At 31.8% G+C, this 72,089-nt stretch overlaps 1 protein-coding gene and 1 pseudogene across 1 annotated transcript; both read left to right on the forward strand.

Annotated features, from left to right (window-relative positions):
* Positions 1-17,211: 17,211 nt before the first annotated feature.
* On the forward strand, positions 17,212-19,269 carry LOC112287507 (putative receptor protein kinase ZmPK1). Its single transcript, XM_073536637.2, has 3 exons — positions 17,212-17,496; positions 17,815-18,286; positions 18,415-19,269. Exon 3 carries the CDS (start codon positions 18,616-18,618, stop codon positions 19,267-19,269), a length of 654 nt encoding a protein of 217 aa, XP_073392738.1. The 5' UTR covers positions 17,212-17,496; positions 17,815-18,286; positions 18,415-18,615.
* Positions 19,270-19,424: 155 nt separating this feature from the next.
* LOC112287508 (G-type lectin S-receptor-like serine/threonine-protein kinase At5g24080) lies at positions 19,425-23,863 on the forward strand (annotated as a pseudogene).
* Positions 23,864-72,089: the final 48,226 nt, after the last annotated feature.

Below are 72,089 nucleotides of genomic sequence, written 5' to 3' on the forward strand. Positions count from 1 at the left end.
CCATAATGCAAATGACAAAAGCCGTGGCCACTCTTTAACTTTTCCATTATAAGTTTTAACTAATGCTTTCACAATCGGTGGGTGACCGCATTCGCTTTTTGCATTCGCTTCCAGATTATAAGCAGGAGTCAGTGATAGTTTAATTCTACATCTTTCAAAGAACTTACGAGCTTCTTGTGCATTTAATTCTCTACAATCTGCAGTGATTTTTTCTATGCATCCGTAGCGGCAAATGACATCTTCAAGCAAAAACCTACAAATCCCCTCTGTAGATTTTGTCTTCAATGCTCTTCCTTCTACTTGATTTGATAAATCTTCACGAGCTAAAATCAAATATCTCATCTGCCATAATCCAACTGGCATAATGACCAAATCAACAACCCATTTAAAATGAATAGCCAGAGGATACATAGGATGAAGACCATCTCGATGTTGGATATTAGAATACGATTGACAGATTTCACATGACTCTACAAATGAGAGCACATCTCGATACATATTTTTCTACCAATATCGTTCCTTGAGTTTAGCAAAAGTAGCCAAGATTCCTCTATGCCCTGCCCATAAACTATCATGAAACTCCTTTAATAATTTTAGTTTTTCTTCCTTTTAGCCTATCACTCGTTGTGGCATCTCAATTCCTTTCTTCGGTCTCTTCCATAAGAATCCATCTCGAAGTAAAAATCCATATGCTTTTTTTCTTATTTGTTTGAATTTTTCTGTAGACCAATTTCCCTGCTTAGTCAAGGTATTCAAGTAATGACCAATATCCAATAATTCTCCTTCATAAGATTCTTCAAGAAATAGCTTGTCCTCCCTGTTGAGATTTGATATTGAATAGAATTTCAATCTGACGTCATCAATGTCTTCAACCATTTTGTCCTCCCTCTCGTATCTTGCTCGAGATAGCATGTCTGCTACTAAATTGTCCTTTCCAGTAATATGCTTAAATTCTGGATTTAGTGACTTAATATAAGCAATCCATCTCAACATTGCAATATCTGGCGTTGAACAATTAATAATCATTCCAAGCAATGGCAAGCAATCTGTTTCAATTACTACTACTGTCCCAATCAAATAGTTCTTTTTAGCTTTCATAGCCAAAACAACTCCCCTAAGTTCCCTTTTGACTTGCGAATATGCACGCTAACGAATACTTAAAACTTTAGCTCCAAATCGAACTGCAAATCTATTCCCACTGGAATCATCTTCACCCACAGTCCATCCAATGGCAATTGGACTAGCGTCCATAGTAAGAATCACTGGTCTATTGCACTTATAATCAACCTTCCTCAATATTGGAGGTGACATCAATAATTTCTTCAATCTTTGCATTACCTGAATATGCCTTTCTTCTCATTTAAATCGGTAACCCTTGCGTAACAGTTCATATAATGGATCCGCTATGTGAGAATAATGAGGGGTCCAGATTCCATAAAATACACATGCACCTAAAAACTTGCGAACCTCTGTTAAAGAATCACAATCCTCTTTCATCCTTCCAATTGCATCAACTTTAGTCGGATCTGGTTTTCTTCCATAAGATCCACATAAATGTCCAACAATCACAACCTCTCGTACTCCAAATACGGACTTCATACCCAATAATGTAAGATGAACTTCTCCAAGCCGAGTTAAAATCTTTTCACAATCTTGTATATGATCAACAACATATTTGCGACACCCCCTCGTATCTAAAGTTTCATCCTTGTCTCCTTTTCTACACCCTTTTATAGGAACATCATCCAGAAAAGGCATAGTCTTTTCCGGAATAAAATCTCTCAATACCTTATTCATCCCATTCATCATATGCGCAACTGAGTTGGTCGCGCCTTGAGGAAGAGTGCATATTCTAACCAATCCAAGTGGTGTCCTCATTGTTGTCATATCTCTACTTCCTTCGGCAAGTTGAAATTGATCATAATGTGAATACAAGTCACCCATTGAATAGATCGCCCTTCCAGCAAACGCCTCAACAAATTCATCCACAATAGGTCCAATTCTTGTATTCCTGACAGTTACTGCATTCACCGGTTGCATATCTTGAATAAACCGTAGTGATCCATTCTTATTAGGTACCATAAACCATCGACTAGAATACGGCGCAAATGAGGGTTCCAATATTTTCATCTTTATATTTTCTTTTAATAGTTCAACCAATTTAGGTAAATATGCACTCGGTACTGGAATCGGTCTTAGATTCCAAGGTACATGCGGTACAGTGAAGATAACCATAGGTGTTATAATATTCGGATCCACACACCCAATTTCATGAGATTCGAAAGCAAACGATCTACCTTGTTTAGCCAACATCTTTTTGAAACAAGTAATTTCCTCCGGCAATGAAGAACCATCAGAATCAATCTTCAATTCTTCAAAAGTCTCTTTAGTAAACTGATGTCCAATACTCATTGGATCTCTTAAACTTGCTTCTGTTGATGCTTCTCCCATTTGTTCTTTAGAATCTCTTGGTAATGGTCCGGCAAAAGGCTTTATCTTCTTATCTGCCGTTTTATATCTCGTCTCTACAGTGACTTCTGGTGCTTGAAAAGATTCAAATATAGTATAAACCTCTCTTGAATGAATCTCAACAATCTTATCATTATCCCCTAACCCAATAGATGTAATCAATTCCAATGAATCTTCCAGTCCATTTTCTTCATAAACACCTAAAATCCTCTCATGATCTTGCAATGTACCTAACTTGCGTAATTCTCTTTCAATATTATATAATATTTTTCTTTCTTTTCTTTTAAAATCTTCAACTTTCTTATACATAATATTTCCATTCTCCAATATACTAATAAAACTCGCATCAAAGGTACCTTCATTATGCGAGAGTACCTCCTCTTTTGTACCTCCATAATCTCGCTTTACAGTGGTACCTTCCCAAAATCCTTAAATCCTTCAACAATCTTTGGCAATGGTTTCTCCCTCAACCTATCTCGATTCCGTTCATGGTTAGGACGTACTGTTAGAAATTGTACAGTTTTCCTCCCATCCTTGCTACGTACCCTTGCATAAGCAGAACCATCGTCAAGTACTTTTGTTTCCATCCGTGTTGCCATAATATAAGATTGTCCTAAAATCAACGTATAAGACGTTGTATCTTGAACAAAGAAATGTTGCTCCATCGCAACATCCCCAATCCAAATTTTGACATCTGGACAAGCTCGATATAATTCACCCCGTGTGTTATTAGCTGCTCGAATTGCCCATCCATGTTCCATATCAATTGGCCATTTTTGCTTCTTATAAAGATCTTTAAACATGAGATTTATTTCAGAACCATGGTCGACTAAAGCAACTATTGGTTCTTCTGTATCTCCTACTTTTACCAATACCTCAGTAGTTGCCCTTGCCCAATCCTTTCGAGTATAATGGCACAAGGTTTCCATTTCCTTATCACTATAATCTTCGAAATGTACTCGTTGATCATATCCATTCTTTTCATTTGTTGGTTGCTTGTAACCAATATCAACCTCTTCTTCATCTTTATATATTCTTGCATCAATAGCATGACTCATTCCAATTTTGTCTATTAATTGTCTCTTTTGCTTAATGCTGTCAATGATAACATCATGAAACTCCTTCTTTGTAATTCCCAAGACTTCTTTCAATGTGAATTCCACCTTAGCGTTTAATGTACATTCTTCCAACACCTCTTTCAAATTTGTTGCGGCTTCAATGTCACAAAGTAGCTAATAAGCAGTTGATTTGCCCTTATCTTTTGTCTCCTTTGTTTTTTCTCCCAATGATGTTGAGGTATCCTTTATAAGCAATTCTTGTGAAGCTGCCTCCCGAGCCTTGTCTCCTCGAGTTTGCCTCTTAGCAGAATTTCCTTCTCTAGTATCATCAAAATTTCCTCGTCTCTTTTCTTCCATCAAAGCTTCATGTTGGCTCTTAGCAATATATGCATGAACTAAAAGAGACTCAACAGGATCCTCCTAACCTGTTCTACCTCGTATTATAGCTGCAGTCCTCAATAACGCTTCTCAAGGTAATTTCCCTTCTTGCATTGTAGAAATGGCAGAAGCCCAAAACTCACTAGTTTCCGTTCTTCCACCAAGGTCATCATCTACTCTAGCACCATAACTTGCACTTTCTTGTGCTGCTGTTTCATGCTCTTTTAGGTAATCTTGAACCAATGCTCTCATTCTTCCCTTGCCAAAATTGGTTTGAAGAAGATCCTCCCTATCTTTTAATGCTATCTTTCCATCTTTCCAGCAAATAATTCCTTACCGTATCATATTATTAAATTCATTGCAATCTTTTCTAGTGTGTGAAGTGTTATCACACCAAATGCATCTTTGTACATATCCTTGTTTTGAAACATTCTTCATATTATTTGTAGAAGTATTCTCTTCAAGTCTTGCTAATTTGATTTGAAGATCTCGCATTCCTCGTATAATTTCTTCCATCTCCATATCTGCTTTCTTTGATAAGGATGTCGAAGGTTGAACTGTAGGCATTGTTGGTAGTGTTGTACGTACTCGAGCTTTAGGTGCTTGTACTGTTTTTGGAATATTGTTCCCATCCTTCCTCCTTTCTCTTTTTGTAAGTAGCTCCACTGCATCTTCAACATTCTTCCACTTTGTTGTCAATCCTTCGTCTTCTTCTTTGTCTTCAAGAAGGAGTTCTAATTTCCCTTGCAATTCTCCATCAGCAGCTTGAAGAAATAGATTAACTTTGTTCGACTCCAATGTCAATTTTTCTACCTTCGATAATTGAGAGGACTGCCTGTCAAATTTCCTTAGTAGCTCTATTTCTTGTAAATTCTGATTGGGCCAATCAATCCATTCCAGAAATAACTTCTTAGTAACGCGATCAGCATCTTCAAAGAAATATTCGTCTTTCAATGTATGTGAAAAAACCTCCCATGAATTTCCATAACGATTCGTAATTGATGTAATATGGTTTCTTATCTCCGGTATCATAGCAAGTCCAAATAATTCAACCATTTTCTTCTCAGAAACCCGATTTAATTCCATTTCATGAACTTAACATCTTAAATACCTTGAATTATTCCTCCCATCAAATTGATCAATCTTATTGACCACTGCTTGCAATGCTTTGGTTGCCAAAGCTTCCTTTCGATCATTGCTTTGCTGTTGCTGCATTGATAATGAGAAGGCTTGAAACATACTAGCAATAGACGGATCCATGTGCATACCTTGTCCTTTAGAAGAATCCCCACTAGAAACTCCTCCCAAAAATCCTTCAAAATTTTTATTTTTATTTTCTATAAAATAAAAATAAAATCAAACGAAATCCAATACCTTCTACCTCAAGCTTTCACGTCGAGTTCACCACTTATGTCGTATTACGTGCTTTCCTGCTCGAGAACGCACCGGACGTTTGGCTGTAGAAGGTAGTATGGAGATTCGCTAATATTGAAACAGTCTATCGGTTTTTGACTGTTGGAATATAAACAACCACAAGAATACAGCGTAAATCTATACGGATTCCCTTCGACTACTCGCCAAAGTTCTTTTTGTCCCAGCCGGTAGGTCTCTAGACGTTACAGAGAACCCCGAACAACCCAAACTGCTAATCCTTGATACCGCTTTATACTCACGATCTTGTATCTACTGACTGTCTTGTTAGATTAACCCGATAAATTTCATTCACTCCGCATACTCAATCCTATAGACACCCTTTTAATTCTTCATCACAGACGTAACTCGATTTCATAAAATAGTCAAGAGTAATCAAACCCACTGCATTAAAAATCCCGATTCACCATCACAACACTAACTTCAGCAACGATTGCCTCAGTTTTCCTAAAATCCTATGAAGAAAAAAAACCCTAATCTCTATCTTTTTTCTCCTTCCGAAGCATGAAGCTAGCTCTCTGATCCTTCAAAAACTCCCCCCCCCCAAAACTTATTCTCTCCCCTCTCTCATTTCTTAACCTTAATTCTGAATTTCTTCAATCCTCCATCTTGGATCCGGAATTGGCACCCACCGTCAGAGCTTGGATCCAAAATTGGCTCTCGCCGTCAAATCTTTTTCCTCCATTTTTATCTTTAAGAGATCTTTTTACCGAAAATAACGTTCCCTGAAACGGCACAGAGAACAGGACAATCTGAAACAGAATCGAAACCCAGTAATCGAGACCACATTGAGTCGCCCGACCAATTCAGGTCTCATATTGGCTAAGAGTCTAGTAGTAAGATCCGGATGTTTCCGTAATTGGATCAAATTGGTCCTTCACGTCAGATTGGCTGAGGCCCGTAGTAAGACCTAGATTTTCCCGTAATTACACTGCATTGGGTTGTCCGACCAATTCAGGTCTCATATTGGGTAAGAGGACCCGAATTGGATTCTTGAAATTGGATCCAATTGGCTCTTTGAACCAGGCTCACCCGTCGTGTGAATTTTTCCTTTTCCTTCCTGCTCACTCTCGTTATTGGAATCGAACGGAGTATTTCAGTATGCCCCGGCTGACTGTAACGGGGTGACTGAACCTGGCCACTCAGTATTTGCACTGGAGTTGGTTGTTGCTCCCAATATTCGAGGTAACTGAACATTAATAAAAGTCCCTTTTCTTTATATTTTCATGGTATACTCGTGTTACAACACGACAACGGTCTCTATTATAGCTGGATAAATTCGTTTTTCGACATGCTATCTTCTTTGATCGCAGTACTCTTTATTTTATGGTTGCGTCACTTCTTTGGATAATGTTGAGCATTGTGCTTAGGTTTTCTACAATATAAGCACAATCCTTCTTGATAATGATAAGTCTTTTCTTGCTCAATAAGAGGTTTGAAACGTATTGTATCAATTTACATATCCTCTACTTTTGAATGTATGTATTGAAGAAATGTTGGTGTTGCTATTGAATTATAGTAACGTTGAGGTCCACTTGTACGGTTCTCTGATCGTAATTCAAAAAGGCAATTGTCGTACTTCATAGCTAAGTCAATTGCTTGACTCAATGTTTGAAGATCAAGTAAGTTGAGCATTAATTTTTTTATCTCATATTGTAATCCGTAGAGAAATTGGCTAATAAGTGCAGCATTATCCCACTTGATATCAGTTGCAAGTTGTCAAAATTGTAAAGCATACAACGTTACTGATTGATTGCCTTGTCATAAAATATGGATCTTATTGGTTGCAACTCAAATTGCATCATGTTCTCCATACATGGATCGAAACTCCACCAGTAAAGTCTCTAGATTATCCAATATTGAATCTTGTCGTTCAAATAAAGATGAAAATTATAATAGTGCTGAACTTGAAAGAAGCGTACTAATGAATCTAACTTGCGATCATGAAGTTGGATAGCTTTGGGGTTGAAGTTCAATCAGAAGTTGCCCTTGATTGATAATTCCTCGAAACTTGGATCTGGTGCCATCAAACTTCTTGGGTAGGGCAATTCTTAGTTTTCTAACATTGAAAGGACATTCCACTTTAGAAGAAGGGACATGATTTGGTGTAGATGTTGAAGTAGCTCCAATCATTTCTATATCTTTACTTCTTGCCAATCTTATTGCTTTTTGTGGTAGTAAATTGAGTTGAAGAATCGCAAGCATTAACTCTCTCAATTGTTCTTGCATTTGTGCCATTGTACTCTTCAATTCAGTAAGTTTTGCCATGATAACACTTAGAAAAGAAAAGATGTCTAATATCGCTTAAGACAAATAGAAGAGAGGACTTGAGAACAAAGAAAATACTAAAGATAATATTAGTTTAGAAGAGGATAATCCGCAATTTCTAATATGCTTGTCTCTTATCAAGCAAAAAAGAATAATCCACTCTTAATCAAGATTAGACAAAGCTCTGATATTGTAGGTGTGCTCTTGTCAAACTGTCAAAGATAAGAACATGATAAAGACTAATAAACAATTGAGACTTCTCTTATAGAAAGATGACAAAATAGAAATAACTTGATATATAAATTAAAAAAGAAACTGGAATGGCTATTGCCAAAAGCCAAGAAAACTAGAGACCCTTGAAACTAGACTGGAAGCAAGAAAGGAGTTGAGAAGAGTGAAGAAGGCTTCACTCTTGTCTCTATATATACTATCTAACTACGGGCTACGTGGTGATATTCTATAGGACCTCCAATATGTGTTGACTTTATAGGATACATGCCTTGACTTATAAGGTAAGTTTTTCTATGTGTAGGCTACATAGTTAGCTTGGTCTTCAAGCTAATAACATGTGTGGTACATGGCCAACTTATTGACCACGTTTCTAATCCAAAAAGTCAATTAAAGATACCTATAAAGTCAAAGTAATGTCTATGAAGCTTCTAAGAAGCTTTCATATCAAATACTATAGAATTAACTTACTTTTACCTATTTTTACTTACTTCTATCTATTTATATATGTAATTATTGGCTTATATGCATATGTCCGTGACAATATCCACCTTTAAAATCTTGAAAAAGGTTCTCCAAAAACTTGATATAAATTGAGTCTCCTATCCAATATAATATCTTTTGGTAATTTGTGATAGCGATAGATGTTGATAAAAAATAGCTTAACTATTTCTTCATATGTGATAGATTTTGTATATAGTATAAAATTTACCATCTTGATAAAAAAATCTACTATAATGAATATAAAATCATACAAACCTGAGACTAAAAGATCTGTAATAAAATCTATAGAAACAAAAAACTACAGTTGTTTTGAAATAGATAAAGGGTGAAGAAGTCTATAAGGTTGATGGCAAGGAATTTTGGATATTGAAAAAATATCATATGATTATAAAAAGTCTTTGACTGCCTTTCACATTTGAAGCCACCAAAATTCTCTCAATATTAGTTTCAATATCTTGTTGTATCCAAAATGTCCGGCTGCTAAAAAGTCATGAAAAATTTGAAGAATATGTAATCGTGTTCTATCTTCTAGAACATATAATTGTCCCTCAAAATAGAATAGATTGTTCTTGAATTCGAACTTGGAAATATCATGAGACTAAGAAGAATTATTCTTAATATCATAAATAAGAGGATCAAAAGACATACTTGATTGAATTTGCTTAATAAACATTGAATCAACAATTAATATTGATTTTTTTGCTCGAAGGTGAAAATATTCTAGCTTCAAGAAAATTATTCTTTGTTGATCAAAAGATCCATTTTCTTCTTTTGGCACAAGATAAGAATGCCTAGAAAGGACATTTGACAAACCTCGTTGTTTTTCAGGTCCATAAGTAATTTTGAAATCAAATCTTGATAATGATATGCTCCAATGAGCTTGGCAATGATTTAAAACACGTGTTGACATTAAATACTTGAGGTTCTTGTGATCTCTATACATGATGACTAGACTTGAGGCACCTTCTAAATAATAGCATCATTCTTAAAATGAATCCACAATTGTAAGGAGCTCTTTGTCATGGATTTTATAATTAATCTTGGCTCCTAAAAAATTTCTAGAATAAAAAACTATTAAATGGGAGGAAATAAAAAACTCTATTTAATAGCTTTTTATTATTATGCCTAATTTTTTGCAACATACGACAAACATAGACTTCATGTTCTTTTATGTTCTTAGAATAGATTAAGATGTCATCCAAATAACACATGACAAAATTATCAAAAAATTCATAAAAATTATCATTCATTAAATGTTAAAAAGTAGCTAATGCATTTGTGAATTCAAAAGGCATGACATTATATTCAAAATGCCCATACTTAGTTCAAAATATAGTTTTCTATTCATTCTTTTTTTTAATGCATATCATATTATATACTCTTCATATATCTATTTTTGTATAGAACTTTGCTTGATTCAATTGATCAAGAAATTTTGAAATTAAAAGTAGAGGATACATATTCTTAATAGTGATCTTTTTTAGTCTTCAATAGTCTACACACATCGATAAAGATTTTTTTTTTTTCACAAATAAGATAAGAGCCTCAATTGGAGATTTAGAATCACGTATAAAATTCTTAATTAGGTTTTCATCAATAGATTCCTTGAGTGCAACTAATTTATTTGTCATAGGCTATAGATTGGTCAAAATGGTGGTTGAGCCCCTTCGTGAAGATATATGGAACAATCATAAGGACAATGCTCTAGAAGAATATTTACATTCTTCTTTTCAAAAATATCATGAAAATCTTGATACTGATTGAGAATACGACTTGACATCTTCTCACTATTAGAAATGGATGTGGCATATAAAGCAAAAAATAACCCTTGTTTTATGACATGCATAAAAGCTTTTGCACCTATTAATAAGGATTTGGATGTATTTTTATTTGATTGATGAGATTTTGGATTAAACTATCAGAAAATTATGGTTACAAAAAATCCAATCTATCTATGGATTACATTTTTTTAATCAAAATAATCTTGAAATAACCATATTACATAGAAATCTTATTACATTAAATATTACTATGCTATTATGATCTTTAATTGCTACATCTAAAGGAACAGTCTTGTAAGTAACATCTCTAAAAGATAAAAAATGACCATCTATGACTTCTAAATAAATAAGTTTAGTTTTTTAGACAAACAATATCTCTTGTTTTTTAATAAAATCTTTGTCTATAAAATAGACTCAAGCTCTTGAATCTAACAAAGCTAATTTTTTTTGATTTTTTGGTTCTAAAAAAACTACTATTGTAAAACAAGGTAAGGGATCTAAGGAGAGAATAGGACCTTTACTAGGAATTATATAAGATTCTAATTGCATGGTCTCTATTGTAGCTGAAGAAACTTATTTTCTAATACCTCGTCTTCTTTAGCAATCATGCTTCTCATTTTGTGATTGCATTGCTTCTTTGGACAATGTTGAGCGGTATGTTTAGTTTTTCTATAATATAAGCATAAGCCATTTTGACATCATCAATTCTTTTTTTGTTGTGTGAAAGATTTAAAATGTACCGTATCAATTTGCAAGTGTAAATTTTTACTTCTATTAATCAAGTATAAATACTTTTAAGAATGAATTCAAATCATAAAGAAGTTGCAAAATTTTTTCCATTAAAAGTGCAAAATAAGAGAGGGCAGTTCATTATAGAAGTATGCTTATGAATCTGGTTTGAATAAATCCATTAAAATATTAGAAATGATACAAATTTAGATAGAGCTTGACTTGTTGCAAAAATCTTTGAAATTTCAATTTTAATCCATCAAACTTCTCAAGCATATTAATCCTTGTCCTTGTCATACTTCTAGAAGCAAAACTTCCTAAATTTGGTTGTGAGGTCAGTCTACTTGCTTCCTTCAACTACACAACTTTTTGCCGCAAATTCTAAACTTTTTCTATAGGCATAGGCATAGACATAGGTATAGTACCTCCATGATTCATATTAAAAATACATGAGATTTACATTCTTAGAATATTGATAAACTCATGAAGTTCAACAATAATTATAAATCTATTCTCACTTCTATTAAAAATAGCATCTATAATCTTTCTTTACTTAGACAACTCAAATAAATTCAAAAAGTTAAATTAGAGGAAGATAATCTGTAACTTCTAATAAAAAATTTCCACAAAGGGATAATTCACTTTCTTTAAGAAAAAAAATCTTTTTTAGAAAATCAGATTTTTTTGTTTAAAGGTGGATAGTCTACAACCTTCAAAACATAACTATAGAAGTGGAGTAATTTACATACTTCTAGAACAAGATAAAAATATTAGGTTAGCACTCTTATCAAACTATCAAGGATATAAATCTCAAAGAAAGAAAATCCTCAATACATTCTTCTGTTACTAAAGAGAATTAAAAAGTTACTCAAAGGTGATATAATATTAAATTAGAATGGCTATTGCCAAAAACTAAGGACTAAGAAGGCATTGATAAGAATGAAGAAGGCTTCACTCTTGCTTCTATATATACTCTTAAATAGGAGCTACGTGGCGATGTCCTATAAGACCTCCAAAAACGTGTTGACTTTACAAGATACATATCTTAATTTGCAAGGCAAGTTTTCTATATTTGTACTATATAGTTAGCTTGTTCTGCAATCTATCAATATGTAGTTGACTTATTGACCAAGTTTCTAACCTACTAATCAACTATTAATACAAATAAAGTCAAAGCAGTATCCATGAAGCTTCAACGAAGTATTTCTAAAAGATATTATGAAATTAACCTAATTTTATTTACTTTTATCTACTTCTATCTAATCATATAGGTATTTATTAGTATATCTATGTATATCTCTGATACAAAGATGGTTTTTTTGAAACTATAGTTAAATTTATTTTTAACATATGTGAAGATTTTTTAAAAAAATAAATGGTAAAAAAATGAGTTATTGACTTTGAAAAATTGATATTAAGATTAAAAAAAGAACATAATTAATATCCAAACACATTAGATTTTTTTTCATTATTAGTTTTAATTCTTTTAAAATCATGTATACTTGTTATCAATTAAAAAATTAAAAATTTTACAAAATTTAAATCAATATTAATAGTTAATTAATATTTTTTGAGATTTTAAATCTGATATAGAGATAGTTAAGATTAAATTAGAATTTATTTTGGATTTTTTTAAAGATTTCTAGAAATTTATTGAAATTACTTTAGAAAATTTGAAAGGTTTCTTTATGATTTATTTTAAATGTCTTTACGGTTTTAAAAATATTTCTTTAAGTCTGTTTAGAATTTCTTTAGGATTCATTTAAGATTATTTAAGATTATCCAAGGTATTTTTGGAGTTGAGTAAAATATGATAGGATATATTTAAGATTTTTCTGAGATTGATAGGATGTACTTAAGATAATAGAAAGCTTATTTAAATTATTCAAGAATGCCAAAAGGATATTTTTGAACATCTTCATGTATTATTTTGGATTGTAAATCCAATTCCAAGGTAAAATCAAACCATTTCAAACCAAAATATTTAATGCATTTTCAAGCTAATTTTCACATTACACAACAATGTGAATATCTTGTATTTTGAAATTTATTAAATATATATCCTTAATAGTTTTTCAAAATCACTAACTTGTTAAATTTATTTTAGTTAAGAAATCCATAGATTATTTATTTATTTATTTTTATTTTTTAAGAAATATTATTTCATTTTGAAAGATTATAAACTAAATAAATTTAAATTAATATTTTTTATTCTTTGGTTTTTTTTTTGGAAAAAATTGAGTAATCTCTTTTCGTAAAAAAAGTTATTTAATATTAGATATTGTCAATTATCGTCTTCTAATTTGACTTGGAAATTTATTTGAATTTATTTTTATTTAGTTAGAAGAACAATAAGTTTTTAATTCTATACTTAATATAATTGAAAATAGATTTGCAACTATTACAAAAAAATTTAAACATTTCAATAATTTTTGGAATTTTTTTATATGTTAGCAATCAACTATAAAAGCCTTGTTGATATATGTCTTGTATTATATTACTATAAGTTTTTTTAGCAAGTTTTTCTTTTTGGTTTCTAATAGATTCTTTGGAGATTCTAAAAAAAGGATAAGGATTGTCTCTCTCTCCCTCTCTCTCTCCTCCCCTCCTTCCCTTCTTTTGTATAGGGTATGGAATTACCTAAAAACTAAATTTGTCTAGTTTTAATTTAAATCTAGTTTTGTGAAGGTTCTAAGGTTAGCAATAAATATTTTTAGGATTTTGTCTAGATTTCATATAGACATCATTGTACAACACAATGTTTATACTTTCTTATAAAATTAAATTCTTGTGTATGTTTCCTAATGGATATTACTTCAACTTTGAAATAAATAACTTTCATTGTATGTCATTTCTATTAGATTGAATATATTCTTTTTGTGCACATTTCTAATCCATTACAATAAGCACTATTGTTATGCCTGTAAAAAAAAGCAATAATGAGGTTTATTATTTATACAAGAATTTTCACAATTGAGAGACTTTTTTTCAAGTATAAAAGTAATTCTTTAAAACATCAAATTCTTTATCAGTTTATAATTTCATATGTGTATATATTCTTTATTAACATCATACATTTTTAGATGATATTGTAAATGTTGACTTATCTATTTTTTTTTAATTAATTTTACTTTAATTAATTGATTAATAACATATGCATTAATCAACATGGACATAGCTGACTATACCTTTGAAAAAACTCACTTATAAGAAGAATTTTAACTTTCATTTTTAGATTACTTTCTATATACTTTTTCTTTATGATGTACCAAATTCTACTAAAATATTATTGGATCAGTCCTCTAAAAATTCTTAGCACCCTCTTCTTAATTACAGATGGTAGTTTTGAATTGATTCATTCCCTACCATTGTTATTTATTTATTTTCCTCTTCGATTTTTATTTTTATTTTCTAGCCTTTTTTTATAAAATTATTTATATATATAAATACAAATATATAGATTCTTAGTTTTTTAAATACATGTATTTTTAATTATATACACATTTGTAGTTAAAAAATATATAAATGTTAGAAATACTTATATATATATATATATATATATATAAGACATGCATCTAAAAAAAATAGATTATATACAAAAAAAAATCCTTCCAAGAAACATGATAGAATTACCCGATATAAAGAAGGCCAAAAGAAAAGGGTATTGGGGATAAAAGTCGGAATATAAATTGCATTGCAGAGGAGAATGCCAGACATTGGTGCAAAGGGAGGCCTATTACTTTTGAAAAACAACCTAAAGAAGAATGAAGCATAATTTTAAAAATTACGGAGGGAGAGGGATGGAGGATCATATTTAGAAGCTAAATTATAAAAGGCTCGGATTGTTAAATATTCAAAAATAGAACAATTTAATTGCATATCAATTGTAATTATGATAATTAATAAAAATCCATTGTGTGTGTATATATATATATATATATATATATAATAGAATTTTATACTACAATCTAATTTTTTAAAGAAAAAAACTATCGCCACCATTTATTAAAGTAGATAAAAAATTAAATTAAAAAATATTTTTTTATAAATAGATGTTTTTAATGTTTCTAACAATACAAAGAATATATGATTCTAAATTGATAAAAGTAAGTTTTAATATATTTTTAATGTTTCTAAAAATATAAAGAATATATGATTTTAAATTGATAAAAATATAAGTGAATAGATTTATCTCAAAGATGATTTATTTTTAAATTTAAGGATTTGAACCTCATTAAGGCTCACAAAGTGTTGTTTATAGTATCTTAGAGAAGAAATGAGGCCTTCATTTCATCTTCCTACCTACATCCAACATACTACAATCCATATAGGATATATGTACCTCCTTTTTTACAACTACAATACTAGCTGCTCATCACTATAATTTCTATTAGTAATACATGTTATTTTTCTTATTTAATTTCACCATGGTATTCAAAAATACAAAATTAACCTCAAAACCTCAAAGTATCTTAAAATCTTATTTTAATTCTTTAGTTTGGCCTCTCCAAAGTGGTAAATTAATTTATACCTAAGTCTTCAAAATGAATTCCAAAAATTCATAAAATCTCCTAAATAAATTCTAAAAAATCTTATAATGTTTCTAAGATAATGAGAAAAATTTAAGGTCACTTGATGCTACCATGGTGTTTTTTTAAAAAATATAATCTATTAAATTAACAATATATATATGTATATATATATATATATATATATATATATACATAAATTACTAAAAATTCATGAAATTCTTAGTCATACTTTTCCTATCTACTAATTAACATTTCTAACCTTTTGATAGATAATACAAATGAATAGAAGATTATATAAGACATTAGTCTTAATAACTAAATAATAATTATTAAAATTTAAAAAATATATATTAAGAAAAATAAGGTAATTGCCTCAAAGACTTACTAAAATTCTAATTTAATAAATTTTTGCATAACAAGACTCTTTTAACTTATAAAAGCTTCTAAATCCTAATAAATTCTTATAAAATCATATTAACCCTCTAATTTTAATATATTTTTATATCAAAAAATTAAAAATATATTTTTAATAATTCTACCAATTAAGATGTATTAGTAGAACATACAAACATATATGGAAGCAATCCAAGAATTTTGCAAATGCATTACAACTTATTACTCTTTTTTTATTAATAACATCTTTTAAAATCAAGAATTAATTACTAAAAATATAATAATATAAATAAAGTAGAAATAAAATCAACAATCAACTTATAGAATTTCTATGAAATATAGAGAGGATAATATTTTTATTTATTCATTTTTATTTATAAATTTTTAATAAATTTTCTTTGATATAGATCAAATAGTTAGATTTTTATAGATATGTCATGTGGCTTTATAAACGTGTCCTAGATTTTTTTATTTTTAAGAAGTTGTATTTTACTAACCTACAATTTGATGTTTAGGTCACAAGCCTTACGATCCTAATAACCTTCTATGAGACCTTATTTATAATTAGTATACATAGAGATAAGACTAACTCCATCTTTGGTCTTATTAACAATTTTCTTGTGTTTTAATCTTGGTTTAAGAATCTTTAGTTTTTTCATATATATTAATAGTCATTTTATAATTTTTTTTTTTTTTTTTTTTTTTTTTTTTTATGTGTTTAGTGAATTTAAATTTAAATTAACCAAGGCAAGCTTAAAATATAAAATCTTTTTTTTAAGAAAACCTAACTATTGTGCAATGATACTAATCATCTTGCAAAACAAATCCATATACAACTCTTTGTTATTGCTACAACACTGAGGTCACTAATATTCTACCCTTCATTATTGAAGTCTGTCTCATTCTTATGCAACCACAAAATTAATGTTTCTTCCAAATTGACTATTTGAAAATCAGTTCACTTTTGTATTAGTGGTCCTTTTTTGGCAATACAAACTAAACTTGTCATCTTTCTCTTAATTTTTGTTTTTTAAATTTTTTGTCAAAACTTTTTGCAACAGATTCTCAACATATCAACTTCCTAATCATTCATTAGAATGTGATTAACCGAAGTGATCATTTTGCTATCTAGATTTTGTGATCCTTTTGAAATCTAGATTATTAAAAAAAAATAAAAATAAAAGACTGTTTCTGAACTTCTCAAAACCACAGGCGTACGAAAATATATACTACGACAGGAGATCCGAAATCTAAGGAGAGCGGGGGGTGGACGAATTGAGAATGGAATGTAACTGTTCAACCAACTTTTGACGTGACTGCTTCAGACCATATTCAGACTAATTAGAGCTGGAATCCGGTACCGACAATTGACAACGGTAGAACTGATGCTGGGTACCCAAGTTAACGTGACTCCGTGATGTGCTTCATCCCTCCACATCTTCAAAGGTTGAAGCTCAGAGACAGATAGGAGGAGTCTCTGTGTGTGTGTGTCCGAAGGTTTGAGGTTCCCAGATGGTGATTCTTCCTCGCACTCTCAAATCCTAGCCTTGCCCACACTCTTAGATTCCACGGTCTTCAGACTTTTTTCATGGACTGTGCGCCAGTTTTACGAAGAGTTATTATTTTGATGGGGTTGGATAAACGATATAGCATGAGCACCTTCTCGCATGTGGTTGTGCTTGGAGGGAATTGTCGATTCGCGTCACAAACAGCCATGAAGTGCAGGTGCTGCTTCGAACTTGCTTAATGGGGGCGAGGGGGGGGGGGGGGGGGGGGGGAGTGGTGGGGAGAGGGGATGCTGTACGAGGGGAACTTCGTCAGCTTGTGAGTGCATCTTTCAGAATAGGTCTTGCAAGGGATCCCTCTGCTTCCTAATAAAAAAATACCTATGGAGGGGGTTATTATTTCAAGTATAACTCAGTCGCGGAACGCTACGTCGGCAACTAGCTCAGAGCTCGTTCCCAGTTGAGAAGGTCGAAAGGATCTTGTTGAGCGGTTTTGTGTCTTTCCATCTGAACTTAACTGCATGCTCGAGTTCGTCAGGGTGGTGCAGGGTAACCTAGAGCGCAGGTGCGCAAAATGCATTGGAAAGGAATCAAGGCATAAGCATGCATCACGAGGACGAGATATTGTCGAATTTCAAAATGGCTCGCGTATCTCTTCTTGGTGATGAGCTTCATCCTCTCCTGTGATTGCCAGTCAGCATCAGGAAGCACTCTTGCCTCAAATTCCTCCATGACGTCGAACATGACATTGGTATCCCCCGGAGGAATATTCGAATTGGGTTTCTTCTCTGGAAAGCGCCCTAATCTAACCTCCTCAGTGTACGCTCGCGATCCGGTATGCTCAACCAAAAGCTGTTGAGGCGAAAACCGTCGTTTGGGTTGCTGACAGATCCATGGCTTTGACCGACGTCGAGAATGCCACACTGCGGTTGTCGGCACAGGGGAGCATTGAGGTCTACGACGGTGCCGTCCCAACTTCGAAGCGCATGTGGATGTCCAACACTGCAGACGTAAGCTTTCATACACTACGTTCCGTTAACAGTAGCTACACGTTCACAAAGCTGAATTGACTCTTCATCATCCTAAGTACGCTTCCCAACCATGTCTGATGCAATTCTGGTGAACACTTATCATGCAGCTGAATGTGACCAGTGCCATCATTCTGGACACGGGCTACTAAACTCAGGCATGGGGAGTGGTTTGGCAGAGCTTCGACTATCCCACAGACACGCTCTTGCCTAACCAAACTTTCCGAGCAAACACAGAGTACAACACCATCGCCGCGTGGCAAAACGACGGCGACTGGACTCCTGGAAAGTATATCCTCGGATGGACTTCTATGAATACAATTTACGCAACCTGGCTGAACCCGTATCCTTGGGACGTCGACAAATCGAAAAACATATACTGGCAAAATAATACGCAGTTTTCTGAAATCAAGCTGACACCGGAAGGAGAAATCCGAAGACTTGACGGACAGGGGCAGTGGGTTCTCCAGGTGCCTGGTCAACTTCTTCGATTGACGCTTGATAAGGATGGCAACATTCGCTTGTACAGCTGGACAGTCCATAACGCAAACTGGACGATTGTATGGAAACTAATGGATTCAGAATGCTCCATTTCAGGGTATTGCGGTCCCTACGCAGTTTGTGATCGGGGGGAGTGTTCTTGCCTCGATGAATTTGAGCTTGTCGACCGCACAGACCGAAGGCTCGGGTGTCGGGGGAAAACGCCGGCGGCATATTGCACCAACAAAGCAGCGCTTCCCGACACTTTCACCCGAGCTTTGAACAATGACTGGCCACAAAACGACTTGGTCAAGTTTGAAAACGCAAATCTGTCTTACTGCAAACAGCGTTGTTTTGAATCTTGCGAGTGTGCAGCCGCTATATCCACAATCCCGAGCAGCGAAGGGCTTGTGGATGCGTGCTGGCACAAGAGAAGAACCCTTCTGAATGGCGAAATTCTCGGCACTCGCGAGGCGTACATATGAATTGCAGCTCCGAGTCTACAGCCTACAGCAGCACCTCCGAGCTTGGTCGTCAAAGACAATCATCGTACTATTACATTTGTGGCTATCGGACTTGGTGCGATTGTAGGGATTTTCTCCTTGATAGCTTGCGCGTATGGGGGTTTCTTCCTTGCGAGGAAGATGCAGAACTGGAAGCGGAGCAGCCTACATGACAAGTGGTTAGCAGCCAAAGGCACGATTGTTCGACTCACATATACGGAGATTGAGCTTATTACTGCTAACTTCCAAACCAAGATCGGAGAAGGTGGATATGGAACTGTTTTCAAGGGACACATCGGACCCAATCCGCGCCAGATCAGTTCCGATAGTATTATCACAGTCGCTGTGAAACAGCTCAAGAAAGAGCCAACTAGCCAGGTTGAGAAAGACTTTCTCAACGAGGTCGACAGCGTAGGACAGATCCACCATGTGCATCTCGTCTCGCTTCTCGGCTACTGCTCCGAAGGGAACCACAGATTGCTCGTCTACGAGTACGTCGAAAGAGGTTCCCTTCACGCAGCATTATTCAAACGTGTGAAATTACGGCTTCCTGTCCTGGAATGGCGCACCCGCTTCGCCATAGCCATCCAAACCGCCAGAGGCTTGGCTCACCTCCACGGTGACTGCAAACGACGGATCATCCACTGCGACATCAAACCCGACAACATCCTGCTAGATTCATTGTACTGTGCAAAGGTGGCGGATTTTGGACCCTCCCGCACCCGGAACCGTAACCAAACCACGCAAGCGCAGAGCAAGACCATGAACCTACGAGGCACATTCGGCTACATGGCCCCGGAGTACCATATGCCTAATACCGTGAGCATCACCGACAAGGTGGACGTCTACAGGTAGGATTGGTGTTGCTGGAGATTGTGAGCGGCTGTCGAAACTGCGACATAACCAGGCTCAACGCGGCGGATTTGTATTTCCCAGTCTGGGCATTCCCCAAACTGGAAACGGATGAGTTCATGGAAGTGGTGGATCCGTCACTGACAGGAATTGTAGATCGGGATGAAGTTAAAACAGCACTACGAGTCGCATTTCTGTGCATCAACGACAACCCACAATTGCGACCTTCCATGAGCGAGGTCGTGAAGCTGCTGCAAGGGGTTAGAGATATCTCGCTCCCGGTGCCAGCACCGCAATTTCTCAGGTACATGAACTTCGCGACACAAGATAATCAAAGTTCCTCCTCACATTCTTCAACGCAGCGAACAGCAGAGAAAGTCAGTGAAAGATTGCTCACGGAGGAACAGGAATTTCGTGAAATTGGGAGACGGTGGGAGATACCTTCGAGTGGAAGTCGGCATTCGATGGTTTAGGGCCTCGGGGCTTGTGGGAAAAGTCTAACACTGAAGGCTGCTCAAAAGTAAGTTTGTACATTGGCACAGATATGAAATTAGTGAATGGTATCATATAAATTCAAGGCTATGATAAATCTCATGAGGAAGAAGACTTTGGTCCATCCTTTGGTTGCCCTCCTCTCATTGTTATGCAATAGTGTATAGTAAATCCACATTTACATCATGCAAAAACTCAACATGTTCTACCATCACATGTCAGTTTTGTCAAATTCTGATATTGAGATCTCATGGTTAAGTTTTTGACATTTTTGTTTTCTAATATTATGTTCACATGTTGAATATGTATTTTTATTTTGTGATATGGGATTTGAATTGATACCGTCTTTTCATTGCATACCTAAGTTTTATGAGTTTCAATTTCTTGGATGTGCCAAAAATGTTATTCAAGCTATGTCTTCATAATTTGGTTCAATGGAACAATAGCAACTACTTTTTGTAAATAAAAATGTTTCTGATTTTTCTTAAATTCATAATAAAAATTAACTATGAAAATGCTACTTTGTTTGATATTGCTCAAATGATTGGATTGTAATAAGAGTATTAATTCACCATCAAGAAATTATGTTAGTCCTACTATTTTTATTAAATAGAAGATTACATTGATTTTAGAAGATTGCTATAAAAGGCCAAAATTGTAAAGTAGAATGCATCCAAAATAATCATCATGCATAGAGTCTGATATTTTTTTTAAGAATTGATTTTCAAACTTTTGTATTCTAATTTTAATACACTATATTCATTTGTATGATACTTGGTATCTATAAACATAAGAATCATTTCCTATGCATTGATATTACATATTTCATGTGTATAACATAATCTTAATTTCACTTCTATCCCTTTTATATTTTCTTTTTCACTGTTATACGACTAACTCCTAATTTATAGATTGAGATCTATTTACATTATTGAACAAAAATTTTAAGTTGTAAAAGAGTTTTAAAAGAGATTTGTTTTAGCTTTAGTGCAATAAGATATGCATCTTAATTTATTATTGTGCTTAGCTCCTCCAAGTTGTCTTTGCAAGATTTTGTAAATAATCTTTAGTAATTTTTTCTCTTATTTGACTTAAAGCTCCTATATTTTTATTTACAAAAATTTGTGCAATATTTGTATTTGTGTGTTAGATGTATGTAATTTTTAAGATAGTTTAATTCAAAATTCGAGTATGTATAAGCCATACGAATTTGCTAGGACTTCATTGTTTGTTGTATACTATTGAAAAAAAAAAAAAAAAAATGCATCTAAATTTGCTATGTTTATTTTTTACATAAGTTATGTAGAATTGTAAGTTTCAATAGTTGGTACAATGATGATTCTGCTTATCAAGTTAAAGTAACTTTGTACATCTATATTACAAATCATAAAAGAAAATAAAATAAAAATTATAAGAAAAAAAATTAAATAATATATACAACATAGTTTTTAAAAGGTTACTTTTTTGGTTGCATCATATGTAAAACTATAGATATTATGTGCATAAGAAAGTAGTTTTATTTTTTAGAGAGTAGAAATACATACATATATGAAACTCACCTACAGCAAATTTAAAACTATTTCTTTTATAATTTCTTTAAAAAAACTCTTTTTGGCTTGTCATAAAGCTTAATTATGATTTTTCAAATAATTTACAAACTGTGAGGTTTTTTTCCTTCTTCTTTCTTTATCAAAAACTTGACTTGTAAACTTCTATGATGCTTGAAATTTTCAATTTTATAAGAAAAAATCTAGAAAATCAAAAGTTATCTAATTTATGGAGTAATATCAACCAAACATATTTTCATACTTATCATTTTTATTTTTATTTTGGCATTCATAGTGCAATGCAAGTAGGAAAAAAATAATAGAGAGAGATAATAGGAGAATTAAAAGTGCTACTTATAATTGACCATCAATTACATAAATTTCAATTAAGATACAAATAGCACCAATTAAAGAAAAAAAAAATTATATTTATTATTGTATAATATCCTAATAGCAGTTCGTACTATTTTGTATAGCATACACTTTGTAATGAACTAATAGTCTTTCATTATAAAATTTAAAAATAAATAAAATAACATGTAGTAATTTCTTAAGTTCAAAAAGAAATGATGTTGTACTTTAATTAAAATAGATGTTGCACTTTAACTAAAATAGACAATGGAGTTTTCTGTTTCAAAAACTTTGATTATTCAACAGCAAATATATTACATTGCAATGCCAAAAAAAAGAGAGTTTAATTTACAAAACTATAATCGTCACAAATTTCATTGTATTTTTTTTAAAAAATAAAATAAAACAATTCTATATTTTAAACATTTCTTGTTTTTGTGCTTTTTTACTTTTTGACTTAGTATTGTTTTTACTTTCATGTGTAATATTCTTTATGGAAAAATGTAGTTCTATATTCCAAAGATATAATTATTTCTTACAATTAATAAGATGAAACAAAGTTAATTAATCTAATTTTGTATTTGTGAAGAAGTTTTTAAAATCCGATTAAGTATTAACATATGCAATAACAAAGATAAAAAATATTTATAAAAGTTAAAATCACTACAATAAAGTAGATTATCTATTTTTTTTTGTTCCAATATATAAAATTCTATCTAAAAGTAATTATAAAGATGTTATTTTGTTATTTAGGAATCAATAGTTGTTTTTTTTTTTTTTTTTTTTTTGTAAGATGTCAAGCCATTGAAAACACATGGTCTAAGCTTTAAGAAGAATGATTCTTCAATGATTACATGATTGAAGGTAAAAAAAAAATCAGTTCAATTTAATCTTAATTTTAATTGAAATATCTTTAAATTAATTAAATAATGAAGTATAGCATTATGATAGTTCTTTTGTTAAATTAATTTCATGCTTAATTAAAAAAATAAAAAATAAGAGTAAAAATCACAAAATAATTATAAATTCAAGACATTTTCTAATGTGCCATAACATCTGCTTGAAATTTTTAGAAGTTTCTCATATAATTTTATTATTTAACCTAATTTCTGATGTTTAATTTTTTTAAAATAATATTTAAAGATAATTTCTTATATTTTTAATAGATACATATTAAAAATTCTTATTATCAATTTATTTTGAAGGATAAAATATCATATTGTAATATTTATGTTTTTTGTAATACCATCTTTTAATGGATAAGTGTATTTGTACATGTAATAAATTAATTAATTATAAATATATTAAAAATAAATAATCTTTATTAATTTATATAAAACATTTAAAAAATCCTCATATAAAATTCAATTTTATTGTAAAAATGGAATTCATTAATACATTATTTTATATCAAAGTTTTGAGTGATATTTAAATATATGAATGGAATTATTTAGTTTTTCTTTTTTCATTTTGCATAATAAATCAAATATTGACACTAGTCAAAGATCGCAAAGAATAAATAAATATTAAATCCTCCTTAAATATTCATATTAGTGAGAAAAAAAATTATAAATGTTATTTTTTAGAAATTAATGTATTTTTAAAAAATTAGAAATGAAAAAAATTCAGCTAAAATAAAAATTAATGTTCTTTTCAGAAATAAATCAAATATATCTATTACAAAAAAAAAGGTTTATATATATATATATATATATATGTGTGTGTGTGTGTGTGTGTGTGTGTGGGTGTATATATATATATATATATATGTGTGTGTGTGTGTGTGTGTGTGGGTGTATATATATATATATATATATATATATACACATTATAAATCATTAGTTACATTTTTTGAAGCAAATATTCACAATAGTGTTTCAAAAGACCATGTTATATATAACTTTTTATATATTCAAATAATTTTTTTCTTAAATTAAATTTCATTGTACTTAAAGAGGAACTTTAAACAAGTTATACATAATTACAGGTTTACAATAAAGAAATTTAACATAAACTAAGAGTGGAAAAATAAATAAATAAACAAATAAATAATAATTTAAACAATTTCAAAATTTTGGTGCTATTTACAAAGTAATTATATATATTTTTTTTATTTTTTCTAACTCAAAATATACTATTAAAAAAATTAGAAATATAAAATATATACTTATTGAAATAAATATATTTATATTTTAAGACAAGTAGGTATAAGCTATGTTACAATATTCTAACAAGGTATAAATTTGTGGATTATTTGTTTTAAAAAATGGATAAAATTAGAAGAAATGTATAGCATTTTCGTAAGATGGCATTCAAAATCATTCAAAGAAGTTTATAAAAAAATCCAAATTAAATAAGATATTATAATATTATATTAAAAAATAAATTAGTAAAATAATTCAATTACTTAAATGCAAATATAATTATACAATAGAAAAATTATCAATATAGAATATAGAAGGTTAAAATATATCATTCAAATATATATATATATATATATATATATATATATATATATAAATAGATTAATTCTAAAAGAAGTAATTAATAATTTTAAAAGTTTACACAATATCTAGTTACATATATTTGAAATAGATGTTTAAGCATCAATATAATAAAAAAATAATAAATTGGGAAAAAATAAATTAAAATATATTATCAATTAATTTTTATTAAGATCAAAATATGGATTAAGAAATAATCATAATTAAAAATTATATATATATATATATATATATTTATCTTAATATACATATATATATATATATATATATATTATAAAAGATAAGAACTTGATGAATGCAAATACATAAGTGAGATGTTTTTCAATAAAAAGAAGACAAAAGAAAAGTAAAGAAATATGTATATTCAAAAAGAAATTAGAATGGCTATTGCAAAAAGACAAGAAAAACTAAAAACCTTAAAACTAGACTAGTTTCTAACCTATCAATCAATTAAAAAAATATATAAAGTCAAAATTGCATTTATAGAGCTTCTAAAAAGCTTTCTTATAAGATTTTATCAAATTTATCTATTTTAATGTACTTCTACATATTCATATTATCTAAAAAAAATATTAGAGTAAATATATATGTTCAAGATATTATCTCCTTTTCTAAGAACAAGTACCACAAGGAGTAGTGATCATATTTTGAAGAAGTCTAAGATACAATGAATTATATTTATTGTATATTTTGATCTTTATTTCCTTTAAAAATAGTTGATAAGTCCTCTCAGCTATTGATAATATTCTATTCTAACGCAACATTGATTTGAGTCTAATATTTCAATCTAACTCAATATTATCTTGAGTTTAAGTTTTCTTTTATCTCAAATTCTTAATTATTATGCATTTCTATAAAAAATTGTGATATTTCTCTTTTTTGCATGATGTTTACTATCTTATATGGCTTAAAAACAAATACATGAAATACAATATGGATCTTCATAGACTTTGGTAGATGTGATTGATATGCAATTTAACTAATTTTTTCATATGTTAAAAATGGTCTAAGTCTATAATAATTCAACTTCTTATAATGGTGGCTAGTCTTGATATTATAACAAAGTAATCATATCTTATCACTAACATAGAATTAAGGTTTTTTCTTACTATAAGAAATTATATTGATTTCTTTTTGTTCTTGAGTCTTTTTTAATTGTGCCTTCATTATTATATATAGCTTTGATAGAAAATTTGTCAAATCTTATATCACAAGATTATCAAATTTTTAAAAATTAAAAATATCAAGTTATAGATAATAATCATAATTAATTTAAAAAATTATTTATTAAATTAAATAATATATTATATTATCATAAGAAAACTATGCCAATAGCAAAAGAGTTGTCCAATCATTTTGATGGTAGTTGATGATACATCTCAAATACTATTCTAAAACTTGATTCATTTGTTTGGTTTGTCAATCAATTTGAAGATAAATAATCAAAGATAATTTAATATTTAACTTCAATATCTTATAAAAAAATCCAAAATCTTAATACAAATTGGATTTTTCTATTAGTATACAAATTAGATATAATATACATAAGCAATCCTTGATAGTGATAGATGATGTCAATAAAAAAAATAATTTTATTTTTATCTATAATAAATTTTGTACATGATATAAAATATGCCATCTAAGTAAAATAATCTACTATCACAAATATAGAATCATATGAACTTAATATTAAAAGATTTGTGATAAAATCAAAAGAAATATAAGATCAAGATTATTTTGATATAAGTAATGGTTGTAGAAGTCTATAAGGTCAATGACAAGGAGTTTTTAATTATAAATAAATATCACATGATCATAAAAAGTCTTATATTGATTTCTATATTTGAAGCCATAAAAAAACTATTAAAATTAATTTCAAGATCATCTTATATTCAAAATGTTATAAAGTTAAAAAGTTATATAGAGCTTTAGAAGCACATAGTTTTACTTCATCTTTTAAAATATACAAGTATTTTTTGAAATAGAATAGATTATTTTTGAATTCAAACTTGAAAGTATCATAAGAATTAGAAGAATTTTTTTTAATATCACAAACAAGACAATTATATGAAATACTGAATTAAAATTACTTTTAAATCAAAATTCAAATAACCAATGAATACACTTCACAATAAAATTGATTGCTTGAATTAATGAAACAGGACTAAACTATCTCAAAAATCCAAGATCCTTCTAATCCATAGTAATATAAAGCCTCATTACAAAATAGGATAAAATAGACCAAAATAAAACTAAACAAAATTAAACAGAATATGAGATGAAAGACAAAACTAAGCAAACAAAAACAAAACAAAACAGATTTGAACAAAAAGATGCAGAACCAAACTTTGCTAAGAAAAAGGATCCAAAGCCATATCTGACGAGATGTTCCAAAAGACCCTAGCCAATCATATTTATACTTTATCCTACCACCCTAGACTTTCTAAAATATTCTTAAGTGATAGATCTTATATAGATAATTACCTTAAATTCCTTTTTTAGAAGGTTCTATAATAAGCTCTATCTAAATAGCCACCCTAAGTTTTTTTTAGAAAGTTTTATGATAGGCCCCACCTGAATAATTATCCTAAATTCTTTCTAGAATGTTCCACGATGAATCCTACCTATTCCACTAAGCTAATTTCAATTCTAAAAACTTCCATGGTTTTAATTACCTATACAATCATCTTATCTATACCTTGTTACAGTTAAATTCCTTCCACCAATGTAGAACGTCCTCATTTTGCTCCCAATGGTATCTCCAAATTGTCTCTTAGCAATGGATGAGAATTTGTGCAAGTTTCCACATTACATCATGATTAGGATAATCTTTCCAAAGAACTTTGTATTGAAGTTGTGAATATCCACTCCCACAACGAACGTAGTAATGCTCCAAAATATTATCCACTTCATATTCTTCTTGGTCATCAACTATAACTGGTAGTGGTAGTGATTGGTGTTAATCTGGAAAGTCCTTTGGCTTGGTATGAAATTCCTTTAGTTTCAAAACATAGAAGACTCCATGGATTTGAATATATGGTGGAAGCTTGAGGTGGTATGTGACATCAGAAATCACTATAGAAATGAAAAAAGGTCCAAGCCACTAAGGTGCTAATTTACGGATTTGGACTAATGTAACAAGTGGCAAGTTGGCATTGGAGAGTAATATCTCATCACCTTCCTAAAAGGTCTTATGTTGCCAATGGTTATTTGAATAGTACTTGTGTCGATTTTGTGCAGTAAAGAGGTAGTGCCATGCCTCTTGTAAGGCCATTGTAAGTCATTATATAAATTCTTCTATTGTTGGATTATTAGTATCGATGGGATGATAAAAAATTATTGGCATAATTGAATGCTAATCAATATCAAAGAAAAATGGTAAATGATTGGTAAAAAGTGGTTTGAATAATATCACTATAAGCAAATTCCAAAGATATCAAGTATTCATCCCAATCATTATAATGAACCACCACAAATGCCCAGAGCATATCTTTCAAGGTTTAATTTGTATGCTCTATTTGCCCATTTGTTTAGAGATGGAAGGTTGTAGATATGACAAGTCATGTATTTAATAGCTTCAATAAGGCTTTTCAAATACTTCTCATGAAGCATGGATCTCGATTTGAAACAATGATACAAGGTAATCCATAATGACAAAAGATGGTATCAAAGAAGACTCGTGCAAGCGTTGAGGCATCAATATCCAAGTACATTGCAACTAAATGAACTTACTTTGAGAGTCGATCGACAAAGACGGCAATTGCAATATAATAATGAAGTGTCTATGGTAAACATGTAATAAAATCTATAGTCACTTACTTCCAATAAGCCATAGGTAGCAAAATTAGCTGCAATAATTTACGAGACACTATATTGCGTACTTTATTATATTGACATGACTTGCAGGATCGTACAAAGGTTCAAACATCACAATCCAAACTTATCCAAAACCATATCTTTGAGATTTATTCTAGGGTCTTCTCTTGCCTTAGATGTCCAAATATTAGAATATCATGCCCTTTTTGAAGTATATATGTCTTAAATATAGCATAGTTGAGTATATAAATCTAATTCTTGATATAGAGCAATCCATCATTAAGAATAAAATCGTAATTTTGTATATTTTCTACTTTTGGCCAATCGCTAACCATCTTGAAATTAGCATCCTGATGCATAGCTTCCTTCTATTCTACATCTTTGGTTAGATCTAAAAAGAAATTGCTAATAATAGCGATTTATGTCTTGTCTTTCAATTTGACCTTCAAGTCTAATTTCTACGATAAGCATTCTAGCACAATATGTTGTCGCCCTTGCTTATACTCAAACTGAATATCAAAAAGCTGTAATTGTTATTTTCAATGCTGATGCTATAATTTCATATTTTCCAAATCCAAATCATATAATAAGGATTGATGGTTAGTCCAAAAAATCACTTGCTTTTCTAATAGATAGTGTCGCTACATCTTTGTAGCCTATACAATCACTAATTACTCTCGATTACATACAGAGTAATTGTACTCTATCCTACTGAGCTTATGTGATTCATACGCCACATATTGAAGATCCCTACTAAAGACTTGTTGAAAGACTACTCTAATAGCAAAGTTGGAAGTATCAATGTCTAGCATATAAAGAAGATAAGGATGATATGGTTGTAATATTAGAGCAGTAATGAGTGTCTTTTTCAACTTATCAAAGGTATTTTTTTAGTCTAGTTTTTATTCAAATAGAACACATTTCTCTTATAATTTTGTCAATGAAGTAACAATGTGAGAAAATCGCCTAACAAAATGGCAATAGTATGTATCAAGGCCTAAAAATGAGCAAACTTTATAAACATCCTCAGAAGTTGGCTAATCTTCCACTGCTTTTACCTTATCTTGTTCCATATACATGCCTTTGGAAGACACCTTATGCCTCAAAAAGATGACTTTTAACTTCCAAAGTTTAAATTTTGATTGCTTGCATTAGAAGCAACTATCTTCAAGTTGACGCAATAACTCTCGTAGGTATTGCTCATGCTCCTCAAGGATTTTATTATATATAAAGATATCAATGAAGACAACTATATACTTATCTAAAAGGTCTTAAAATAGTTTGTTCATCTAATCCATGAAAGAAGTTGAAGCATTGGTGAGGCCAATAGAAAAAAACAACGATTTAAAATGTCCATAATGACTTCCATAACTCTTCAAGTTTCTTTGGTGTTAGGCAATAAATTGGTCGACTTGCTGGTTTGGCTCCAAAAAATAGTTCTATTTGAAAGAGGGCACCTTGATCAAGAAGTACGCTACTAGGTAGGTCAATTGAAAAGACATCATGATATTTCCATATGAGCTGTTCAATCCATTCTATCTCTTCATTTGTCTTTTCTACCATTGATGCAAGATTTGAAACCACCATATATATTAATTATTCATGTTATATTTACTTCTTCATAAAGGTAGTTCCTACGAGTAAGTCTTTGATTGCATATTATCTTTTCTCTTTACTTGATGTGGAGGTGCAAAGAATCACCTTCCATCTACTATCTTTAAAAGAGATTGTCCTTATTATCCAATCAACTTGCTTATTTTTCGTCTTTAGCCATAGCATACTTAAGGTAACATCATACATTAGCTTTGTCACCTTAAATCTCTCTCTTAAGTTATAGGTGTTTATCAATCTCAAGGTTTCTTCTTCATATGTCTCACTCAATACGTTCTTTCAATCATCTGCAAGATATATACTTCTTCCCTTAATTGCCTTAGTTTTAATTCCAAACAAGTCGTAAATTTCAATTAATATGCAATATTTTGTAGAGCCACAATCTACAAGCATTCAACATAATTGTCTTCTTAGTAGTCCTATTAGATGCACTAGTCGACTCTTTTTATAGTTGTCCAAGGCCATGCCATTTGTCTTTGAGATACAATAGCTATCCCTAGTTCTGGCCCTCAGTGCCATTATTGACGAGCTTTATTTTCTTGCTCTAACTCATTATTGGCTTGATGAGTTTCAAGATTATAAACCCGCCTTGTCTTGCTAATGCTTGAATTTTGATGTTTTGAACAACGTCCAATCTGATGGCCTAGCTCCCAACAATAGAAACACAATCCCTTTTACACCAATATTTTTTGTCTTCATGGTGTCAATCATTCTTGTAGGGCATCAATCTCCATTGGCATTGGTTTTTATTCCATAGTATTAGATAGCGGTGTCGTATTAGGTGTTGTCTTGTTCGAGAATACACTAGGTATCTGGCTGTGGAAGGTATAGTTATTTTTGTAAATAACAAAGAAACCCTCGTAGATTTTATCCATATATGAAGTATATAATTGAAATATCAATTTCCAAGTAGTTAAAAACACTCTTCATAGTCATTTTAACCATACAATATTCCAATTGCTTTATTTCTTTTATAATTAAGTTGTTTTTGTTTTTCTTAACAAGCCCTAACCTTAGCCAGTGAGCTTTGACAAGCTGTAACTTTTGATCCAACCGTCCACTTAGTGTGAAATTTTGCACCCAAATACCAGTATAAGCCTTCTATATGCTCAGAAAATTTCAGCCCAACCCAACTTACAGATTGCAAGAAAACGCCCAAAAACCGCACTGATGACACTCGGCCGCAACCTTGAAATTTGATGTAGAAACTCCAGAAGTGATTTCTCCTTTGTCAATTGTTAACTCCATCTCAAAATTGAATAGCCGCTTGATCTCCAAATCTTCTATTATCAAGCCAAAAATTACGTCGATCCAACTAGTAGATCTTTAGATATCACAGAAATCCTATCCAACCCTAGACTGCCAACTTCCGACAATCCTTTGTACTAAAACCCAGATATCTCTTAATTGCATCGTTAGATTAACACAATTTTTTGTATACACTTAGCACACCCAACTATCCAGACAATACCAAATTTTGATCCATAGATGCTACACGACTTGCACAAATCGATTGAGAATGCGAACCATCAATGTTTTATATAAAATCCGAAACACCAAAATAAACACTGACTTTGAGCAACGATTGCTCTCTCCTCACAAATCCTAATGAAACCAAACTAATGACCTTGAAAAGAGCTTGAAGCTAGCTCTTCGATCCAAAAACCCCTAATGAAACCATCCTAGTGACCTTGAAAAGAGCTTGAAGCTAGCTCTTCGATCCAAAAACCCGATCTGAAAAAAAAAAACCCCCCACTGAAAAAAAACCCCACTGAAAAAACCCCCCTCATTTCTTAACCTTCTTCCCCTTTAACCCTAATTCTCCCCTCTTTCAAACCCTAGCCTCTGAATTTCTTCAATCTTCCGTCTTAGATCCGGAATTGGCTCCTTCCGTCTTGGATCCGGAATTGGCTCCTTCCATCTTGGATCTGGAATTGGCTCTCGCCGTCAGAGCTTTTTCCTCCATTTTTACCTTTAAGAGATCCTTTTACTGAAAACAACGTTCCCTGAAACGGTACAGAGAACAGGACAGCCTGAAACAGAATCGAAACCTCGTAATCGGGACCACATTGAGTCGCTCGACCAAATCAGGTCTCATATTGGCTAAGAGTCCAGTAGTAAGACCCGGATGTTCCCGTAATTGGATCAAATTGGTCCTTCACGATAGATTGGCTGAGGCCTGCAGTAAGACTTGGATTTTCCCGTAATTAGACTGCATTGGGTTGCCTGACCAATTCAGGTCTCATATTGGGTAAGAGGACCCGGATTAGATTCTTGAAATTGGATCCAATTGGCTCTTCAAATAGGCTCACCCGTCGTGTAAATTGGTCCTTTCCTTTCCTGCTGACTCCCGTTATTGGAATCGAATGGAACATTTCAGTATGCCCCGGCTGACTGTAACGGGGTGACTGAACCTAGCCTCTCAATATTTGCACTGGAATTGGTCGTTGCTCCCAATATTCGAGGTAACTGAACATTAATAAAAATCCTCTTCCTTTATATTTTCACAATATATTCGTGTTACAACACGACATCCACCCCCTCTGAACCTACACATCCTTCGGTATGTGCCAAATTTAGTACACCATTATTCTTTATCCAATACAAAAAATCCATGTATCCATCTTGTACAAGTAAATTGGAAGCATCCAACTTTGTACATGACCAAACCATTGGCGAGGTACAAATTTTGAAATGGAAAGATTTAATTGAAACTTCTTCCATATGGCCACATACATCTTGCTTGCATCTTTTTTCTTGTTCCTTTGATTCCATGTTTGATTTAAGACGTCTATATAATCCTTAAATCCATTGCCCATGTCTTTATGTTTGAAGATTTTTAGATTTTCAACCTTTGAATTCAACACTTCATGATGAATTTTTTTCTTATCAAAATCCAATTGTGCCCCCAATACATGTGCATTATCCATGTAACCTTGATCTTGGTCCAAAAGATTAGTACTCACAATTAACTTGATTAAAGCCATTGATTTAGTACCTTTACTTTTGATTCCATAATCTTCTTTCACCACATTATCTTGTGAAATATCTATCATTTCTTCTTGAATGTATCCTTGTAAAACATCCTTCATTTCTTCTTAAATCCATCCTTGTGAAACATCATAACCTTGTGTTATCTCAATATGTTGTATTACTTCATAATATTAAAAAATTTCATAGCCTTGTGAAACCTCATGTTCTTGAAAAATCTTGCAACTTTCACCATAATCTTTTTTATCACCATGAGATGTTCCATCCAAATTACCATCATCCACTTGCATAAACATATTCAATGTAGAATAGCTATAATTTTCATCCTTATTGTCATTAATTTCTAAATCCTTGAGTTCCATATTGCCTTCAATTTTTTTGATATTCTGACCTTCCATAGTAATAATTTGATCAAAGTCTTTGTTCTTTCCTTCACCATCCTTGATAAAAGATCCACTTTCTTTCATTTGCAAAAAATTGGCTCCTCCTTCAAAGTCCTCCAGTTGCTGTTCCATTTCTCTTTTTTCAAGATTAATCCCTTGTATTGATAAAGATGATATAGAAGCCAAAGTAGAAGATTTCTTAGACCATACTCCAACTCTTTTAGCTTGTGCTCTTTGTTGCTTTGCTAAAAGAATTGTTGTTTCTTTTAACTCTTCCCAATTGTTAGTACAACCACTCTCCGTAGACTCATCTGCAAGAAGTATAAAAAGTTTGTCTCCCATGGCATCATCAAGACCATTTAAAAATAATTCTATTTTTATAGCATCCAATGACTGTCTCTCTGAGGATGACAGTTGATAAAACCTCTTTTCAAATTCTTTCAAGAATTCATAAAGATCCATATGCATGCCTGGTTGTAATTCTATCCAATCCAAAAATTGTCGCTTGGTAATCTTATCCTCATTTACATCAATAAATTCTTTCTTCAAAAGTTCTTGAAATTTTGACCATGTCTCCACACCCCTTTCAAGTAATCTCTTCACCTTTCTATGAATACCAGGTTCAATAGCCAAATAAAAGCTTGAAATCATCTTTGCCTCAGGAATTTGGCATGTCTCCATCTCACATGTATAAACTTGTAAAAACTTAGTGATGTTGCATCTGTTAAACCTCCCAAATTTGTTGAAAATTCCTGGTAATGCCTTTGTGATATCCCTTTCAATTGCTTGTATCTTTTGTTGTTCTTCCATAAATATAAAAAAAGCCTCAAAAAACTCTTTAACATTTGGTCCATCCAAAGTATTCAACCTATCCAAAGACTTCATTGAAATATCTTCCATTTTCTTCCTCAATGTTAAAAAAATATCCCTGGAAATGCTCCAATAAATAACTTATGATACCTCAAAATGCCCCAAGATGTCTATAAGCCATAATATACTCCATAATAATCCAAATATCACCATTGCTTTTCAAAATATCCTCCAAAGCTCCAAGTCTTCCAAAAACTCTAAAATCAACCTTGTCATCTTGCACCATCAATCTAAATAACCACATACAAAATCCAATACTTTCCACCCCAAACTTTCACATCGGGTTCACCACTTATGTCGTATTACGTGTTGTCTTGTTCGAGAATACACTAGGTATCTGGCTGTGGAAGGTATAGTTATTTTTGTAAATAACAAAGAAACCCTCGTAGATTTTATCCATATATGAAGTATATAATTGAAATATCAATTTCCAAGTATTTAAAAACACTCTTCATAGTCATTTTAACCATACAATATTCCAATTGCTTTATTTCTTTTATAATTAAGTTGTTTTTGTTTTTCTTAACAAGCCCTAACCTTAGCCAGTGAGCTTTGACAAGCTGTAACTTTTGATCCAACCGTCCACTTAGTGTGAAATTTTGCACCCAAATACCAGTATAAGCCTTCTATATGCTCAGAAAATTTCAGCCCAACCCAACTTACAGATTGCAAGAAAACGCCCAAAAACCGCACTGATGACACTCGGCCGCAACCTTGAAATTTGATGTAGAAACTCCAGAAGTGATTTCTCCTTTGTCAATTGTTAACTCCATCTCAAAATTGAATAGCCGCTTGATCTCCAAATCTTCTATTATCAAGCCAAAAATTACGTCGATCCAATTAGTAGATCTTTAGATATCATAGAAATCCTATCCAACCCTAGACTGCCAACTTCCGACAATCCTTTGTACTAAAACCCAGATATCTCTTAATTGCATCGTTAGATTAACACAATTTTTTGTATACACTTAGCACACCCAACTATCCAGACAATACCAAATTTTGATCCATAGATGCTACACGACTTGCACAAATCGATTGAGAATGCGAACCATCAATGTTTTATATAAAATCCGAAACACCAAAATAAACACTGACTTTGAGCAACGATTGCTCTCTCCTCACAAATCCTAATGAAACCAAACTAATGACCTTGAAAAGAGCTTGAAGCTAGCTCTTCGATCCAAAAACCCCTAATGAAACCATCCTAGTGACCTTGAAAAGAGCTTGAAGCTAGCTCTTCGATCCAAAAACCCGATCTGAAAAAAAAAAACCCCCCACTGAAAAAAAACCCCACTGAAAAAACCCCCCTCATTTCTTAACCTTCTTCCCCTTTAACCCTAATTCTCCCCTCTTTCAAACCCTAGCCTCTGAATTTCTTCAATCTTCCGTCTTAGATCCGGAATTGGCTCCTTCCGTCTTGGATCCGGAATTGGCTCCTTCCATCTTGGATCTGGAATTGGCTCTCGCCGTCAGAGCTTTTTCCTCCATTTTTACCTTTAAGAGATCCTTTTACTGAAAACAACGTTCCCTGAAACGGTACAGAGAACAGGACAGCCTGAAACAGAATCGAAACCTCGTAATCGGGACCACATTGAGTCGCTCGACCAAATCAGGTCTCATATTGGCTAAGAGTCCAGTAGTAAGACCCGGATGTTCCCGTAATTGGATCAAATTGGTCCTTCACGATAGATTGGCTGAGGCCCGCAGTAAGACTTGGATTTTCCCGTAATTAGACTGCATTGGGTTGCCTGACCAATTCAGGTCTCATATTGGGTAAGAGGACCCGGATTAGATTCTTGAAATTGGATCCAATTGGCTCTTCAAATAGGCTCACCCGTCGTGTAAATTGGTCCTTTCCTTTCCTGCTGACTCCCGTTATTGGAATCGAATGGAACATTTCAGTATGCCCCGGCTGACTGTAACGGGGTGACTGAACCTAGCCTCTCAATATTTGCACTGGAATTGGTCGTTGCTCCCAATATTCGAGGTAACTGAACATTAATAAAAATCCTCTTCCTTTATATTTTCACAATATATTCGTGTTACAACACGACATCCACCCCCTCTGAACCTACACATCCTTCGGTATGTGCCAAATTTAGTACACCATTATTCTTTATCCAATACAAAAAATCCATGTATCCATCTTGTACAAGTAAATTGGAAGCATCCAACTTTGTACATGACCAAACCATTGGCGAGGTACAAATTTTGAAATGGAAAGATTTAATTGAAACTTCTTCCATATGGCCACATACATCTTGCTTGCATCTTTTTTCTTGTTCCTTTGATTCCATGTTTGATTTAAGACGTCTATATAATCCTTAAATCCATTGCCCATGTCTTTATGTTTGAAGATTTTTAGATTTTCAACCTTTGAATTCAACACTTCATGATGAATTTTTTTCTTATCAAAATCCAATTGTACCCCCAATACATGTGCATTATCCATGTAACCTTGATCTTGGTCCAAAAGATTAGTACTCACAATTAACTTGATTAAAGCCATTGATTTAGTACCTTTACTTTTGATTCCATAATCTTCTTTCACCACATTATCTTGTGAAATATCTATCATTTCTTCTTGAATGTATCCTTGTAAAACATCCTTCATTTCTTCTTAAATCCATCCTTGTGAAACATCATAACCTTGTGTTATCTCAATATGTTGTATTACTTCATAATATTAAAAAATTTCATAGCCTTGTGAAACCTCATGTTCTTGAAAAATCTTGCAACTTTCACCATAATCTTTTTTATCACCATGAGATGTTCCATCCAAATTACCATCATCCACTTGCATAAACATATTCAATGTAGAATAGCTATAATTTTCATCCTTATTGTCATTAATTTCTAAATCCTTGAGTTCCATATTGCCTTCAATTTTTTTGATATTCTGACCTTCCATAGTAATAATTTGATCAAAGTCTTTGTTCTTTCCTTCACCATCCTTGATAAAAGATCCACTTTCTTTCATTTGCAAAAAATTGGCTCCTCCTTCAAAGTCCTCCAGTTGCTGTTCCATTTCTCTTTTTTCAAGATTAATCCCTTGTATTGATAAAGATGATATAGAAGCCAAAGTAGAAGATTTCTTAGACCATACTCCAACTCTTTTAGCTTGTGCTCTTTGTTGCTTTGCTAAAAGAATTGTTGTTTCTTTTAACTCTTCCCAATTGTTAGTACAACCACTCTCCGTAGACTCATCTGCAAGAAGTATAAAAAGTTTGTCTCCCATGGCATCATCAAGACCATTTAAAAATAATTCTATTTTTATAGCATCCAATGACTGTCTCTCTGAGGATGACAGTTGATAAAACCTCTTTTCAAATTCTTTCAAGAATTCATAAAGATCCATATGCATGCCTGGTTGTAATTCTATCCAATCCAAAAATTGTCGCTTGGTAATCTTATCCTCATTTACATCAATAAATTCTTTCTTCAAAAGTTCTTGAAATTTTGACCATGTCTCCACACCCCTTTCAAGTAATCTCTTCACCTTTCTATGAATACCAGGTTCAATAGCCAAATAAAAGCTTGAAATCATCTTTGCCTCAGGAATTTGGCATGTCTCCATCTCACATGTATAAACTTGTAAAAACTTAGTGATGTTGCATCTGTTAAACCTCCCAAATTTGTTGAAAATTCCTGGTAATGCCTTTGTGATATCCCTTTCAATTGCTTGTATCTTTTGTTGTTCTTCCATAAATATAAAAAAAGCCTCAAAAAACTCTTTAACATTTGGTCCATCCAAAGTATTCAACCTATCCAAAGACTTCATTGAAATATCTTCCATTTTCTTCCTCAATGTTAAAAAAATATCCCTGGAAATGCTCCAATAAATAACTTATGATACCTCAAAATGCCCCAAGATGTCTATAAGCCATAATATACTCCATAATAATCCAAATATCACCATTGCTTTTCAAAATATCCTCCAAAGCTCCAAGTCTTCCAAAAACTCTAAAATCAACCTTGTCATCTTGCACCATCAATCTAAATAACCACATACAAAATCCAATACTTTCCACCCCAAACTTTCACATCGGGTTCACCACTTATGTCGTATTACGTGTTGTCTTGTTCGAGAATACACTAGGTATCTGGCTGTGGAAGGTATAGTTATTTTTGTAAATAACAAAGAAACCCTCGTAGATTTTATCCATATATGAAGTATATAATTGAAATATCAATTTCCAAGTATTTAAAAACACTCTTCATAGTCATTTTAACCATACAATATTCCAATTGCTTTATTTCTTTTATAATTAAGTTGTTTTTGTTTTTCTTAACAAGCCCTAACCTTAGCCAGTGAGCTTTGACAAGCTGTAACTTTTGATCCAACCGTCCACTTAGTGTGAAATTTTGCACCCAAATACCAGTATAAGCCTTCTATATGCTCAGAAAATTTCAGCCCAACCCAACTTACAGATTGCAAGAAAACGCCCAAAAACCGCACTGATGACACTCGGCCGCAACCTTGAAATTTGATGTAGAAACTCCAGAAGTGATTTCTCCTTTGTCAATTGTTAACTCCATCTCAAAATTGAATAGCCGCTTGATCTCCAAATCTTCTATTATCAAGCCAAAAATTACGTCGATCCAATTAGTAGATCTTTAGATATCATAGAAATCCTATCCAACCCTAGACTGCCAACTTCCGACAATCCTTTGTACTAAAACCCAGATATCTCTTAATTGCATCGTTAGATTAACACAATTTTTTGTATACACTTAGCACACCCAACTATCCAGACAATACCAAATTTTGATCCATAGATGCTACACGACTTGCACAAATCGATTGAGAATGCGAACCATCAATGTTTTATATAAAATCCGAAACACCAAAATAAACACTGACTTTGAGCAACGATTGCTCTCTCCTCACAAATCCTAATGAAACCAAACTAATGACCTTGAAAAGAGCTTAAAGCTAGCTCTTCGATCCAAAAACCCCTAATGAAACCAACCTAGTGACCTTGAAAAGAGCTTGAAGCTAGCTCTTCGATCCAAAAACCCGATCTGAAAAAAAAAACCCCCCACTGAAAAAAAAAAACCCCACTGAAAAAATCCCATTGAAAAAACCCCACTGAAAAAACCCCCCTCATTTCTTAACCTTCTTCCCCTTTAACCCTAATTCTCCCCTCTTTCAAACCCTAGCCTCTGAATTTCTTCAATCTTCCGTCTTAGATCCGGAATTGGCTCCTTCTGTTTTAGATCCGGAATTGGCTCTTTCTGTCTTGGATCCGGAATTGGCTCCTTCCATCTTGGATCTGGAATTGGCTCTCGCCGTCAGAGCTTTTTCCTCCATTTTTACCTTTAAGAGATCCTTTTACCGAAAACAACGTTCCCTGAAACGGTACAGAGAACAGGACAGCCTGAAACAGAATCGAAACCCCGTAATCGGGACCACATTGAGTCGCTCGACCAAATCAGGTCTCATATTGGCTAAGAGTCCAGTAGTAAGACCCGGATGTTCCCGTAATTGGATCAAATTGGTCCTTCACGACAGATTGGCTGAGGCCCGCAGTAAGACTTGGATTTTCCCGTAATTAGACTGCATTGGGTTGCCTGACCAATTCAGGTCTCATATTGGGTAAGAGGACCCGGATTGGATTCTTAAAATTGGATCCAATTGGCTCTTCAAACCAGGCTCACCCGTCGTGTGAATTGGTCCTTTCCCTTCTTTCTGACTCCCGTTATTAGAATCGAATGGAGCATTTCAGTATGCCCCGGCTGATTGTAACGGGGTGACTGAACCTAGCCTCTCAATATTTGCACTAGAAATGGTCGAGGTAACTGAACATTAATAAAAATCCTCTTCCTTTATATTTTCACAATATATTCGTGTTACAACACGACAACGGCATAGGACATTGTACTATAGGTCATGCTCCACAATTTTTGAAATCTATAGCATCGACTTTTTCAACAATCCAAGTTGCCTCTTTAAATGTTTATAGATTCCTTAGCTCCATCTCTTGTTGAATCCTAGGTTTCAAACCTTATAGGAATCAATCTACCATCTCTGCCTCTAAAACATTGTCAGTTTAGAGATATAGGAATTTGAATCAGGACATATAATCTTATACGGATCTAGCTTATGTAAGATTTGCTAATTGATCGCGTATGATTTTTTTCGCATTGATGGGCCAAAATTAATTCCTAACTTTGTCTCAAACTCCTCCAAGTCATAATATCGACCTTGAGCTCTATAGCTTTGAACTCAATGTTGCGACTAAATAGCTGCCACATCTTTCAAATAGTTCGCTACATATATAATTCTTTCAATAGTATTTGCTCTAGATAGTTGGAAGTATTGTCGCATGTTGAAGAATCATTGACAAAAAAATTTCTTATTTTGAAGTTTCAAAGTATGTAATAGACTTATTCAATTTCAACCAAGCAAATGTCAGCTTTCTTATCCTCAAGGCTTTTATTTGTCCTTACAAAGTAGCTATCTGGCCCAAGAGGTGTTGTATTTGAGCCTCTATCTAGGATTACTTTGTTATATCTCTTATATTGTAATTTATTCATTGGACTCTACTATTACAATATATTTTCACCTTCCAATTGACTTTTTAAGAGCAGCTCATGGTAGCCTCAACATAGTATCCATTGTGACCACAAAAATTGATCTTGAAGTAAATGATGACTATTGACATGTTAACAAAATAAATAGTCTAACACTCGCTCTGATACTAATTAAATAAGACTAGACTATCTCAAAAATCCAAGATCCTTCTAATCCACAACAGCATAAAGCCTCATCATAAAACATGAAAAAATATACTATAACAAAATTGAACAAAACTAAACAGAATAGGACACTAAAGAAAAAACTAAGCAAATAAAAATAGAACAGAATAGATCTGAACAAAAAGATGCAAAATCATATTTTACTAAGAAAAAAGATCTAAAGCCATATCTAATTATATCCCCAAAAGGCCCTAATCAGTCCTATTTATATCTTGTTCTATCACCCTAGACTTTCTAGAATGTTCTTAGGTGATAGGCCCTATCTAGATAATTGCCTTAAAATCCTTTTCTAGAAGGTTCTATGGTGGGCTCTATATATATAACCATCTTAAGCTTTTTTTAGAAGATTCTATAGTGGGCCCTATCTTAATAACCACCCTAATTCTTTTTAAAATATTCTATGGTAGATCCTACCTGGTCCACTAACCTAATTTCAATTCTAAAAACTTCCGTGGTTCTAATTACCTATATAATTACCTTATCTATATCTTGTTATAATAAAATATCTAAAAATTAGATAAGTTTTGCATTAATTTTTTTACCTCATATTATAGTTTATAAAAAAATTAATTAATAATTATAGCATCATTCTACTTCATATCAATTGCAAGTCAAATTTTGAAGCATTTAACATTATTAATCAAATACCTTATTACAAAATATATATCTTATTGGTTAAAAGACAAATTGCATTATATTTTGCATATATGGAATTAAATTCTACCAAAAAAGCATCCAAATTATTCAATAGTAGATCATGTTGTTTAAAAAATGATAAAAATTAAGATAAAGAAAACCTTGAAAGTAGTGTTTTAATAAACTTAACTTGTGATCTTAAAATTGGATAGCTTTAAAATTGAACTTCAATCACTAATTTTACTTGATTAATAAATCTTTAAAATTTGGATCTTATACCATCAAATTTCTTAATTTAGATAATTTTTAGTTCTCAAATATTTGAAAGATATGCTACCATGAGAGAAATAACATAATTTGATAGATGTTGAAGCAACTCCTATCATCTCTATATATTAAATTTTTATTAATCTTCTTGCTCTTTTTAGTCATAAATTGAATTAATGCATTCCTAGCATTAACTCTATCAATTATTCTTATATTTTTGCCATTATATTCTTTATTTTAATGATCTTTTCTATAATAATATAAGAAAAAAGAAGATATCTAATATAATTTAAGAGAAATAAAAAAAGACTTAAAAATATTAAAAATATTAAAAATAATATAAATTTTGAATAGTATAATCTAAAACTTTTAATATGCTTATGTCTTATAAAAAAATAACATTACACTTTTAATTAAAAAAAGACAAAGCTTTAATATTATAAATATATTCTTGTCAATCTATCAAGAACAAGAATTCAATGAATGCAAATATATAAGTGAGACCTTTATCAAAGAAAGAAGACAAAATAAAAATAAAAAAATATATATATTCAAAAAAAAATTAGAATGGCTATTGCCAAAAGTATCATGGACATACATATTTATTCCAATAGTTACCTAAAAATAATGAATAAATAAAAATATGTTAATTAGATAATATTTCGTAGGATAGCTTCTTAGATTTGATTTTACCTTTATACATGTGTATAGGTGATTGATAGGTTAGAAACTTAGCCAACAAGTTAGCCATGTGTTGCATGTAAAGATAGCTTGTGGTACAAATGAACCATGTGGCGCATATATAGAAAACTTGCCTTACAAGTTAAGACATATATTTTTCAAATTGAATATGTATTAGAGGTCCTATAGAATATTATTATATAAATTTTAGTTAGATAGTATATATATAACACAAGAATGAAGTCTTTACTCTTTACTCTTTACTCTTATCAACACCTTTCTAGTGCTTAGTCTTGTTTTAAGTTTTTATAATATTCTTGTCATTAGCAATACCCATTCTAGTTTAATATCATGCCATCTTTGAGTGATTTTTTAGCCTTTTTGAATGACACAAGAATATTGATCTTTTAATTCTTTGAAATTCATATCCTTGATAAAAAAAAAAAAATAAGAAAAATTAAAAAATCCTTGAAACTAAACTAAAAGTAAGAAAAAAATTGATAAGAATGAAGAAGGCCTCACTCTTACATTTATATATACTATCTAATTAGTAACTATATAGCAATGCAATATAAAACCTCCAATACATTTTCAACTCACATGACACGTCTCTAACTTGCAAGAGAAGTTTCTTATATGTGCACCATGTCATTAGCTTATACTTCCAGCTACCAATAGATGTAATACATGACTAATTTGTTGGATAATTTTTTAACCTATCAATCAACTACAAACATGTAAAAAGTCGAAGTTGTATCTAAAAAGGTTTTTTATAAGATATTATCAAATTTATCTACTTTAATATATTTCTACCTACTTATATTATTTAAGTAATTATTAGATTAAATATATGTATTTGTAACATATAAATATATATATATATATATATATATATATAATTATTTACTATCATATATTAAAACTATATGTAAGATATTAAGAATATTTTAGAATTTATCAAGTATTTAATTTTATGCTATTTAGATATGTTTTAAAAATTAAAAAAAAATCTTTAATGACTAAAACTAATTATTGATTATTTTACGACCAAAAAATATAATATTATCTAAATAAACTTTCAAAAATATTGAAATTGAATCATTATACATGAACTGATGTGTGTAAGTAAACAATTCTTAAAAATGCTTTTATACAAGCTTATATTATGTCTTTTATTAAATTTATCTTTTATAGATATTTTTTTATTTTTATAATTTATAGTTTATAAAAAAAATAAGCAAACAAATAAATAAAATTTTAAATAATAAATATTAATATTATTATTTATACTGAATTTTCTTAATAAATAATAATCTTATTTTATTTTATATTTTTATATATATTATGGTCTATGGTCTATGTTAAATCTAAAGTCTAAAGATATCATACATGAAAAAAATCATTATAAGATTTACTTTTAAAATATACTATAAAATAATTAAATTTTTTATCAATGAATAAACAAGGTTATTTAGTTTATTGTAGAAGAATTAAAGAGCATTTAAAGTTTCTAGGAAGTATTTTATTATAGAAATATAATTATTTAATACTCAAAAATAATAAGTTAATAAAAACATAAAAAATAAAAAACAAAACAAAACAAAAACTACTATTCTATTTATAATACACTATTTACTTCAAAATATATATTAAAGCATATTTGTACATATGTTTTCAAAATATGCAAGGTATATCACAATCTCAAAGCTATTGTCACAGACATATAAATTTACCTCAATAGTTAGTTATATGATTAAGTAGAAGTAGGTAAATATAGAATAATTTCATAAAGTCTTTTATAAAAGCTTTTTAGAAGCTTCATAGACGGGGTTTTGACTTTAAATGTGTTTGTAGGTTAGAAACTTGGACAAAAAGCTAACCATATATTGGTAGCTTGTGGAACAAGCCAACTACGTGGCGCATACATAGATAACTTACCTTACAAGATAAGACATATAGCTAGCAAAGTCAACACATGTTGGAAGTCCTATATGACATCACCACATAGCTCTTAGTTAGATAGTATATATGGAAGCAAGAGTGAAGCCTTCTTCATTCTTGTTAACGCCTTTCTAGTCTTAGTCTTATTTCAAGACTTTCTAATCTTCTTGTTTTTGACAATAGCCATTCTAGTTAATATTATATCAACTTTTGAATGACTTTCTAGTTTTCTTCAGTGATAGAAGAGAGTATTGAGGATTCTCTTTCTTTAAGATTCATATCTTTGACAGTTTGATAAGAGTGCTAACATATTGTTTTTGTCTTATTTTAGAAGGGAGTGGATTATCCCACTTCTTTTATTGTATTTTGAAGGTTGCGGATTATCCACCTTCAAACAAAAAATCTTATTTTTTAAGATTAATTTTTTCCTTAAAGAAAGTGAATTATCCTCTTTATGGGATTTATTTTTAGAGGTTGTAGATTACCTTCTAATTTAACTTTTGAATTTATTTGAGTTGTCTATGAAAAGAAAGATTATAGATGCTACTCTCAACGGTGGTGAGAATAGATTTGTAACTATGGCAAAACTTCATGAGCTTGTCAACACTCTAAGAGTCAAAATCTCACGTATTTCCAATGTAAATCATGGAAGTACTATGTCTATGCCTATAGAAGAAGTTCAGAGTCTGTGGCAAGAAGTTGTGCAGTTTAAAGAAACAAGAAGATCAATGTCACAACCAAATCCAGGGAGTTTTGCTTCTACAAGTATGACAGGGACAAGGATTAATATTCTTGAGAAGTTTGATGGAACAATATCAAAATTTTGAGGATTTTTGCAACAAGTCAAGCTCTATCTAAGGTCGAACCCTTTCCAATATCTTGATGGATTCATCCAAGTCGGATTCATAAGCACACTACTATCAAGAAGTGCTCATTTTTGGTTTGCACCTTTAATGGAAAAAGATTCACAACTCTTTTATGATTTGAATTCATTCGTAGAAGTATTTATGGCCACATTCGGAGAAAGTAATCAAGAACGAGTAGCAGAGATGAAGTTTTTTTCTTTACTGTAAGGATCACGATCAGCAATTATATATGCTATCGAATTCCAAAACCTCACATGTAACGTGGACTTGAATGACAAAGCACGTATCAACCAATTTTGATATGTGTTGAAAAATAGTGTCAAAATTTTTTTATTAACAATGCCAAAAGTAGAATCTTTGAAATAATTTATTACTCAAGCCATTGTATGCAACAATCATTTATTTGAAAGGCATTAAGAATAAAGATTTGATTGGAATAAGTCAAGTAATGGCGGCAGCTCCCAAGTTTTCTGAAACGTATTTGTCAAAGTCAGAACCAATGCAAATTGATATGATATATTTCAAACCTCTTACGAAGCAGAAAAAGACTCAATGTCGCCAAGAGGGATTGTATTTATATTGTGGAGAAGCTAAGCATACTGCTTAACATTGTCCAAAGAAACAAGGCAATTATAAAATGAAGAGCATAATTACCAAACAAGATAATAGATGAAAAAATGAATTTTTCCAGCTACAATAGGAATCGTTGTCGTGTTATAACACGAGTATACCGTGAAAATATAAAGAAAGGGGACTTTTATTAATGTTCAGTTACCTCGAATATTGAGAGCAACGACCAATTCCAGTGCCAATATTCAGAGGCTAGTTCAGACACCCCATCACAGTCGGTCAAGACATACTTACCAGTAACAAAATGCTCCGTTCGAGTCCAATAGTGGGAGTCAACAGAATTGAAAGGATTAAATCGATGACTAAGTGAGCCTGACGCGAAGGACCAATTTGACCCAATTACGGGAATATCCAGGTCTTACTACGGGCCTCTTAGCCAATCTAACGTGAAGGACCAATTTGACCCAATTATGGGAACATCTAGGTCTTACTACGGGCCTCTTAGCCAATATGAGACCTGAATTGGTCGGACAACTCAATGTGGTCCTGATTACGGGGGTTTCGATTCCGTTTCAGGCTGTCCTGTTCTCTGTCCCATTTCATGGAATGTTGTTTCAGGAAAAAGAACCTTTTAAAAGGCAAAAAATGGAAGAAAAAGCTCTGACGGCGGAGCCAATTCATGATCCAAGATGGAAGATTAGAGAAATTCAGAGGCTAGGGTTTGAAAGAGGAGAGAATTAGGGTTAAAGTGGAGGATAGGTTAAGAAATGAAGGGGGGAGAATAAGCTTTTTTTAAGGGTCAGAGAGCTAGCTTCATGCTTTGGGAGGGAAAAAAAGACAGAGAATTGGATTTTTTTTCTTCATAGGGTTTTGGGAAGATTGAGGCAATCGTTGCTGAAGTCAGTGTTGTACTGATGAATCGAGATTTTAATGAAGTGGGTGTGATTACTCTTCACTGTTTTGTAAAATCGAAGTTACGTCTGTGATTGAAGAATTAAAAGGGTGTCTATAGGATTGGGTATGCGGAGTGAATGAAAATTTTTGGATTAATCTAACAAGACAGTCAGTGGATACAAGGTCGTGAGTATAAAGTGGTATCAGAGATTATCAGATTGAGTTGTTCGGGGTTCTCTGTAACATCTAGAGACCTACCGACTAGGGCAAAAAGGACTTTGGCGAGCAGTCGAAGGACATCCGTATAGATTTACGATATATTCTTGTAATCGTTTATATTCTAACAATCAAAAACCAATAGACTACATGAATATTAGTGAATCTGCATACTACCTTTTACAGTCAGACGCCTGACACGTTCTCGAGCAGGAAAGCATGTAATACAACACAAGTGGTGAATCCGACGTGAAAGCTTGAGGTGGAAGGTATTGGATTTCGTTTGATTTTATTTTTATTTTTATGGAGAACGAAAATAAAAGTTTTGAAGGATCTTTGGGAGGACTTTCTAGTAGGGGTTCTTCTAAAGGACAAGATATGCACATGGATCCATCTATTGCTAGTATGTTTCAAGCCTTCTCATTATCAATGTAGCAATAGCAAAGCAATGATCGAAAAGAAGCTTTGGCAACCAAAGCATTGCAAGCAGTGGTCAATAAAATTGATCAATTTGATGGGAGGAATATTTCAAGGTATTTAAGATGTTATGTTCATGAAATGGAATTAAATCGAGTTTCTAAGAAGAAAATGGTTGAATTATTTGGACTTGCCATGATACCGGAGATAAGAGACCATATTACATCGATTACGAATCATTATGGGAATTCATGGGAGGTTTTTTCACATGCATTGAAAGACGAATATTTCTTGGAAGATGCTGATCACGTTACTAAGAAGCTGTTTCTGGAATGGATTGAATGGCCTAATAAGAATTCGCAAGCAACAGAGCTACTAAGGAAATTTGAGAGGCAGTACTCTCAATTATCGAAGGTAGAAAAATTGACATTGGAGCCGAACAAAGTTGAACTATTTCTTCAAGCTGCTGATGGACAATTGCAAGGGAAATTAGAACTCCTTCTTGAAGACAAAGAAGAAGATGAAGGATTGACAACAAAGTGGAAGAACGTTGAAGATGCGATGGGGTTGCTTACAAAAAGAGAAAGGAGGAAGGATAGGAGCAATATTCCGAAAACAGTACAAGCACCTAAAGCTCGAGTACGTACAACACTACCAACAATGCCTACAGTTCAACCTTCGACATCCTTATCAAAGAAAGCAGATATGGAGATGGAAGAAATTATACGAGGAATGCGAGATCTTCAAATCAAATTGGCAAGACTTGAAGAGAATACTTCTACAAACAATTTGAAGAATGTTTCAAAACAAGGATATGTACAAAGTTGCATTTGGTGTGATAATGCTTCACACACTAGAAAAGATTGCAATGAATTTAATAATATGATACGGTAAGGAATTATTTGCTGGAAAGATGGAAAGATAGCATTAAAAGATAGGGAGGATCTTCTTCAAACCAATTTTGACAAGGGAGGAATGAGAGCATTGGTTCAAGATTAACTAAAAGAGCATGAAACAACAGCACAAGAAAGTGCAAGTTATGGTGCTAGAGTAGATGATGACCTTGGTGGAAGAACGGAAACTAGTGAGTTTTGGGCTTCTGCCATTTCTACAATGCAAGAAGGGAAATTATCTCGAGAAGCGTTATTGAGGACTGCAGCTACAATACGAGGTGCAATAGGTTGAGAGGATCCTGTTGAGTCTCTTTTAGTTCATGCATATATTGCTAAGAGCCAACAAGAAGCTTTGATGGAAGAAAAAAGACGAGAAAATTTTGATGATACGAGAGAAGGAAATTCTTCTAAGAGGCAAACTCGAAGAGACAAGGCTCGGGAGGCAACTTCACAAGAATTGCCTGTAAAGGATACCTTAGCATCATTGGAAGAAAAAACAAGGGAGACAAAAGATAAGGGCAAATCAATTGCTTATAAGCTACTTTCTGACATTAAGGCGGCAACAATTTTGAAAGGGGTGTTGGAAGAACGTATATTAAACGCTAAAGTAGAATTCACATTGAAAGAAGTTTTGGGAATTACAAAGAAGGAATTTCATGATGTTATCATTGACAGCATTAAGCGAAAGAGGCAGTTAATGGGCAAAACTGGAATGAGTCATGCTATTGATGCAAGAATATATAAAGATGAAGAAGAGGTTGATATTGGTTACAAGCAACCAACAAATGAAAGGATTGGGTATAATCAACGAGTACGTTTCGAAGATTATAGTGGTAAGGAAATGGAAACTTTGAGCCATTATACTCGAAAGCATTGGGCAAGGGCAACTACTGAGGTATTGGTGAAAGTAGGAGATATAGAAGAACCAATAGTTGCTTTGGTCGACCATGGTTCTGTAATAAATCTCATGTCTAAAGATCTTTATAAGAAGCAAAAATGGCCAATTGATATGGAACATAGATGGGCAATACGAGCAACTAATAAAACACGGGGCGAATTATATGGAGCTTGTCCAGATGTCAAAATTCGGATTGGGGATGTTGCGACGGAGCAACATTTCTTTGTTCAAGATACAACGTCTTATCCGTTGATTTTAGGACAACCTTATATTACGACAACACGGATGGAAACAAAGATACTTGACGATGGTTCTGCTTATGCAAGGGTACGGAGCGAAGATGGGAGGAAAGCTGTACAATTTCTAACAGTACCTCCTAACCATGAACGGAATCGAGATAGGTTGAGGGAGAAACCATTGTCAAAGATTGTTGAAGGATTTAAGGATTTTGGGGAGGTACCACTGTAAAGCGAGATTATGGAGGTACAAAAGAGGAGGTACTTTCGCGAGATGAAGGTGCCTTTGATGCGAGTTTTATTGGTATATTGGAGAATGGAAATATTATGTATAAGAAAGTTGAAGATTTTAAAAGAAAAGAAAGAAAAAGATTATATGATATTGAAGGACAGTTACGCAAGATAGGTACATTGCAAGATGATGAGAGGATTTTGGGTGTTTATAAAGAAAATGGGCTGGAAGATTCATTGGAATTGATTACATCTATTGGGTTAGGAGATAATGATAAGATTGTTGAGATTCATTCGAGAGAGGTTTATACCATGCTTGAATCTTTTCAAGCACCAGAAGTCACAGTCGAGACGAGATATAAAACGGCAGATAAGAAGGTAAAGCCTGTTGCCGGACCATTACCAGAGGATTCTAAAGAACAAATGGGAGAAGCATCAAAAGAAGCAAGTTTAAGAGATCCAATGAGTATTGGACATCAGTTTACTGAATAGACTTTTGAAGAATTGAAGATTGGTTCTGATGGTTCTTTATTGCCGGAGGAAATTACTTGCTTCGAAAAGATGTTGACTAAACAAGGTAGATCGTTTGCCTTCGAATCTCATGAAATTGGGTGTGTGGATCCAAATATTATAACACCTATGGTTATCTTCACTGTACCGCATGTACCTTGGAATCTAAGACCGATTCCAGTACCGAGGGCACATTTACCTAAATTGGTCGAACTATTGAAAGAAAAGATAAAGATGAAAATATTAGAACCTTCATTTGCGCCGTATTCTAGTTGATGGTTTACGGTACCTAAGAAGAATGGGTCACTGCGGTTTATTCAAGATATGCAGCCGGTGAATGCTGTAACTGTCAGGAATGCAGGAATTGGACCTATTGTGGATGAATTTGCTAAGGCATTTGCTGGAAGGGCGATCTATTCAATGGGTGATTTGTATTCAGGTTATGATCAATTTCAACTTGCCGAAGGAAGTAGAGATATGACAACGATGAGGACACCGCTTGGATTGGTTAGAATGTGCACTCTTCCTCAAGGCGCGACCAACTTAGTTGCGCATATGATGAATGGGATGAATAAGGTATTGAGAGATTTTATTCCGGAAAAGACTATGCCTTTTCTGGATGATGTTCCTATAAAAGGGTGCAGAGAAGGAGACAAGGATGAAACTTTAGATACGAAGGGATGTGGCAGATATGTTGTTGATCATATACAAGATTGTGAAAAGATTTTAACTTGGCTTGGAGAAGTTCATCTTACATTATCGGATATGAAGTCCGTATTTGGAGTGCGAGAGGTTGTAATTGTTGGACATTTATGCGGATCTTACAGAAGAAAACTAGATCCGACTAAAGTTGATGCAATTGGAAGGATGAAAGAGGATTGTGGTTCTTTAACAGAGGTTCGCAGGTTTTTGGGTGCATGTGTATTTTATCGAATCTGGATCCCTCATTTTGCTCACATAGCGGATCCATTATATGAACTGTTACGCAAGGGTTACTGATTTGAATGGGAAGAAAGGCATATTCAGGCAATGCAAAGATTGAAGAAATTTTTGATGTCACCTCCAATATTGAGGAAGGTTGATTATAAGTGCAATAGACCAGTGATTCTTACTATGGACGCTAGTCCAATTGCCATTGGATGGACTGTGGGTGAAGATGATTCCAGTGGGAATAGATTTGCAGTTCGATTTGGAGCTAAAGTTTTAAGTATTCGTCAGCGTGCATATTTGCAAGTCAAAAGAGAACTTTGGGGAGTCGTTTCGGCTATGAAAGCTGAAAAGGACTATTTGATTGGGGCAGTAGTAGTAATTGAAATAGATTGCTTGCCATTGCTTGGAATGATTATTAGCTGTTCAACGCCAGATATTGCAATGTTGAGATGGATTGCTTATATTAAGTCACTAAATCCAGAATTTAAGCATATCACTGGAAAGGACAATTTAGTAGCAGACATGCTATCTTGAGCAAGATACGAGAGGGAGGACGAAATGGTTGAAGACATTGACGATGTCGGATTGAAATTCTATTCAATATCAAATCTCAACAGAGAAGACAAGCTATTTCTTGAAGAATCTTATGAAGGAGATTTATTGGATATTGGTCATTATTTGAATACCTTGTCTAAGCAGGGGAATTGGTCTACAGAAAAATTCAAACAAATAAGAAAAAAAGCATATGGATTTTTACTTCGAGATGGATTCTTATGGAAGAGACCGAAGAAAGGAATTGGGATGCCACAACGAGTGATAGGCAAAAGGAAAGAAAAACTAAAATTATTAAAGGAGTTTCATGATAGTTTATGGGCAGGCCATAGAGGAATCTGGGCTACTTTTGCTAAACTCAAGGAACGATATTGGTGGAAAAATATGTATCGAGATGTGCTCTCATTTGTAGAGTCATGTGAAATCTGTCAATCGTATTCTAATATCCGACATCGAGATGGTCTTCATCCTACGTATCCTCTGGCTATTCATTTTAAATGGGTTGTTGATTTGGTTATTATGCCGGTTGGGTTATGGCAGATGAGATATTTGGTTTTAGCTCGTGAAGATTTATCAAATCAAGTAGAAGGAAGAGCATTGAGGACAAAATCTACAGAAGGGATTTGTAGGTTTTTGCTTGAAGATGTCATTTGCCGTTACGGGTGCGTAGGAAAAATCACTGCAGATCGTGGAGAATTAAATGCACAAGAAGCTCGTAAGTTCTTTGAAAAATGTGGAGTTAAACTATCACTTACTACTGCTTATAATCCGGAAGGGAATGCGAAAAGCGAACGCGGTCACCCGCCGATTGTGAAAGCATTGGTTAAAGCTTGTAATGGGAAGGTTAAAGAGTGGCCACGGCTTTTGTCATTTGCATTATGGGCTGATCGAATAACACATAGTTCGGTGACAGGATATATGCCAGTAGAACTTATGACAGGTCAAAAACCAATTATGCCGATTGAAGAAAAGATACTTACTTGGAGTATGCTACCATGGGAAGATGGATTGACAAGAGAAGAACTTCTGGCTATTTGGATTCGACAATTGGAGCAAAGAACGGAAGATGTCCAGATAGCATTGAAAAGGTTAAAAAGAGCAAGGTTACAAAACAAGGCGCAATTCGATAAGCAACATCGATTGAGACCAAAAGAAATCGAGGAAGGTGACTGGGTACTTGTTTATGACAATAGTCTGGATAATCAACATAGTACTTTGCGGAAATTTTCAAAACGTTGGTTTGGACCATATGTTGTAACAACTGTTCATGATAATGCGACTTACTCATTACGGGAGTTAGATGGTACAAAATTGAAAATACTAATTGCAGGGAAGAGAGTAAAAATATTTAAACGAAGACATGCACAGATGAATATGGAAGACCTTAATGAAGGTACAGAGATTCCACAGCAAGAAGATGAAAGTGATATGGATAATGAAGGTGACGAAGACGTACTGGACAAAGACGTAGGGGATATATTCTGAATCAAACAGCAATTGGGTAAATTGGTCCATACCGGAGGATGCACAGGTTCAGAGGGGGTGGATGTCGTGTTATAACACGAGTATACAGTGAAAATAAAAAGAAAGGGGAATTTTATTAATATTCAGTTATCTCGAATATTGGGAGCATCGACCAACTCCAGTACAAATACTGAGTGGTCAGGTTCAGTGACTCCGTTACAGTCAGCCGGGGCATACTGGAATGCCCCATTCGATTCCAATAACGGGAGTCAGTAGGAAGAGAAGGACCAATTCACACGACGGGTTCGAGGAGCCAATTGGATCCAATTTCGAGAATCCAATCCGGGTCCTCTTACCCAATATGAGACCTGTATTGGTGGGGCAATCCAATGCAGTCTAGTTACGGGAAATCCCGATTACTACGAGCATCTTTCCCAATATAGGACCTGAATTGGTCGGGCGACTCAATGTGGTCCCGATTACGGGGTTCGATTCTGTTTCAGGCTATCCTGTTCTCTGTGCCGTCTCAGGGAACGTTGTTTTCGGTAAATGGATTTCTTAAAGGTAAAAACGGAGGAGAAAGCTTGAGGTGGGAGCCAATTTCGGATCCAAGCTTGAGGTGGGAGCCAATTCCGGATCTAAGACGGAAGATTGAAGAAATTCAGAGGATAAGGTTAGGGGGGATATAGTTTTGGAGTGGTGTGGGTTTTTATTTTGGGGGGATGGGAGGTTTTTGAAGATCAAGGGAATTAGAGAGAGGAGCTTCATGCTTCGGATCGGGGAAGGAAAGACATAGGATTTGGATTTTTCTTCTTCGTAGAGTTTTGGGGAAGACTGAGGCAATCGCTGTTGAAGTCAGTGTTGTAATGGTGAATCGGGATTTTTAAATGAAGTGGGTTTGAATACTCTTGACTGTTTTGTGAAATCGAGTTACGTCTGTGATTGAAGGATTAAAAGGGTGTCTATAGGATTGAGTATGCGGAGTGAATGAAATTTATTGAGTTAATCTAACAAGACAGTCAGTGGATACAAGATCGTAAGTACAAAGCAGTATTGAAGGTTAACAGTTTGGGTTGTACGGGGTTCTCTGTAACGTCTAGAGACCTACCGGCTGGGGCAAAAAGGACTCCGACAAGCAGTCGAAGAGCACCCATATAGATTTACGGTACATTGTTGCAGTCGTTTATATTCCAGCAGTCAAAAACTGATAGACTGCTTGACTATCGGCGAATCTCCATACTACCTTCTACAGCTAAACGCCCGGCGCGTTCTCGAGCAGGAAAGCACGTAATACGACACCGTTCGAGTCCAATAGTGGGAGTCAACAGAATTGAAAGGATTAAATCGATGACTAAGTGAGCCTGACGCGAAGGACCAATTTGACCCAATTACGGGAATATCCAGGTCTTACTACGGGCCTCTTAGCCAATCTAACGTGAAGGACCAATTTGACCCAATTATGGGAACATCTAGGTCTTACTACGGGCCTCTTAGCCAATATGAGACCTGAATTGGTCGGACAACTCAATGTGGTCCTGATTACGGGGGTTTCGATTCCGTTTCAGGCTGTCCTGTTCTCTGTCCCATTTCATGGAATGTTGTTTCAGGAAAAAGAACCTTTTAAAAGGCAAAAAATGGAAGAAAAAGCTCTGACGGCGGAGCCAATTCATGATCCAAGATGGAAGATTGGAGAAATTCAGAGGCTAGGGTTTGAAAGAGGAGAGAATTAGGGTTAAAGTGGAGGATAGGTTAAGAAATGAAGGGGGGAGAATAAGCTTTTTTTAAGGGTCGGAGAGCTAGCTTCATGCTTTGGGAGGGAAAAAAAGACAGAGAATTGGATTTTTTTTCTTCATAGGGTTTTGGGAAGATTGAGGCAATCGTTGCTGAAGTCAGTGTTGTACTGATGAATCGAGATTTTAATGAAGTGGGTGTGATTACTCTTCACTGTTTTGTAAAATCGAAGTTACGTCTGTGATTAAAGAATTAAAAGGGTATCTATAGGATTGAGTATGCGGAGTGAATGAAAATTTTTGGATTAATCTAACAAGACAGTCAGTGGATACAAGGTCGTGAGTATAAAGCGGTATCAGAGATTATCAGATTGAGTTGTTCGGGGTTCTCTGTAACGTCTAGAGACCTACCGGCTGGAGCAAAAAGGACTTTGGCGAGCAGTCGAAGGACATCCGTATAGATTTACGATATATTCTTGTAATCGTTTATATTCTAACAATCAAAAACCAATAGACTACTTGAATATTAGTGAATCTGCATACTACCTTTTACAGCCAGGCGCTTGAGACGTTCTCGAGCAAGAAAGTATGTAATACGACACCGTGCGGCTGGAATCATATGTAACACCTAGTAAAGGTCCTATCCTCTCCTCAGATCCCTTACCTTATTTTATAATAGAAGTATATTTAGGACCTAATAATCACAAAGTCTTTGCCTTGTTAGATTCAAGAGCCTCGGCATGTTTTATAGATGAAGATTTTGCCAAAAATCAAAAAATATCTTCAGTAAAGAAAGTTAAATCTGTACATGTAGAAGTAATAGATGGTCGTTCGTTGTCTTCTGGAAGTATTACCGATGAAACTATTTCTTTAGATGTAACAATTAAAGATCATAATAGTGTAGTAGTATTTAATGTAATAAAATTTTCTTCTAATTTGGTTATTTTAGAATTATCATGGCTAGAAAAATACAATCCTCAAATAGATTGGATTTCTTGTAACTTTAACTTTCATGATAGTATAACCCAAGATTGCATTAGTAAAGTACAAGTACGTAAGTCCAATACATCTAAACCTTTACTAATATGTGCAAAAGCTTTCATGCATGCTGCAAAAGAAGGATCATCTTTTGTTATATATGCTACACTCATTTCTAATGGTGAAACAACATCAAGTAGTATTCTTAACTAATATCAAGAATTTCAAGACGTTTTTGAAAAGAAGAATGCAGATATTTTTTCCGAGTATTGACCTTATGATTGTTCAATTGATCTGCAAGAAAGAGCTCAACCACCATTTGGACCAATCTATAACTTATTACAAAATGAATTGGCTGCATTAAAGGAGTACATTGATGAGAATTTGGCAAAGAATTTCATACGCCATTCTAAATCTCCAACAGGGGCTCCTATCTTATTTGTGAAGAAGAAAGATGGATCTCTGTGAATGTGTGTGGATTATCTAGGACTCAACAAGATCACCATCAAAAATAGGTATCTTTTCCTTTTGATTTCAGGACTTTTTGACCAACTCAATCAAATAAAGATTTATACCAAAATAGATCTACGAGGAGCATACAACTTAATTCGTATCAAAGAAGGAGATGAATGGAAGACTACTTTTCGAACTACGTATAGATATTTTGAATATAATGTCATGCCTTTTGGACTCACAAATGTATCGGCCGCTTTTTAACATCTTAAGAATGATGTTTTTTGTGAGTTTTTAGATGATTTCATTGTTTGTTATTTAGACGACATTCTAATCTACTCTAAGAACACAAAAGAACATGAGCTTCATGTTTGTCATGTATTATAAAAAATTAGAGATGTAAGATTATATGTCAAGTTAGAAAAGTGTGTATTCCACACTATTCAAGTTGATTTTTTAAGGTATATCATTTCCAATGAAGACCTCATGATGGATCCCAAGAAGGTTCAAACTATCATAGATTGGAAGATTCTAAGAATAATATGAGATGTACAATGCTTTTTGGGCTTTGCTAATTATTATTGAATCTTCATCAATAATTTTTCGCAAGTTCACATCTGACACGTTTGACTTGTAAAGACAAACTTGAGTAGAATAAAGAAGTAAAAGTATCATTTGATGGTTTAAAGAAGGAATTTATTTCTGCACCAATCTTATATTGCATTGACTTTTCCAAAGCATTTTTTTATAGAAACAAATGCATCAGATTTTGCTATAGATGTCGTATTGTCACAAATGGGGAACAAATGAAAAATTCCACCTAATAGCTTTCTATTCAAAGAAATTTTTAGTACCCAAGATTAATTATGAAATCTTTGATAGAGAGCTCTTTGTAATTGTGGATTCATTTCAAGAATGGCATCATTATCTAGAAGGCACCTGAAGTCCAGTTATCATGTATACATACCATAAGAACCTTGAGTACTTCATGTCAACACATGTCTTGAATCATTGTCAAGAATGTTGAAGCATGTCTTTATGTAGATTCAATTTCAAGATCATTTATCAACTCAAAAAATAATAAGGTCTATTAAATGCTCTTTCTAAACGTTCTTATCTTGCACCAAAAGAAGGAGATGCATCTTTTGATCAACAAAGATGAATTCTCTTAAAGCCCAAGCAATTTCATCTTCTAGCTATAAAATCAACATTGACTATTGATTCAACATTTGTGAAGCAAATTCAATCAAGCATGTCATCTGATCTTCTTATTTAAGATATCAAGAATACTTCCTCTAAGTCCCATGATACTTCCAAGTTTGAATTCAAGAATAATCTATTATATTTTGAATGACACTTATATGTTCCAAAAGGTGAAGCTTGATTACGTGTTCTTCAAGCTCGTCATGACTTTCTAGTAACAGGACATTTTTGGTACAATAAAACTTTGGAACTAATATCTAAGAATTTTTGGTGGCCGCAAATGTGGAAGGCAGTCAAAGATTTTGTACAATCTTGTGATGTTTGCTCATGATCAAAAACTCCTCGTCATCAACCTTACAGACTTCTTCAACCGTTATCCATTTCAAAGCAACCATGGTCTTTTGTTTCTATAGATTTCATCACGGATCTTCCAATTTCAGATTCTTATGACTTTATATTCGTGATAGTAGATTGTTTTATCAAGATGGCACATTTTCTATTCGTCCTTGTGATAAATTAGATATGTGGTCTTTTGTCATTCTTGAGCTTCTTTTAATTGTATCTTCATTGTTGTATGTAGCTTTAAGAAGTGATTTACTAAATCTTCTACCGCAGGATTATCAACTTTTGAAAAGTCAAAAGTATCAAGACATGGATGATAACCATAATTAGCAAAGAATGGTGTTTGTTGAGTGGAAGAATGTATCAAATTATTATATGCAAACTCTCCCAATGGTAAAAGAGTTATTCAATCATCTTAATGATAGTTAATAATACATCTCAAATATTGTTCCAGAACTTGAATTACCCATTCTATTTATCTATGAGTTTGAGGAGGAAAAGCTCAAGAAAGCTTTATATCTATTCGTCTTTGTAATAAATTAGATAATCATAAGATGAGACCTTTTCCTATTTATAAAAAAATCAATCATGTTGCCTATTGTTTACATCTACTAGAGTCTATGAAGATCCACCCTATATTTCATATGTCTCTTTTGGAGCTGTATAAGACAGTAAATATCTTGAGAAGAAGACAAATGCCACCTCTTGCTATAGAAGTGAATAATTATCAAGAGTTCGAGGTGGAAGAAGTCTTAGACTCAAGGTGGCACTGAAATAGGTTGGAATATCTTGTTCATTGGCACGGATATGATATTAGTGAACGTACATGGAAGCCATTAAAGAATCTTGCAAATGTAATAAAGAAAATTGAAGTCTTTCATCAACGACATCCATCAAAATGAGGATGAAGAATAGCAAACTTTTATTATAAGAGAAACAAGATCAAAAGAAAATAACATTCTATCTTCTATTTTTTATTGTAGCTTTTGTGTATTTGTGATGAGATGGTGCACCAACAACCAGCAGATTCAATTCAAGAGCTTTCATTTGCGGACTTACTAGACAAGTCATTGTGATTGTCACAACCTTCAAGATGAAAGAATCGAGATGAAGATCCTCAAGAACGACATGTCTTTTCTCAAATAGATGGCAAAATATAACATGTTTGGTATTACGACCTTGGAAGTAATTCTTGTTGTTTAGTGATTTTATTCGAGGTAAAAACAACTTCTAATGGTGTTCCAAATGTTTTATTTGAAGGAAGTTATGAAGGCCTCAACAATGACCAAATAACAGGGTGGTCTTCTCGCCCTAGTATAGAACACTATAGATGGTTCAAGGGACCTATCAACTATCTTCAAAGAGAGCAAAGATCGAAATATGTAGCAAATACAATTCGTCGCATCTTAGACTTTCTCAACATATAAAGACCGCTCCTCGTGGAACTTGTCTCTAGAAGAGGAAATAATGTCACGGACATATACATTTACCTCAATAGTTACTTATATGATTAAATAGAAGTAGGTAAATATAAGGTAATTTTATAAAGTCTTCTATTGAAGCTTTCTAGAAGCTTCATAGACGTTGTTTTGACTTTAAATGTGTTTGTAGATTAGAAACTTGGCGAAAAAACTAACCATATATTAGTAGCTTGTGGAACAAGTTATCTCTGTATAGTAGCTTGTGGAACAAGCCAACTACGTGGTGCATACATAGATAACTTGCCTTGCAAGATAAGACATGTGACTAGCAAAGTCAACACATGTTGGAGGTCCTATAGGAAATCACCACATAGCTCTTAGTTAGATAGTATATATGGAAGCAAGAGTGAAGCCTTCTTCACTCTTGTCAACGCCTTTCTAGTCTTAGTCTTGTTTCAAGTCTTTCTAGTCTTCTTGTTTTTGACAATAGCCATTCTAGTTAATATTATATCACCTTTTGAGTGACTTTCTAGTTCTCTTCAATGATAGAAGAGTGTATTGAGGATTTTCTTTCTTTAAGATTCACGTCCTTAACAGTTGTATAGAATGTTTCAAAATATCCATAAATAAAGAAACATTAACTTGTAGTTAATTTGTATTATATTTTTTAGGAATGTAGCAAGTGTTAAATAATCCAATTAAAAATGGTTAAATATATATTTTAATGTGTAGATAACAAATTGAAATCAAATTTCCTAAAAAAATAAAAACTTGAAATATTTTCCAATGCATGTGTTTCTATAAAAACTACTCAATGATATCCATATTAAAAATATTACCAATATGTTGTTTACAACAAAGTTGCAATAAAATGGAAAATATATCAACATGGATTTATAAGTAATTTATTACATTATTCTTACTTTAATGCATGTGGCACATTTTTTTTTAGTTTTTACGGTTTAATTATTTTAAATTCTTAATTTTTTAAAAATTTATAAAAAATTAAAAATTAAAAATTAATTAATTAATCTAAATATAATTTATTTTTAAAATAAATAAAAATTCCTTAAAAAATAATCGAGAACAAAAATCAATCAAAAATTGAGATTATTATTTATTATAATTTTATTAGAGTACATGTCAACCTATTTTTAAAAACTATTAAAATAATTCAAAATAAGTCTTTGTGATGAAATATGCCGTGAATTTTTTACAATTAAATGACTTTAAAACTTTTTTTTTATGTTATTTTAACAAAATTTATTGGGCATTATCTTTATTGAAGAAGTATAACACTTCATATATTAAAAATTCTACTTAATGTGAAAAAAGTTAGTATTATATTATGTCTTAAAATAATACTTATATAAATACTTTGAAAATAATTATTCTAATAATTTGGAATGAGATATCAAATGCAACATTGTTATTATATATATATATATAGATAGATAGATAGATGTAAACTTCTTAAAGCCACAAATTGTCAAGAACATGAATTAAAAGATGATGCAAAAACCAATGAAATCCATGTCAAAGAAAGAGTGAAAAAATAGAAATAAGGAAGTATGTATATTAAAAGAAACTAGAAAGGCTTATTGCCAAAAGACAAGAAAACTTGAGACTCTTGAAACTAGACTAGAAGCAAGAAAGGAGTTGACAAGAATGAAGACAGCTTCACTCTTGTCTCTGTATATACTATCTAACTAGGAGCTACATGGCGATGTTCTAGAGGACCTCCAATGTGTCTTGACTTTGTAGGACACATGCCTTGACTTATAAGATAAGTTTTTCTATGTGTGGGCCACATAGTTAGCTTGGTCTTCAAGCTAACAATATGTGTGGCACATGGCCAACTTATTGACTTCGTTTATAATCCAAAAAGTCAATTAAAGACACCTTTAAAGTCAAAGCAGCGTCTATAAAACTTTTAGGAAGCTTCCATAGAAGATATTATAGAATTAACTTATTTTTACCCACTTCTATTTACATCTACTTATTTATACAAGTAATTACTAGCTTTCATGCGTATGTCTATGACACAACTTCCTTGCCATCTCATGATCCATTTTGTATATGTCTTTTGTCCTCAACTTGTTCCCAATCCTTGTACTTAGCCACCATCCCCACCCTATGCCAACTCCACTGTTGTTCCCACCCCCATCTCCAATTCCATCATTGTCTTGACATCACCCCATCCCCACCCTATTCTAATCTCAATTCCATGTCCACCTCCATGTCTAACTCCATCCTTATTCCATCCCCACCATGTCCCCACTTTTGTCTCTGATTCGATCTCTACCCTCATATATATGGTTGATTATGCTGGTGTAGAATAATTAGGGTTTAATATGTTTTTCATGGTGTAAGAGTAATTATGGTAATCAAATGCAATGGAAGTGGTGAGTGAAAATTAATTTGGAAGTTAAATAAAATATTCAAGTAACCAATATTTTCATTATAATTATTTTAAATAAAGAATATTTATGCAATAAATATATTTATATAATAAAAGATTGGATATATTAAATATATATATATATATATATATATATATATGATTCATCAAAAAAAAATGAAAATGAAAATATACAAAAAAATCATGAATTATGTAATAAAATTATATATTAAATATGCCACTTAAACAAAATAAAATAGAGATTAAATATTCTTTAATTTATATTATTTTCAAAATTAAAAGCTTGTTCTTTAAATTTTTAATTGTAAAATATTTTTCTTTTTTAATTGATAGTAATTTAAAATTATAAATTTTTATTTAGAATTAAACAAATTCCTAGACTTTGAGCTTAAATAATTATAATTTTTTAAATCCTATAATTCTATTTTTACTTTAGGAAGTTGAATATACTTATTTGAATACTTAATGAAATTAACAAGGAATTCTAAAATCAATGAAAGTTTCCTCTCAAAAATAAAAATAAAAACAGATCAATGCAATTTAATTTAAGCAATTAAATTTTAAAAATAGTTAAAAAGTTTGCACGATTTTGTTGCTGAATATTTAAATTTAATATTTAAAATATCTAAAATAATACTTCTTTATATCTCAACAAATCAATAAAAATAAGACATGCATGTTTGTATTTATATATTTATAAATAAAATATTGTAGTTAAATTTTTATTACCTATGAATTTAGTGATTTAGAAAAGAGATTAAAAAATAGTTAAAAAGTTTGCACGATTAAAACTAATCATATACAAATCTTTTTATTTGTTTCCATTGCATTTGTATATCGTAACCACTCTTATATCATGGAAAACCTACTAAATTCTAATTACTCCACACCACCATCCTCAAGCATGTGTATGGGGGTAGGAGTGGAGTTTGGAACATAGGTTGGGATAGAGTGGGGATAGGACAAGGTGGGGACAGTGGTTAAGAATGAGGGTTGGGAAGGAGGTTGGTATCAAGGAACATGTACAAAATGGATCATGAGGTGGGAAGGAGGGTGTGGCTTTAACAAATTCAATTATATATATATATATATATATATATCATTGTTAATTGATGGGTTCTAAAGTAATATTTGGATTAAACTTGTTTAAATCAATTATTTTAGATTTGGGTATGAAATTTGTTGCGTACGTGACACAATCACTAACAGCTTGAGACATATTAACGTAGTTGTTATTATTGATTTTTTTCATTCTGATACCAAATGAATAAATAAAAAAAAATAAATCACTTACAAATTGAAGTGCCACACAATCTGCATGGAGCAGTTCAATTGGCCCGGACCTCACGAAATCCCATCTGGTATTCCGGGAATCTCCACGTCAGCTGTGCATGCTGACAAGGATCCTTGCTTCGGTGGCAGCCAATTGATGCTGACATGGATCCCAGATTACCACAATCGGGGGGATATGCTCGCTAATGCACGAAAACCCCCATCCACGAATAAATGACATGGCAGAATATTCATCTACAAATCAGCAAGTTTCCTCGTTGCTCACCCGATTCACACCGCAGGTTGCGAACGCCGACCTTTTGCCGGCCCACCCAATGGGATTGCAGGGAGAACTGACTCTGCCTTGACATACAAGTCATCAAGGCCGTTCCCACGTTCCCACATTCTAACGTTCCCCTGCAACGCAAGAAGGCATCCAAACGAAACACTCTGATCCAGTCAGACGGGAGAGATCTCAACCGTTGGATTCCTTCCTAGAAATAAGTAGAAATCTTATCTGCTGAGCTGGATGTGACCATCCTCATGTTCCTGGTATAGAATAAATAAATAAATAAATAAAATAAAATAACTCCCCTTCTCGATCTAACTCCGTGGAACCTTCTGGAATCAAGGAATTATTAGGAACCAATTAAACATTCGAGAGCATAATCCACTTGGAACGCATGCTGTCGCTGCACTCCACAACCATGATCTGGATGCATAACACTAAATTACCCGTTTGTATATATATAGATAGATAGATAGATAGTAGGGTTGGAATAGAAATCAATTTTGTAGATGTGTGATTGCACCAAACATTATTAGATCTTGCGTTGAAACTTTGCCCAGTTGGGTAAAGTTTTTGAACTTCATGTCTTGAGGTGAAATTTGATTTTGTTCATACATGCACACACACACACACACAACACTCACTCACGTTAACTTGATTGATAGTTTCATTCATAGTTCGCAGGTGATTGCGATCAGATGTCATTTACAAACACTTCTGGTGATAACGAAAGTTGGGTAAACGAGATTTAGGGTTTAGGAAGGAAAAAAGGAATGATTCCTATTAACTGTGGAGATTTTTTTTTCACCATGCACTTTTTAACTTTGTTCGCTTTCGAGGCATGAACTTGCTTTCCACGTGGATGCCAGCTCAGTTGTAGATTGCCATCGATCAACGAGTGCCGTCGATTTCGATCCATTGAATATGGATCACGAATTGCACAATTTGACAGTTTCCGTTGATTAGATGGATGAGGATTGGTCGGTGCAGATAAACTCAACTCCATTAAAGACGAAGCTTTCGGAGATGAACTTGTAGTGTGAATCTCAATGTCTGATATCCTGCTCGATTTGCTCAAAATTTTCTTAAATTTTGTACTGTTGTTATTATTAGCAGCAATGCACTCTTTACACAACTTTGCATTTGAAAGTGATAGAAAAAACAGCTCCTCAGAGTTCCTGGAGAGTTGTGACCATGGGAAGGACAATAAAGCAGATTATTTTTTAATACCCGTTTCTAAAAATGCGCCCATAATTCGCAAGCTTAGTTTTATATTTTTTTCAAATGTGACATTTGAAAAAATATAATTATTTTTAAACATAAAAATGTGACTAATTAATCTTAAATCAATTCATATTTGATTCTTCTCTGTGTGCATATTGCAACAATTGTGTTTGATCATTTTTGGTTTGTAAGGGAACGTGAGTTTTACAACCCCCATATTTGTGTAGACTTTTTATTTTGGATGAGTACATGACTCATGTTGTGTATGTGTCATTGTTGAATTGTGATGTTTGCTTGTATTGTCATGTATTTCCTGAAGAGTAATTGTGATACAAAGAAGACCAAAAATAAATAAATATAAATAAAATGAACCTTTGACATTTTGATGAACAAAAGTATGAGAATAACATACCTTGTGTCCTTAGAAGGTCAAATGTCAAAGGATCCATTTTTTGCAGATGTTGTTGAGAAGTCATGGATCACCAAAGATGTTGATGATTGGACATGTTAAATCCCTACAAAATTGTCAAACTTATTGTTGTTGTTGATATTGTTTTGATTTTTTTTTTCAATTTACTGAAATTCTATAAATAAAAAAAATTATTTACTTGGTCATCATGTAGCAAATAAATGGTGAAAGAGTATGTGTTTGTATTAATTTAGATTTATTCAAGCTCAAGAATGCCTACAAATATTTAGTAGAGTCCAAGGAGGTAGTTTCTTTCCTTAACACTTGTAAGTTATCATGAGATTTTCAAACAATCATAAGGAAGTATCTCATATTGGTGCCTCAAGATTATTTGGTTCTACATACAGTAAATTTATGAAATGATCGTAGTTATCTAAAAATGATTTGACTTCCATTTTAGAACACCATCACAACTTTATTTAATTTATTTATTTTTTGGATTATGTGTTGTTTTTTTCAATCATCATTGGATAATTCCATGGGATGAGAATAGAAGAATATGGAATAACCATATATAATGAACAGTAAAGTGATTATGATACTTACTGCAGTTTAACTATGAAATGAAGTAATACCAAATCTTGAGTTTGAAAAGATATTTGTGCATCTGTTTTTAATATATATATATATATATATATATATATATAATCCATAATTATAAAAATAAAACACAATGTGATTTGAAAGATGTATTATTGGCTTTTTTAACTTTATTTTTATTAAAAAATCTTAAATATTTTTGACGATTTTTATTCTATGTCATATTATTATTATTATTATTACTCCTACTATCAATATAATATTACCTATCAATATAATTATATTTAGTCATATTTTCAAGTTTAAAATATATAAACTAAAAATCTTTGTGTAATTTATTTCATCTCAATCAATGATTTATGGTTTTGAATTTTTTTGAAATAATTTTTTTTATCAAAGTATTAAAAAAAAATTCAATACAAACTTCATTAAACTAAAATTATCTAAGATATTTAATTTTAAATAGATTTATTGATAAATTATCTGTAAGAAAATTTTGTTTCAATTTTATTTATAATTATTATTATTATTATTATTATTTTAAACAAATATTTGATTTGTACTGAATCAACATTATGAATAATTTTTTTTTATAATAACATAATTTTTTCTTTGAAATTTTCATTTGTATAATAGATGTTTGTTTAAAACTTAATAATCGTAATTCCTTTGTCATTTTAGATCTATAAGCCTAAATTTGTTTTTTTGGATGAAAGTTGTGTTAAATGACAAAGCAAAAAATATTCATAATATTTTATTGATATTTTATATTGTTAGATCTTTGTGTAATCTTATCATTTTAGGTTTATTGTTGCTAAAAAAATATAATCCTTAGATAGATTGCATTTCTTGTAATTTCAATCTTTTTTATAGTATAATCAAGATTTTTGCTAACTAAGTAGAAAGTTATAAGTTTTAAACAACCAAACCTTTATTTATAGATGTATGAGCTTTTATATATAGTACAAAAGAAGGTCCATCTTTTGTTATTCATGCCACATCTATTTCTAATGATAGAAAGACTTCAAGCCTTATTCCAAACCAATATAAAGATTATTAAGTTATTTTTGAAAAAAAAATAATAAAAATATTCCTTAACAACATCATTCTTATGTTTGCTTAGTTGATCTTTAAGAAAAAAAATCAATTGCTATTTGAACCAATTTATAATTTTTTTAAAATTAAATTAATTTCACTTAAATTATATATTAATAAGAACTTTGTCAAGAACTTTATACATTATTTAAAATCTCCAATAGAAGCTCCTATTTTATTTGTAAAAAAAAATTTGATCATAGCAAGTAAATGTAGGTTATCAAGGATTCATCAAGATTATTATTAAAAATAGATATCTTCTACATTTGATATTAAGACTTTTTGATCAATTAAATCAAATAAAGATCTCTAGCAGTATAGATCTATAACAAGCATACAACTTGATACACATAAAAGAAATAAATGAATAGAAGACTACATTTTAAACTACGTATGTACATTTTAAATATAATTTTATTCCTTTTAGACTAAAAGAAATATTCTATTTACTTTTAAATATTTAATAAATGATGTTTTTTTTGAGAATTTTTAGATGATTATGCTATTTTTTTAATCTAAATAATATTTTAATTTATTCAAAGAATATAAAAAAATATATAAACTTTATGTTTGTTATGTATAATAAAAAATGAGAGAAGAATAATTATACACCTAGATGAAAAAGTATGAATTTTGTACAATTTAAGTTGATTTTAAAAAAATATACTTTTTTAAATGAGAGTCTTATGATGAAAAAAAAATATATATTCCTAAGAAAATTTAGATTAGCATAGATTAAAAGATTTTAAGAATAATAAGAAAATTTTAATATTTTAAAAAAAAATTCAATTACTTCAAAAATAAACTTAGAATTTTTAGAATTTTTTTTGTTTAAGTTGCAACTCTACTTATATGCTTGTAAGATTCTAAGAATAATAAAAAATATTTATTTTTTAAAAAAATTATTATTTATTATAAAAAATAGAATTTTTAGCAATCTTTTTTTCAAGTTACAAATCTACTTACATGTTTATAAAGATATATTATGGATATACATATTTATTCTAATATTTACCTATACGATTAAGTAGAAGTAGAAAAAAATAAATTTATTTCATAATAGTTTTTTAAAATACTTCTTAGAAGCTTCATAGATGCTATTTTAATTTTATATGTGTTTGTAATTGATTGGGAGGCTAGAAACTTAGTAAATAAATTAACCATGTATTAGTAGCTTGCGAAAAAAGCTAACCATGTGGCTCATATATAGAAAACTTATCTTATAAGTTAAGATATGTGTCTTTCAAAGTCAGCATGTTTTGGAAGTTGCATAGGACATTGCCACATAGCTCCTAGTTAAGAGTATGTATGGAGGCAATAGTCAAGTCTTCTTCACTCTTATGAATGCCTTCTAATCATTGGTCTTATTTTAAGACTTTCTAATCTTCTTGTCTTTGGCAATAACCATTCTAGTTTAATACTATATCATCTTTGAGTGATTTTTTAGTCTTCTTGAATGACACAAGAGTATATTGAGGATTTTTGTTTTGAGATTCATGTCCTTGACAGTTTAACAAGAGTGCTAATTCATTGTTGTTGTCTTGTTTTATAAGTGAGTAAATTATTCCACTTTTATTGTTGTATTTTGAAGGTTACGAATTACCCACCTTTAAATAATCTATTTAATTTTCTAACATTGATTTCTTTTTTCTTAAAGAAAGTATATTATCCCTCTTTTGACATTAGAGGTTATGGATTGCCTTCATCTAATTTGACTTGTGGATTTATTAATTTGTTTGAAATGGAAGGAAAAATTATGAATGGTTTACTTGGCGGAAGTGAAAATAGATTTGTAATTATTACAGATCTTCACAAACTTGTTAACACTCTTAGGATAGCAATTTCTCTCATTGCTAGTACCAACTATGAAAATACTAATTCTATGCCTGTGAAAGAGATTCACAATGTATATTAAGAAGTTCTACAACTCAAAGAAGCAAATAGATTAATTTTATAACCAAATTCAAGAAGTTTTTCTTCTACAAGTACAATAGAGATAAGGATTAGTATGCTCGAAAAGTTTGATGGAACAAGATCAAAATATCTAAGATTTTTGCAACAAGTTAAGTTCTATTTAAGGTTTAATCTCTTCTAATATCTTAATAGATTTATTCAAGTTAAATTTAAAGGTACAATTTAATATAGAAGTGATCTTTCTTAATTTATACCTTTAATAGAAAAAGATTCATAACTTTTTTATAATTTGAATTCATTCCTAAAAGTATTTACGGCCACATTCAAAAAAAATGATCATAAAAGAGTAGCAGAGATCAAGATCTTATCTTTATTATAAGAATCATGGTTAGCCATCATATATGTTGTTGAATTCCAAAATCTTACTTGCAATCTAGACTAAAATGATAAAGTCTTTATTAATTAATTTTGATATGGATTGAAAGACAATATCAAAGATTAGTTATTAACAATGTCAAAAGCAAAATCTTTGAAATATTTTATTGCTCAAGCCATTGCATATAAAAATTGATTATTTAAAGACATCAAGAATAAAGATTTGGCTAGTGAAGAGTAAGTCAAGTAATGACAATAATTCCTAAGTTTTCAAGAACTTATTTATTAAAGTAAAAATCAATACAAATTAATATGATATGTTTTAAACCTCTTACTGAATAAGAGAAGACTTATTGTTGTTAAGAAGGTTTGTACTTATATTGTAGAGAACCTAAACAGACTGCTCAACATCATCTAAAAAGACAATGCAATCACAAAATAAGGATTATAATTGCCAAAGAGGACAATGTGATTGAAAATAAGTTTTTTCACCTACAATAAGAATTGTACAAGTAGAATCTTATATAATTTCTAGTAAAGATATTATTTTCTTCTCAATTCCCCCACCTTATTTTATAATAGAAGTTTATTTAGAATCAAAAAATTACAAAGTCTTTGCCTTATTGGATTTGAGAGCCTCAAGTTGTTTTATAGATGAAGACTTTGAAAAAAAATAAAATATATTCTTAATTAAGAAAATCAAATCTATGCATATAGAAGTAATAGATGGTCGTTTATTTTCTTTTGAGGATATTATATATAAAACTATTCTTATAAAAATAGCAATTAGTGGTCATAATAGTTTAATAATATTTAATGTGATTAAATCTCTTTTTAATCTAATTTTTTAGGATTATTGTGGTTAAAAGGTATAACCATCAAATAGACTAGATTTCTTGCAATCTTAATTTTTTCCATGGTTTAATTCAAGATTCTACTAAGAAAATAAAAACCTATAAGATCAATACATCTAAACCATTATTGTTAGATGCAAGAGCTTTCATGTATGTTGTAAAAGAAATGTCAATTTTTGTTTAACATGTCATACTTATTTTTAATAGAAAAAAGATTTCAAGTGACATTTTGAGCCAATATCAAGTTATGAAGATATTTTAAAATAAAAATAAAAATATTCTTTCAAAACATCATCTTTATGATTGTTCTATTGATCCTGAAGAAGGAGCTCAACCACCATTTGGACCAATATATAATTTATCTCAAAAAAATTATCTACATTCAAAAAATACATTGATGAGAATTTAGCTAAGAATTTTATATACCATTTTAAATCTTTGATTGAGGCTCCTATCTTATTTGTGAAGAAAAAAGACGGATCTCTAGAGACATGTATAAACTATCAAGAATTCAACAAGATCACTATTAAGAATAAGTACCATCTATTTTTGATTTCAGGACTTTTTGATCAATTAAATCAAATAAAGATTTATGAAAAAATAGATCTATAAAGAGCATATAATCTGGTATATATTAAAAAAGGAGACAAATAAAAAAAATACATTTTGAACAAAATATGGAAATTTCAAATATAATATGATGCTTTTTGGACTCACAAATGTACCAGTTGCTTTTCAACATCTAATGAATGATGACTTTTGTGAGTTTCTTAATAATTTTATTATCTATTATTTAGATGACAGCTTGATGTACTTTAAGAATACAAAAAAGTATGAACTTCATGTTTGTCATATGTTACAAAAACTAAAAGATGTAGGATTTTATGCCAAGATAGAAAAGTATATATTTCACACTATTCAAGTTGACTTCCTAGAATATATCATTTCAAATGATGGTTTTATAGTGGATCCTAAGAAAGTTTAAAATATCATAAATTAGAAGATCCAAAAAATAAGTAGAGATATGCAATATTTTTTTAGGTTTGCCAATTATAATTGGATCTTAATCAAATTTTTTTTAAAAGTTGCGGCTCTTATTTTATGTTTAATATGTAAAGGCAAACTTAAATAGAGTAAAGAAGCTGAAACATCTTTTGAAGCCTTAAAGACAATATTTATTTTTAAACCAATTTTATATTGCATTGATTTTTTGAAGGCATTCTTCATAGAATCAGATGTATTAGATTTTGCCATGGATGTTGTTTTGCCACAAATAGAAGAAGTTGATAAGCTCCATCTGATAGCTTTTTATTCTAAGAAATTTTCAATAATCAAAATTAACTATTACATCTATGACAAAGAACTTCTTATAATTATAGATTCATTTAAAAAATGGCATCATTATTTAGAAGGCACCTCTAATCCCATTATATATATGGATCACAAGAACCTCAAGTACTTCATATCAATACATATTTTGAATTGTTGCTAAGCTTGTTAGAACATGTTTTTATGAAGATTTGATTTCAAAATCATTTATTGACTTGAAAAACAACAAAGTTTGACAAACACCTTTTCTAGACATTATTAATTTGTATCAAAAGAACACGATGCAACTTTTGATCCACAAAAAATAATTTTCTTGAAGTTGGAGTATTTCTATGTTTAAGTAATAAAATCAACATTAATTGTTGATTCAATATTTTTCAAGAAAATTCAATTAAGTATGTTCTCTGATCTTCTTGTTCATAATATCAAAAATAATTCTTTAAGTCTCATTATATTTTTTAATTCAAGTTAAAGAATAATCTATTTTATTTCAAGGAATAATTATACA

This window comes from Physcomitrium patens, chromosome 10, assembly GCF_059467195.1.
Source record: "Physcomitrium patens ecotype Gransden chromosome 10, ASM5946719v1, whole genome shotgun sequence".
Lineage (NCBI taxonomy): Eukaryota > Viridiplantae > Streptophyta > Bryopsida > Funariales > Funariaceae > Physcomitrium > Physcomitrium patens.

Bases quoted from the DNA above. Each gene is read 5' to 3' on its own strand.
- LOC112287507 (XM_073536637.2), top strand. From the start codon at position 18,616: ATGAATACAATTTACGCAACCTGGCTGAACCCGTATCCTTGGGACGTC.